This window comes from Gopherus flavomarginatus, chromosome 3, assembly GCF_025201925.1.
Source record: "Gopherus flavomarginatus isolate rGopFla2 chromosome 3, rGopFla2.mat.asm, whole genome shotgun sequence".
In the NCBI taxonomy this organism is placed as follows: Eukaryota; Metazoa; Chordata; order Testudines; family Testudinidae; genus Gopherus; species Gopherus flavomarginatus.
This window is the reverse complement of record NC_066619.1, coordinates 226,054,986-226,127,074: the sequence shown is the minus strand read 5'-3', so window position 1 is coordinate 226,127,074 and position 72,089 is coordinate 226,054,986.

Genomic DNA, 72,089 nt, shown 5'->3' with positions numbered 1-72,089 from the left:
TTCTTCTCTTCTGCAGACTAAACAATCCCAGTTCTCTCAGCCTCTCCTCATAAGTCATGTGCTCCAGCCCCCTAATCATTGTTGTTGCCCTCCGCTGGACTCTTTTCAATTTTTCCACATCCTTCTTGTAGCGTGGAGCCCAAAACTGGACACAGTACTCCAAATAAGGCCTCATCAATGTCGATTAGAGGGGAATGATCATGTCCCTCGATCTGTTGGCAATGCCCCAACTTATACAGCCCAAAATGCCATTAGCCTTCTTGGCAATAAGGGCACACTGTCGACTCATATCCAGTTTCTCGTCCACTGTAACCACTAGGTCCTTTTCCGCAGAACTGCTGCTTAGCCTTTCAGTTCCTAGTGTGTAGCAGTGCATGGGATTCTTCCGTCCTAAGTGCAGGACTCTGCATTTGTCCTTGTTGAACCTCATCAGATTTCTTTTGGCCCAATCCTCTAAGTTGTACAGGTCCCTTTGTATCCTATCCCTACCCTCCAGTGTATCTACCACTCCTCTCAGTTTAGTGTCATCTGCAAACTTGCTGAGAGTGCAGTCCATGCCATCCTCCAGATCATGAATGAAGATAGTGAACAAAACCGACCCCAGGACCGACCCTTGGGGCACTCCACTTGATACTGACTGCCAACTAGACATTGAGCCATTGATCACTACCCATTGAGCCCAATGATCTAGCCAGCTTTCTATCCACCTTATAGTCCATTCATCCAGCCCATACATCTTTAACTTGCTGGCAAGAATACTGTGGGAGACTGTATCAAATGCTTTGCTGAGGTCAAGGAATAACACGTCCACTGCTTTTCTCTCATCCACAGAGCCAGTTATCTTGTTATAGAAGAAAGTTAGGTTAGTTAGGCATGAATTGCCATTGGTGAATCCATGCTGACTGTTCCTGATCACTTTCTTCTCCTCTAAGTGCTTCAGAATTGATTCCTTGAGGATCTGCTCCATGATTTTTCCAGGGACTGAGGTGCAGCTGACTGGCCTGTAGTTCCCCAGATCCTCCTTCTTCCCTTTTTTAAAGATGGGTACTACATTAGCCTTTTTCCAGTCATCTGGCACCTCTCCCAACTTGACATGAGTTTTCAAAGATAATGGCCAATGGCTCTGCAATCACATCCGTCAACTTTCTTTAGCACCCTTGGAAGCAGTGCATCCAGCCCCATGGACTTGTGCTCATCCAGTTTTTCTAAATAGTCTTGAACCTCTTCTTATTCCACAGAGGGCTGGTCACCTCCTCCCCATGCTGTGTTGCCCAGTGCAGCGGTCTGGGAGCTGACCCAGTGCAGCGGTCTGGGAGCTGTTCGTGAAGACAGAGGCAAAAAAAGCATTGAGTACATTAGCTGCTTTCACATCCTCTGTCACTAGGTTGTTTCCCCCATTGAGTAAGGGGCCCACACTTTCCTTGACCTTCTCATTGCTAACATACCTGGAGAAACCCTTCTTATTACTCTTAAAATATCTTACTAGCTGCAGATCCAAGTATGATTTGGCCTTCCTGATTTCACGCCTATATGCTTAAACCATATTTTTATACTCCTCCCTGGTCATTTGTCCAATCTTCCTCTTCTTGTAAGCTTATTTTTTGTGTTTAAGATCAGCAAGGATTTCATTGTTAAGCCAAGCTGGTCACCTGCCATATTTACTATTCTTTCTACACATCGGCTCTTGCAACCTCAATAAGGATTCTTTAAAATACAGCCAGCTCTCCTGGACTCCTTTCCCCCTCATGTTATTCTCCTAGGGGATCCTGCCCATCAGTTCCCTGAGGGAGTCAAAGTCTGCTTTTCTGAAGTCCAGGGTCCGTATTCTGCTAATCTCCTTTCTTCCTTGTGTCAGGATCCTGAACTTGACCATCTCATGGTCACTGCCTCCCAGGTTTCCATCCACTTTTGCTTCCCCTACTAATTCTTCCCTGTTTGTGAGCAGCGGGGCAAGAAGAGCTCTACCTCTACTTGGTTCCTTCAGCACTTGCATCAGGAAATTTTCCCCTACACTTTCCAAAAACTACCTGTCTGTGCACCACTCTATTGCTCTCGCAGCAGATATCAGGGTGATTGAAGTCTCCCATGAGAACCAGGGCCTGCAATCTAGTAACTTCTGTTAGTTGCCAGATGAAAGCTTCATCTACCGCATCTGCCTGGTCTGGTGATCTATAGCAAACTCCCACCATGATATCACCCGTGTTTCTCACACTTCTAAACTTAATCCAGAGACTTTCCGTTTTTTCTGCAGTTTCATACTGGAGCTCTGAGCATTCATACTGCTCTCTTACATACAATGCAACTCCCCCCCACCTTTCCTGCCCTGCCTTCCTTCATGAACCGTTTATATCCATCCATGACAGCACTCCAGTCATGTGAGTTATCCTACCTGGCACAATCACATCATAATTCCTTGATTGTGCCAGGACTTCCAGTTCTCCCTGCTTGTTTCCCAGGCTTCTTGCATTTCTGTATAGGCACTTAAGATAATTCGCTGATTGTCCCACTTTTTCAGTATGAGGCAGGAATCCTCCCCTCTTGCACTCTCCTGCTTGTGCTTCCTCCAGTTATCCCATTTCCCCACTTTCCTCTGGGCTTTGGTCTCCTTCCCCCGGTGAACCTAGTTTAAAGCCCTCCTCACTAGGTTAGCCAGCCTCCTTGCAAAGATGCTCTTTCCTCTCTTCGTTAGGTGAAGCCCATCTCTGCCTAGCACTCCTCCTTCTTGGAACACCATCCCACCAAAGCCTTCTCTCCGACACCACCTGTGTAGCCATTCGTTGACTTCCATAATTCGACAGTCTCTACCTGGGCCTTTTCCTTCCTCAGGGAGTATGGATGAGAACACCACTTGTGCCTCAAACTCCTTTATCCTTCTTTCCAGAGCCATGTAGTCTGAAGTGATCCACTCAAGGTCATTCTTGGCAGTATCATGGGTGCCCACATGGAGAAGCGGGAAGGGGTAGCAACCTGAGGGCTTGATGAGTCTGGTCAGTCTCTCCATCACATCGTGAATCCTAGCTCCTGGCAGGCAGCTAGGTTTTCCCAGTTGGGATGGCAGATAGATGATTCAGTCCCCCTGAGGAGGGAGTCCCCGACCATCACCACCTGCCTCCTTCTCTTGGGAGTGGTGATCGTGGAACCCCCATCACTAGGACAGTGTATCTCTTGCCTTCCAATCGGTGGAGTCTCCTTCTGCTCCCTTCCCTCAGATGTATTATCTAGTCCACTCTCTACATTAGTACCTGTGGAGAGAACATGAAAATAGTTGCTCACATGTATCTTCTGGAGGTCACATGCTGCCAATTTTCTTCACTGTCCTTCTGTCCCTGTTGCACAGCCTGCTCTGATTCTTCAGAATGTTGTGCCCGTAGAAACATATCCTGACGTCTGTCCAGGAAATCATTTTCTGTTACGCACACAGAGTTGATACTTATTTCTCTAGACTTTGAATCTTCTTTTCCAATATGGAGACCAGCTTGCACTTTGTACAGACCAAGTCGCTTCTGTCCTGTGGAAGAAAGACAAACAGCTGATCACTCACCATCCATATCACTTTCCTTCTAAGAGCTTCCTCAGCTGTTGCAGCAACTACCTAGAGGAACCGGCAAGTTGAATGCCTCAGTGGGCTCTCCCCAGGTGAACTCCCAGTTAAACTCCCTCTGTTAGCCTCTCTACTGTTCACCACTATTCTCCATTTATCTCACTATATATAAAACCAAACAATTAATAATTAATAAATATAAATAATATGAACCTATTTCTAAAAACACATGCAAAACATACCGCAAAATCAACTTTCTATGCAGAATGCTTGCACTATCACTATATGTCAGTCCATAGTGATACTAGATTCCCTCTGCAATCAACACACATTTATCATCCTAAAACTTTGTAGCTTAATATACTTGAAATCATCACTATTGCTGAAGATAGCTGGTACTGTAGTTGCCCTGTACTGACTAATGCTGAAGGAAAACTTAGAAACAGGAATTAATCACTTTAATTTGAATTCTATTTTAGCACAATTTGGCATCTCTTATTGCATTTACAGTTTGAAAATAAAGCAACGTTTCAGTATTTTCATTCATTGAGATGACAGAGGGACGTTACTTTGTTTAATGATTTCATATATATTCCACATAAGCACTGGACTGGGCTTCCAAGGGAGATTATGGAATCCTCATCATTGAAGGTTTTTAAGAACATGGTAGACAAACACCTGTTAGGGACGGTCTGGTATACTTGGCCTTGTTCAAAGCAGGGGGCTGGACTGGGTGACTTCTTGAGGTTCCTTCCAGGCCTACATTTCTCCAAGTCAATATTGTATGGCTGTATGTTAGTTTTCACCTCTGTTTCCCAAAGATCATTTTTGTAAGTGAGTTGATATCGTATCAGTAGGATTTTAACCTTACAAATATATATTACCTTCATTTTGCTGTATATTTTGACAAGATATATTCTTTCAAAAAAGCATCGCTTACAGTATCTTGTTAAACTTTTGGATAGCATGCAAACTTCTCACAAAGCAAGGCCATAAATAATGGATTATTAGTTCTTACAAATGTTGGAGAAAAAAACATAGTTCTCATTCTCTGGTTGGGTGCAGCAAAGTCAGATACTTTATTCTCAAGCAATTGCATAGAGGGACAGAGTGCGCTAGGACACAGGGTTTCCCTCTCCTAGGCAGGTAAACAATTACAGGTAAACAATTACAGCAAGCATTTATACCTTTTGTTACATACAATAATAAGCAACAACTGCATTTTGTTTATACATAGGTCATCTTGATATCTTATTTTTCTCACTTCTATTTAGACTACAGTCTATGTTCCACATCTAACACAAGGTTGCAACAACTTCTCACACAGTTCTTTTCCATTCACATCACACAATCCTCGCTTCTACAAATCTTGTGTTATTAGGGTAACAGCTAGCCTGACTCTTTCTCACAGAGGTGACTGTTTGCATTGAAATCCCCTTCAAATCCCTGTCAGTTCTTGCTCTACTTCCACACAAATACACCATCATGGAGTTAAAAGTAAGAGAAATCCTATCAGCCAGTGAAAAAGCAAAGTTTGAATTGATGTTAAAAAAATCCATATTATTGACTTCAAATTTTTTAAAGTATCTAAGATACGCAACATTTATCTTCACTGCCAAAGCTGGTTGCAGAGAAAATTAAAAAGCTTAAGAGTTTTGATGAAAAATAGGATAAAAAAAGTAATGGAATTTTTGAATTTTTGAGCAGCTATACTTAATTTGTACAGTACAAACTTTTATATAAATTGTTTTCCTATGTAAGTGTATGTAAGTGATTCCTCCATAATCTTTTGATTTTGCTACCCAGTCCTCCATAGTTATGCATCCTCACAGATTCCATCTGTTTAATAGGCAGCTGCAAAAATTTGCGTCCTCTGGCCAGTCCAGGTTTATACTATGTCAATCAAGGGTGTGATGATGTGATTTGTGACTAACACCTGTGCTGGCAAAAGTCTCTAGTAAAGACATAGTTATACTGACAAAATTCCCCTTTTGCCAGTGTAATGCACACACCTCCTGGGTGTGGTGTTCTGTCCCATCTAGTGGCACCAGACTACTTAGAGAGAGAGATTGAGGGTATGTCTACACTATCCACTGGATCAGCAGGCAGTGATCAATCCAGCAGGGATCAATTTATTGCATCTAATCTTTACACGATAAATCGACTCCCAAGCCCTCTCTCATCGACTCCTGTACTCCAGCGGTGCAGCAGAGTCAACAGGGGAGCGGTAACAGTTGACTCATCATAAGTCAATCTAAGTACTTTGAGTTCAGCTACATTATTCACATAGCTGAAGTTGCGTGACTTAGATTGATGCCTTTTCCCCAGTGTAGACCAGGGCTGAATCTAGTTGGCTTTTAGCTCATGCTATAGAGCAGATTAAATTTTATCTCTCTCTCTCTAAGTGGTCTCAGTGCCACTAGATAGGACAGAACACGACACCCAGAAGGTGCGTGGGTTACATATGGCTCCCCACTTGTAACACCGACAGACCCCGGTTATTGGAGACCAGGATCAAACCTGGGGCCTTAGGGGCTTAGTGCATGAGCCTCTACAGCATGAGCTAAAAAGCCAACTGTCTGTTAGCTAAGGCTGTAGAACACACTCAATGTCTCTAAGTGGTCTCAGTTCCACTAGATGGGACAGAACACCACACCCAGGAGATGTGTGGGTTACACCAGCATGGATTTTTCAACATCTGCCAATGAAAGTGCAGTTTTACCAGTATAAATTGTGTTCACGCTAGGATTACTTTGCTGGTGTAGTGTACAGCTATGTTGGTAAAATCACTTGATCTTAGCCCTCGTCCAGACTAACCCGCGGCATCGGCGGGTTAAAATCGATTGCTCGGGGATCGATATATCGCGTCTAGTCTGGACGCGGTGTATCGATCCCCGAGCGCGCTTACATCGATTCCGGAACTCCATCAATCCGAACGGAGTTCCGGAATCGACGCGGAGAGCCGCGGACATCGATGCCGCGCCGTCCAGACTGGTGAGTACCTCGATTTTAGAAATTCGACTTCAGCTACGTTATTCTCGTAGCTGAAGTTGCGTATCTAAAATCGATTTTAATTCCTAGTCTGGACGTGGCCTTAGTGACTAAAGTTAAAGAAAGAAAGTTGTCTCCAATATAAGAGAATCCACATGGATAACAAAGCAGCAAACAGCTCTACTTCCTCTGGATAGTGCTGTGAAAAGGGACAATCCAAAAGGTAATCCAAAACTGGTGGTCTCTTTCTTTGCTGAATGGCACAACTGCCACTTCAGAGAAGTGAAAGGATGGCAGTCTTTACTTCAAATCCACATGTGACATGTTTACAGGTGAGTATAGCAAGGGAAGAGCACATCATTTTTGATTTATAAAAATCCATTTGGTTACCCCTTTTGTACGAATTGTTCAAAGCCAAATCCAGAAAGAAAGGAGAAGCAGATACAGAACATACAAAGTTATTTGATTACAGCACTTCCCAACTCTTAGTGCCATACATTTCCCTCTAAGGGATTTGAATTTTCATGCCAAATTAAACAACCTTAGTATTTAATACAATACAAAAAAAATACAAGTATATGATCTGAAATGAGATTAATAGGCAAGAGAGGATGCAGGGCTGTTTATGAAAAGGATTTAAAGTAAGTTTACTACACTTAGCCACAATATTCAAAATGATTGAGAAGCATCTTACCACATTCCCTCCAGCACATGCAAACCAATATATGTAAAAATACAAACACACATGTCACGCTCCCGTACCTCTCCTGGAAATTCATCTGGTCTTGTCTTCTTCCATACACTGAAGAAGTAAATTATGTTTTAGTGCCCACAGCTTAAATACCAGGGAAGTTACAATGAAGATTAAACAGAATCTTCTAAATCTGTTTCTGAAGGGCAGATTCTGACTTATCCTTCCTGAGAGGCACAGCAGAGAAGGCACAATTCAAGGGAAGCGAAAAGGTGGCTTTGAGCTATATTTGTACCACCCAGTTTCTGTCTGCTGCACAGGCCAACCCCAACATCAGTTAGAGCACTGACAACTATTATTTTCATTATATCCTATTTGTTGAACACTAAAAGTTTATCCAGTTCTGTATGGAACAGAGGAAGACATGGACCTTGCCCCAAGCAGATTCAAGAACAAGAGTTCTAAACAGCCTACATATCAGATCTAATCCTGCGTAAACAGGTTCACTCATTAAACATTACTTTTCCAGAATTGGCAACTGTGATTTGGATCAATGTTTCCATGTGTGTAGATGGCGATGAGCATGGTAAAGGTCAAGATGAGCTACCAACTTAACATGAAAACACCATACCTTGCTGGGTAACCCTTGCTGGTCATTCGGTGAGTAATATTGTTTTCATAGATATCTAAATTTCTCTAGGGAGATCTATGAGGTCTGATATTATTTCATTGTCTGTATAAACATTACATCTAGATCACACAAGAGGTAGCCTATAATTGTTGCAGTATTCTATGTACTGCATTTTCATTATGACAGCTTTAATATTTAATCTGAACTATTAGGAACTGTTCACTGTTACCTAAAATTTGTTTCTAAATTATGTTTCATGGCTCTCAGTCATTTGGCCATTGCTATATTACAAGCTGGACAGTTTGGTTTTAATTTTGAATTAAGGAAAATTCTGTGTGGGCTATTCCAGTTTTACAATATCTACAATATTTACATGATCACATTTTAGTGAACTTATTATTTTTGGTCACACCATTATCTTTTTGACACATTATGCTAAAACATTTGATGCAGCCACACAAAAAGTTATTTGTTTGAAGTTCGAAGGCAACAGCTCTTGTGATTAACTGTAGAGCAGTCACAATCACTCAGCAAACTTCAGTAATGTCTTAGAAGAAAGAGACTCCACAATCAATGTGTATTCAAACTACAGCTGTATAAGGCATCAAAACAGTCCACTACATTTTTTTTAAATAGAAATAAGTACAATGTACTGAATGGCTCAGTGGGACGTGGAGCTGTTCTCCGAATCAAATCTAGTTGAACTCAAATCCTTTTTAAGTTCAATGACTAGCTTGAGTTGGTGGATTCAAAACCATTACCATCAAATGTTTATTGGGTCACAGCATGAGTGAAGTGAACTGGTGATTTTAGTTCAGTTTTCAGTGGATTTTGTTACTATCACACAAACTCCATCATAGTTAATACATTCATGGGTAGGTCTACACAGCTGCTGGGAGGTGCGAGTTTCAGCTTTGGTAGACATACATGAGCTAGCTCTGCTGTCAAGCTAGCATGCTAAAAATAGCAGTGTGGCTGCATTAGCACAGGTGGAAGTTTGGGCTAGCCTGCTGAATATGTACCTGGGATCTCAGATGGGGTTGTGCTTGTGTAGCTAGCCTGATCTTCTGCTACACATGCTGCAGCAGCCATGCTGCTTTTAGTGTACTAGCTTGAGCAGAGCTAGCACATATATGTCCACCCAAGATGGGAATCACACTTCCTTCCTGCTGTGTAGACAGCCTAAGATGCCAAGAACTAAAATACATTGTGTAGTTACATTCATTAGGCCAACGGATTCAGGAAACTGTTCTGTGGCTGCAGTTTTATTAAATATGGTCAAAGCATTTTCGCAAGTACCTGGTAACCCTGCCTGAACCACGGCTTTCCTGGGGAACCAAAATACAACAGTGCTCAAGGCTGCTTTCATTATGAATAATACTATATCATAAAACCATCTTCTGATCTAGGCAATGGGTACTGAGGTATTTTCCAGCCCTTGCTGATAATCATTTTATAGTCACTATAGTCAAATGGACCATCTTGTTTTCTGGACTGGTGAAACTGATGTATCCTGCTCCAATCAGTCTACTTTTCCTATAATATCTAAACTTTGCAGCCTTCTCAGGTAACGCTTTGATCCTCAAAACATGACAAAGAATAGTTATGTATATTATTTTCACTGCCTTTCAAAGTAATCAGCATAGCACCCTCTACATTGTCCTATTTATTTACAGCAACATAATATGAGGATAGCAATTTTTCACAGACATATTTCAGATAGCATATAAACATCTGTCAATTTAACAGGAGGAAAATGTCTACCTAAAATAATCCTGACTTCTGAACCAAAATAGATGCAACAGTAATGTTACTCTATCTTTTCATAGATCCCTGCTGACTTTATTTTTACAATTACAGGTAGTTTAACCTGTGAAAATTTTCAGTTTGACATCTAGGTCAGAAGATGGCAGTTGCTTAAATCTTTCCTTATATATTTATTAAGGCAGCAAAGATACTGATGGAACCTGTATCCATTCATGGGTTGGTTCTGTATTGTGCTTCTGGTCATTTTTTAAAGTTGTATATACTGAAATATATGCCATATATTGAACAATTCAATCCTCTCTGAGTTATTTTCCTCAGCAGAGTTTTCCTCATTTTCAACTGAAATCATTACTATTTAAATGTGGATGTTTATTTCTTAGTCGCCTTCTGTTTTCCTTTCTTACATGGCATACATTTACTTTCTCTGTGAGTGGTTTGTTTGTTCTTTTTTACACCATATGCCCAGTCTCATGGAATTTGTGACACTTTGCATTTTTAGGATAATATACATAAGCAGTATTTTCCCATATGTTACTTTAATACTTTTCACAAATGAAAATGTTTCATTCCATTGGGTTTTTCTTTTCTTCTTAGCTATGTAATTGAAACTCTGCTAACTTGTATGCAGAAATTAACTATATTTCTTTCTAACAAAACAACAGTCATTTGCTGAGTCTAGCCAAATCAGCTAGGAGAGAGAATTTAATCAGAAAAATGTGAATAACTGGGATTGTTTAAGAATACTTTACTAGATGCCCAAAGAGCCACAATCTCACAGTCAAGGAAGAAGTATTGGTTAAAAACCAGTCTGGTGAAGGCAGAGAGAGAGAGAGAGAGAGGAACCCTAATAATTGTATTGATGCATTACTAGCTGGAAATGGTAGAATTATCGATAATAATGCAGAAATGTTCAATAAATATTTCTGTTCAGTTTTTGGGAAAAAAGGTGATGTAGTCATATCATATGATAACTCTCTTTCATTCCACTGGTATCTCAGGAGGATGTTAAACAGCAGCTACTAAAGGGAGACATTTTAAAATCATTTGGTCCAGATAACTTTCATCCTAGAATTTTAAAAGTGCTTACTGGAGCTTACTGGACCATAAAATGTTTATTTTTCATTAAGTCTTGGAACACTGGGGATGTTTCAAAAGACTGGAAGAAAGCTAATGTTGTGCCAGTATTTAAAAAGGGGAAATGGGATGACCCAGGTAATTATAGGCCTGTCATTCTGACATCAATCTTGGGCTAGATAATGGAGCAGTTGATATAGGACTCAATTAATACAGAATTAAAGCAGAGTGATATAATTAACACAAATCAAAATAGGTTTATGGAAAATAGATCCAGTCAAATTAACTTGATATCTTTTGCTTTGATGAGATTACAAGTTTGGTTGACAAAGATAATTGTGTTGATGTAATATCATTAGATTTCTGTAAAGCATTGTGACTTGGTACCATATGACATTTTGACTAAAACCCTAGAATGATATAAACTAACAAGGTACACATTAAATAGATTTAAAAACTGTCTGATAGCTAATGTAATTGTAAAAAGGGAATCATCAAAGGATGAGTGTGATTCTAGCGGAGTCGTAGAGGGCTTGGGTTTTGGCTGTACACTATATAATATGTGTATTTATGACATGGAAGAAAACATGAAATCATCACTAACAGAGTTTTCAGATGACACAAAAATTGGGGGAGTGGTAAATAATGAAGAGGACAGGTCAACGATACAGAGCAATCTGGATAGTTTGGTAATCTGGAGTCAAGTAAACAATATGTGTTTTAATATGGCTAAATGTAAGTGTATACATGTAGGAACAAAAAATGTAGGCCATACTTGGAGGATGGGGGACTCTATCCAAGGAAGCAGTAACTCTGAAAGAAATGTTGGGGTTGGGGTAAATAATCAGCTGAACATGAACTTCCAGTGCAATGCCATGGCCACAAAGGGCTAATGCTATCCTTATATGAATAAATAGGGGAATCTTGAGTAGTAGCAGAAGGGTTGGTTTACCTCTGTATTTAGCACTGGTGCAACCACCGCTGGAATACTGTGTCCAGTTCTTGTGTCCACAATTCAAGAAAAATGTTGATAAATTGGAGAGGATTCAGAGAAGAGAATGACTAAAATATTAGAAAACATGCTTTCTAGTGATAGACTCAAGGAGCTCAATCTGTTTAGAAAGTTAAAGGGTGACTTGATTACAGCCTATAAGTAGCTACATGGGGAGCAAATATTTAATAATGGGGTCTTCAAACTAGCAGGAAAAAGATATAATGTGATACAAAGACTGAAAGTTGAAGCTAGACTGATTCCACTGGAAATTTTTAACAGTGAGAGTAATCACTGGAGCAACTTTTTAAGGATAGTGGTGGATTTTGCATCACTGACAATTTTTACATCAAGATTGGATATTTTTCTAAAAGACATGTTCCAGTTCTGAAGGAAGAACCTTCAGGGATAAGAGAATAGTCTCTGTTTATTTGTTTGCTTGCCAAAAGTAAATTTTAGTGCTTCGGGCCACTAGAGATTCTGCATTGTGGCCAGGCCTAATCTTTGCTTGTGGAAATGGTAGCATATTTAGGGCTCAGTCCTTGTTTTGTCATCACTCACTCATAACTCTCACTGAAGCTAGAAAATGTTTTTAATAACTACTGTAATTTATAAGAAAGTGATATGCCATAGTTGTCTACATGAACAATTAGACTTCAGCAAGCTGGGGTGTGAATCTAGCCAGCCCTAGCCTGCTACGGTCTACCTGTCTATGTGCACCCTGGTGATGCACAGCAACAATTTGTGAGAATGTTTTGAACTAGTCCCATTTCAAAGAAAGCTACCTAAAAGAGGCCTACCAAACTGTTAACATGCATCAGCTGGGTGCACATGGACAGGGCAGGGCAGAGCAGGCTAGTGCGGAGTAGATTCACACCCCAGCTTACTAAAATCTAATTGTTTATGTAGACAAACCTAAGTGAATCTAAGCTCCTCATGTTGCACAAAAATAACTTGCATGAACTCAGACATGTTCATCAAGTACAGTAGATAATATCCCTTAAACTCTGAGACCTTTTATTTAAGATAATTTTTATACATTACATAGATGTCTGCAATGAGCACAGAGACAAAAGCATGATGACTATGCTTTGAGAAGTGATTGCAAATCTCTTATTTTCTCATACGATCTCTATATAAAGTTACCTAGTAAAAGTCAAAGCAAGAATGTTCTTATTGTCAGTGTAAACATCTCATAATCAAGCAGGTTTTTGTTTGTTTGTTTGTTTTGTTTTTCTTTCCTTAATGCACACTTTTGTGAACAAGAATTCTGGAATGAGGCATTATGTGGTTATGGTAATGCACAAAGCATATTAGAAGGCAGTCTATATGGATTGTGCAGTGCTAACAGAAGTAACAAAGTGGAGGGGATTTGGGTCCATAAATTAAGCAAGTATGCAAAGGCACCATCTTATTATGTCACTTTTTTTTACCATACTACTAAATTATTTAATACTTGTAATTAAATGATTGAGCTTGGAGAAGCTGTTAGAGAGCTACTTGCTTTTGCTCCTGTGGGATATTATATAGTTCTGTAAGTTTTATGCACTTTGCTTGGGAAAGTATTCATTATAGCTATAGGTTAGGTATGTAGTTTTCTTACACTTTGAGATCACCTCCCTTGTTAATTTACCACCTGTTTATTTTAGCAGCAGAATTTTCACTGTTGGAGTTGAGGTTGCTTCAGAATTTCCAGTAGCAACTAAGAGAAATTTAGATTTGGGTCCAGATCATCAAAGATATTTAGGTACCTAGCACCCATTGATTTCAATACCTTTGAGGATGTGGGCATTGGGTTTGTTGACCTCACAGTTTGGTAAAGCAACAGAACACTAAACAAGCCTAATATTTGGACTGGTCTCCCATGGTCTAATTCTCCACTCTGCTACCCTGGTGTTAAGCCAGTGTAATTTTATTCAAGTCAAATCTGTACATATGGAGGATAATCCACAGTGCAGAGTACTTCTTGATGTTTTTTTTCTGCTGCCCAAACTCTAGGGAATGGACCCTAGAGTAAGTCTGGACAACTGAATTTCAGATGCAGCCACCACACTCACATGTGGCTGGTTTGTACTGGCTTGTGGTTCCACACCAATTTACTCAGCTTTACTGTAAATTTCGGACTCCTTGTTTTCAGCTGAAAAATTCCACTCATCCAAAACTTAAGGTATAAAACAATGGAAAGCTTTAAACAATGAATTTAGTGCTCATTAAAATATGAGAGCTCATTAGTGAGTCCAGGAGACTGAAGTTTTCTGTTTATAAACAGAAGACTCAAATATGCCTCAAAAAATTTTTGAAAAGAGACACGGAGAAATTCTGTTCCCATTCAATCCATGGTTACATTGCCAAAAAGGCTACAATTAGTGGCAATTGTGGTTCTGGTTTTTATGTTTTGATACCTGTGTTCCTGGAAATGTTATGAGACAAAGATGCCAATTAGATGGTAGTAACATTTCTTCACCACTAAAATGAAATAGATTTAAACCAGTCTCCTAGCAGGACTCATTATGCTATTATCTATTCCCTGCACGATCCAGGCCCCTCTGAATAATAGTTTTTACCAGTTTAACAAAATAAAAGCAGTAATTTTACAAATGTACACAAAATTCAATGTTTACCACTTTCATTTGGATTGTGTTCTATGGTTAAAAATGCCTTTCACTTGGAATGATATTTTGTAAATGATTAGCCAGCTTTATAGTCAATGCATATTTAACACAGTGAACTTTTTTGAAGGTAGAAAAGACCTGAGGTTTAAAAACTCTACCATGTTAGCTTTTTACAAACTAAATAAGGTAGTCCAAAGGCTTTTTACAACACAGTCTAAATGCATATGTGCATCAGCCAGACTGACACCATGAACTGTGATGGTTCCCTAGGAGCCATTAGGTAGTGGTACATGAACTCACAATGCTTTACATGATAGCTACAAAGCAGCAGAAAGAAGGGTAGATAGTGGCTTTAAGTCACAGAGTGAGTTGGAGGGGTGCGGTCAGGAGTATAGGAAGCATAGTGGCTGACTCACTCACAATTCGTCCAGGAGATCCAAGTGTCTGATCCAAATCCCACTGAGTTCCATAGAATATTTTCATTGATTTTAATAGGAGCAGACCCCAAGACAGCACATACTCTTCCCTAGATCAGCTCTACGGGCTGGTACAGGGTGCATGGTTTCACCATCAGCAGCATCCCACTTCTCCTTGTTGCTTTTGGGGACAATACAGCCACTGACAGTCCAACATGGATCAGTGTCTCTGTTCACTGATCATTTTGGTCTGGAAGGGTCCCAGAATTAGAAAGAGTACAAGAAGCAGAAGGATTCTTGGACCCTTCTTCACCTTGTACACCTATGCAGTGTGTGGCACAATGTAATAAAGAATTTCTTATGTCATAACCACTCCTCCCTCTTTTTTTAATACAAAAAATGTAATAATTGAAAACTTGCCCTCAGAAAGCAGATCTTTACTCAGATCTTGTTTCTGGCTCTTAGACATTTCCCATGTGTCTTCAGCATAATGACAAACCTTTCAGAAGAGGATTCTCAGAAAGCTGCGTGACTGGGCAACAGATGAATGGCATATGAAATTTAATGTTGATAAATGCAAAGTAATGCATAGTGGGAAACACATAATCCCAACTACACATATAAAATGCTGGGTCTCAAGTAGCTATTACATCTCAAGAGAGAGATCTTGGAGTTATTGTGGATAGTTCTCTGAAAACATCCACTCAATGTGCAGCGGCAGTCAAAAAAACTAACAAGATGTGGAGCATCATTAAGAAAGCGATTGATAATAAGACAGAAAATATCATATTGCCAGTATAAATCCAGGGTGCACTCATATCTTAAATACTGTGTGCAGATGTGGTCACCCCATTTCAAAAAGATATATTGGAATTGGAAAAGATTCAGAAAAGGGCAACAAAAATGATTAGGGGTATGGAACAGCTTCTGCATGAGGAGAGATTAATAAGATTGGAACTTTTCAGCTTGGAAAAGACAGGACCAAGAGGGGATATAATAGAGGTCTATGAAATCATGACTGGTATGGAGAAAGTAAACAAAGAAGTGTCTCATAACACAGGAACTAGGGGTCACCAAATGAAACTAATGTCCAGCAGGTTTAAAACAAACAAAAGAAATTACTTCTTCACACAAGAAGTTTTGCTAACCACTTAAGTTCTGTGTGCTATCTGGGAGAATACACATCTCTTAAAGTGCTATGCCATGTACAGCTGCTTCCTTAACTCACTGTACTACACCCCTTTTGGACCTTTGGAACTTAAACCCAAATCAAACATGTTTATTAGCCTCCAGGGAGCTCTGCAAGGCTCACCTTTAACCCCTTGATTATGAGAAGATGGGTGGTGTTGGTGTAGGATTCTGGTGAGTAATGGCAGGAAGGGCAAAAATGAATGTCCATTACGTTTATGGGTTATATGATTTGATCTGGGGGGAACTGACTGATCTGTTTGTTTAGTAGTGTATTTTTAAATGATTATTGAGGACATGCAAAACGTTGGATGGACACTGTTCTGTGTAGTTTTCTCTGTTCTTCTCCCTATTTCCTCTTCCTCTGCCTTTGCCTCCCTCCTCTCCATTATTTCCTCTCTCCCTCCATTCCCCATTGTCTTTCTTTTTCTTCAATGCTCATTCTCTTCCTCTCCCTGTCTTCCCCTCTTAAACCCTCACTCTTATCCAAGGCTACCCTACTTCCTAACTATAGCAACAATTAATCCTTCTTCTGTCCCTGTCACATAGAACTGAGACAGCTTTCAGAGCTCACCTTTCCTACAGGTTGTTGGGAGAGGCCTACATTGCCTTTCCGAGTCCATTTGTCTCTCCTATCTGGGTTGATGCTGTAAGTACAATAAGCATTACTCTGATAAAGTATTTCCTACAAACTGCCTCTCATCAGAAATACTAAACAAATCTAGGGAAAAACGTAGGAGGAGTTTAGAAAACTTACAAGCAGGAACAGAGGGAATAATCAGCAGCCAGTTGCAAAATGGCCACCATAGTGTTACAGTGGCCACATGCTGCAGCGCTGTCAAATTTAAAGGAGCAGCCACACAACAAAGCTCTCTAGATCTCTTCCCAGCTAGGTTTTAACACCATTCAGGCCTGAATCTCCCTCTACTGCAGCCACCTTTTTCTTTTTATGAGTAATTGCCTGAGTCCCGTCAGTTGGGGCTCACTCTATAATCAGATTAATCCCAGATTCTCCAGCCCAGCAAGCAAGCCACCCTGTTACAATTCATACAATGTACCCAATTCCATATATCGGAACGCATGATCTTAACAAAGCAAAATGCAAACACTTACAGTCCCATGCCTCACAGTCCCAGCTGAAAATTAGAGAAGTTTTAGAAAAATACTCTCCTTAAACTTTATTTATATATTTTAAACATTAACATAAAATAAACATGTAGCAAATTTTGCCTCTCAGTTCACACATACCAACTTTTCTTTAAGTAATTTAATCTCAAATGCAACAACTGATTAAATATCCCATGGAAAATAATAAATGTAATGGCTGTAATGTGTAGCTGTCAGATGCAGAGCCTTGCAACTACAAGTTTCGGGCTTGGGTTGAGCTGGGCACTCTCTGATCATCTCCTTCTGCCTGAAGGGTCAATGCAGTGGTGGCTGTGTGCCTTGTCCCTGACAGCCACCTCCATCTCTTTTTACTGTGTTCATGGCAGAGTGAGGGTCTGATGGATCACAACACCTCCCATTCCACAACGCACACAGTTCAGCAAGGTGGTGGCAACTGGGGGTGGGAAGCCTCCACAAAGCCACGCCCCCTGGATGAGGCCGCAATGGCAGTACTGACTCGTGTTCAGGGGAAGGGTCAGTTTCAGGATGGGTCTGAAAATGACTCAACACGCTGAGGCTTGGATCAGGGTGTGGCCAGTCAGGTTTGAGTCACACTTTAAAATTAGACTCAAGAAGACCTCTAGTCAGATACAAGAATATTTCTCATTGTCATCCAAACTGAAGGGGAAATCACTTGTCTAAATGTTATTTTTGCTTATTTATAAGACCAGAGAACTGACAGAACTCACTCTGTGTTGTATTCACTAGTCCAGTGCTGCCTGTCTGATAGCCAGTTAGAACCTTTCTCAGCTAGCTTTTGTGTATCATTAGCTCATCAGTGAGATGGACTAAGCAGACGTTCTAAAAAAGGAGTGACAAAATTGAATAAAAGTTATTTCATAAATACTGGAGATGTTCCTGGTCAAGACAGGGGATAGAAAATAAATTGTACTTGTCCAAAATATAAGCATGATACCCATTTGCTACCTTCCATTTTGAACATTTGAGACCTAATTCTCCAGGGCTTTGTACCATTGAATTTGGGAGAAATTTACAACCACTTCACATTTACTTTGAATTGGTGTGAATGACTCAGTAAGGTGCAAGGCAGGTGAAAAATGAGTTCCTTGCTTTTTGTGAAAAAGGGAAATGACAGTTTTATATTTAAATATTTGCACTTAGACATCTACTCAGTTAGACCCAGAGCTACTTGTGTCATCCTGAAGCACTTTCTGCTATATTAAAAGATAATATTATAAAATGGAAAATGTAGTAGAGCAATATATTAAAAATATACTAATAGATCAGGTAAAAATCAAATGGAAGGAAAACATTATGGTTAGTTCAATCCACATAATATAATAAGTTTCCAAGAGGAAGAGAAATAAATTCCTTATGTGTACACGAGTAAAGCACAATAAATATTGAATTGTATAAACAAAATGATACCTGATATTATAATGTATAGGACTAGATTAATATCGTTTTAAATAGTTGTGAACCTCATATTGGTGCTTACCATGTTCTATGCTTTGGAAGCAGTCAGAAATCACTCAGAGCAGCAATATCTACACAGCTCAGCTTTGCATGTTTGTGTATAGTTATTAAACATGGTTACTTGAGACCAGCTATGCCTTTGTGGTTTCTTAATATTCTTTGTGCTGTGCATAGAGCAAAAGACACAACAGGTGATCAGAAGCACTGGGCCTGCTAACTGTTTGCCAGGCAATAAAGAGTACTTAATCACTGAGAAAAAAATCCCCTCCTGTCTCTTTGCTGTAGGAGAGAATTGAACTGGTCTTGACTGTAGAGCAGCGGTAATCAAACTGTGGGTCAGGACCCCAAAGTGGGTCACAACCCTGTTTTAATGGGGTTGCCAGGGCTGGCTTAGACTTGCTGGGGTCTGGGGCCAAAGCTGAAGCCCGAGCCCCACCGCCCGGTGTAGATTGCCACGTACTTTTAGGGGCGAAAGAAAAATGCAGACCTGTTATTTACCAGGCTGCACGTGGCAATAGACTGTATAGGTAAGGTATGCAAGGAGGGTATGGGTCACGATGCAAACTGCAGGCACGCACACAACAAAAATTAATTAATTTAAAGTTTTATTGGGGATAGTTACAAGGGGTAGGGGAGCAGCGTATGATTAGCTAATAGGGTTAATGGAACTTAAAACATACAATGGCTAAAGTATTTACTATCAAACAATATTTATAAACAAAGATGCAGTAAACAATATTTATAAACACAGATGCAGCATTTAGTAATAACCAATACTTACGAATACAAACCAACTCATAATGACCAGCAAACGTAGAAACTCTGCTTAAAACACGTGAGCTGAGAGAGGCTTCGAGGTGATCAGGCTCGGTTACGGGTGTGCACAAGGTACACAGGATTCGTTTTTCTTTCTCCTCTTCTGCCTGCACATGGCAGACCAGCCTAAAGTACCCACTATGACATCATAGAAGTGTCATAGGGGACGGGGCCCAAAAACTGTGTGTGTTCGTTTCTGATTGGTACAAGCAAAGTTTACACCAAGTAGGGGAGCAGGTGCCTAAAAGTCTGGCTTTGTCCCCAAAAGGTAAGGAAATGCATATAGTTTAGAATGCGTTTAACACTGAATGACAAAAGAAGAGGCCAGGGCAATACCGGTATGGGCAAGTTTTTAGGATGCAGACAGGAACTTATCTTAACACCCAGGACTGAAGCCCTGGGCGGTGGGGATCAGGTTACAGGCCCTTTGCCTGGGACTCAAGCCCTTGTATGTCAATTCCCCCTGCCCAGGAGGCTGGGGCTCAGATTTTCACCTCCACACCCAGGGCGATGGGGCTCGAGCAGGCTCAGGATTTAGTTCCTTCTCCTGGGGTCATGTAGTAATTTTTGTTGTCAGAAGGGGGTCACTGTGCAATGAAGTTTGAGAACTCCTGCTGTAGAAGAATGCCAATAGGAGATGTGTTAACAATGGGCAACCTATGAGTGAAAGATACAAGTTTCTATGGAAATGCAGAAGCCTAGGTTGAGACAAAAAGTCTGTTCCTAACAATCACTACTCAATAGAATGGAAATGAGTGATCACAAATGGTATGAATGAACTATTGAGTTCCAATTTCACACTTAGGAGGTGCAAGAGCTATTGTGTGTGCACTTTTTCTTTTTAAAGATGAAAGATTTCAAAGATTTAAGCACCTAAATAAATATTGTGCTTTTCAGAGGTGCTGAGTGCTCACAGCTTACACTGAAATCACTGCAGGTGCACTTCACCACTGAAAATTAGGCCACTGTTATAGGCCTGAATATGGGTATAGGAGACTAAGCTTGAAAATGTTGGCCTCTGTCTCAGTTCTCCCCTCCCCTCTCTCCCCACTCCCTTTTGGCTCTGCACACTTGCTGTCTGATTTTTGGGAACTCACTGCAGTCTCGCTGTTCCTGGTATGAGATGTGAATGAACCCTACAGGGCTGGGTTCCTGTGGCTTACACAGACTGGATCTTGCACTGTTTGTAGAGAATGGAATTGACAACTCCTTGCTGCTCTTGGAAGGGAGATGGAGGCATAAAGGCCGTTCACATGACAATCCTGTCAGATCCTTCACAATGAGATATTTGGGAGAAAACACCTGAATCCATGAGAGAATGGAAGGGCTAGATCATCAGGATTCCCCAAAACATATCTAAGGTGACATTGGGATGGGCCCTAGCACCTTGAAGAGGGGTAAGATAGTGGGTGCTAACTGGGGCAGTAATCATGAAACAGGCAACCTGAGCTAGTTAATTTCTTTGCTCAGACCAGAACCCACCTGATTTCTGAAAAACAGCGATGAAAATATTTGCCTAACTAACAAAATCACTATGACGTTTATTTAATGCTTATAAAACACTCTGAGGACCTTGGATTAAAGATGTACATGGGTAAAATATTACATTCACAATGTTTGCATCTGAATACTACAATATTTGTAGTATTTTGATAGAATCTGAATACGTTTCTACTGTTTTATCCTTTAGGTAATAATCCAATACAGCTCATAACATAGCTGTGTTTACTTTGAGAAAGAAAATTTGATTTATCTCTTCAGAAATCCCATTAATTCCCCCCCCCAATCCATGCTGATTGTTTGAGTTCCACAAAGGTTTGAAATGTGCTGGTGCTTAGGCTGCGGGGGTTGGAGGGAGGGGGAGTACATACATTCATAGAATGCATGCCGAATTTCCCCATTAGGATTAATCTTGCTTCTGCTGAATTTTTGTGAAGACTTTATTTTAATCTCATTTAGTTTGTTTTAAGTCTATGACTTGACGCTTTATTTACAAGCAAGGCTATTCCAATTTTGATTCCACCCAAGTAAATACAGGAGAAAATAAATTCTGGCTTCCTCTAAGACAAAACAACCTTGGGGAAAACATGGAGTAAGTCTGTTTTTTTTTTTAAAACTGTCAGTCATTTGGCACTGGAGTCCTTCCAGTACCGAGGAGTCACAAATGTATTATGCTAAATGCAGCTGCAGTCCACATTTCCTCTTACTTTACTCCCACACCCCCCTGAACTTTCATCTGAGGAAAAATAAGTTTAATTAAATATGGATTGGGACTCCCTCCACAATGTCATCCTGGTGTGATGATAAATGAGAGCGGCTTGCTAGCAATATGGCTATTCCTTTAATCCCTCTATATTTTTCAACTGCCAAAACAAAAACTGTACTTAATGTTTATTGACATTACACTTAATGTTTATAGATACTGTACTCTTTAAAGAAATAACATGGTAGGACAGAAGATAATAAAATACACTAAAACAATGTTATAGTGCTCATAGTCCCAGATGTTTACTTGCATTATGTCATTTGATTGCACAAATACATTATTAATGTGCAGTCTGAGCTGTATATAACCCATTTATACATATCCCATTCCCCAGGTTTAGCCCATGTTGATGAAGTAAATATTTTATCTGGCATACATAACCTGGACTTTGGGAGAAAAAAAAGCAACTATTGAAATAAATTGGAAAGTCATCATGGGTCAATTTGTGAGTACATACTTTTGCTCAACCAAAGACATGGGTTTGCATTCACAAACATTTGTGTTTTCACACTACCAGAAATACAACAGTACATTTCCCAATGTGTTGCTGGTACATTTTTAAAGAGTCTTTATGAATTTGATCCTACAAAATATATAAAAGGTCAGAGACTCTCACTAAACTTTTTCTATTTATTAGACAAAGCATGATCAATGTTACTTCTATTATTTGTAGTAGTAGTAATATGGTGTCCAAAGTCTCCAATCAGATGTGGGGCTTCATCATGGTAGGTGCTCTATAAACATGGAGAAAGATAGGGTTGCTGCCCTAAAGAGCTTATAGTTTAAGATTCCAGTCATTCAAACACATGTATAGTGAACTGAATAGTCGCTCTCAATCGATGAGACATATGCATAGCAAATTACCATATTAGAATTAATCTGGCTACTACCGTATCCACTCACATGAATAAATCAACTGTATGTTTAAGAGTTTGCAGATAAGGCCTAATATAAAATAAAACACAACAAATGAGCTTGACAAATAATGGGTGGGAAGGATAGAGGGTAGCTATAATAAGAACAACTATTACATAGGCCAGATATGAATATAACTTGATAGATGTGAATCTAGATAAGATACTTTATATGGCCCTCATTAGTCTATTATCTTACTCCCTCACAATTTTTAGTGTATTTATCCTCACAACATGCCTGAGCAGTAGGAAAAAAAATTCTACAAATAGAGAATTCATACAAAGAGTAACTTACTGACTTGCGCACAGTTAGACAGGAAGTCTTTGGTAGGGTAGGACTTGAAGCCTGGCTTCCCAAGTTCTAGGTGACTGCTCTATCCAACAGACCAGCCTCCTTTCAAATCTATAAAAAACTATAGATAATGTTAAAAATAAATAAATAACGATAACATTCCCCACTGGTCCCTCAGCCAAGCCAATATGTTCTGAATAGAACTCACCACCATCCAACCTATATATTATCCATTTTAAAATGTAAGGCCAAAGCAGCACCAGCACCTCTGAAAACCAAACCAATTACATATTGGCATTAGGCAAATCAAGTTTGAAATCTTGGCCTAGGTATCATTTTGCATCCATGATTTAGGTGCAAATATATGCCTTTCATTGCATCCAGCCAACTTTGAAAATAAGGCCATTAGTTGTAAGTACAATTGAACCACTTACTGAAATATTTTTAAAACTACAGAGCAGCTTGCTTATCTGCAAACAGTTGAGTCTCTTTGAAGTGACCTTGACTATAGCAAAAATCTATTTATATTAAAGTAGAATGAAACTCCCCAGTACTTTCAGTGAATAAAACCTTTGTTCATAGACACGTTGTTCTGCAGCATGTGACAGGGCTCCACTCACCACCTGAGAGCCTCCTGATGGTCATCTTGGGGATTAGTTCCCAGGTTAGTAACTCTCTCCCAATAGTGCCTCACCCACTCTCATGTCTGCTTTCTGGTCTGCATCGCTCCAGGGACCATAGCATCCTCTTCATGACATGGCCCTCCAGCTGTGCCATCATCTGTGCTCCCCCTTCCAGAGTTTAGTACAGCACTCCAAGTGTCCAGCCACTTCCAAAGAGGTGAGTGGGAGGGACCCAGCCCCACCCACTACTCTGGGTCCCAACCCAGGGACCCTGTAGATGGCACCTACATCTGCGTCTTCTCCAACTTCTCTGTATATTTCCTAGGGCCTCTTCCCCGCAGCCCCAGCACCTTCTTCACCCTTACGTCAGAGCCTCAGTATGTCAGTCCCAGCAGCTAGTGAGGAGCATCCTCTCACTCCCCAATCCATGCCAGCAACTGTTTAGTCCATGGTGCTAGTTTCCATCCATCTGCTAGAAGCCCAGTCCTCCCTCCTTGAGCTCTAGGCAGTGAGTGACCCTGCTCTGCCCACCTGCTCTATTAACCCCTTACATGCCATTGTGGAGCACACATAGGTGACCAGATGTCCAAATTTTATAGAGACAATCCCAATATTTGGGGCTTTTTCTTATATAGGCTCCTACTACGCCCCACCCTCATCCCATTTTTTCACACTTGCTATCTGGTCACCCAAGTCACACACCCCATCACACAAAGAAAAAGGGATTTTGCTATGCCAGGTACCTGCTATGGTACCATTAAGGGTTAAGAATTCTGCTTCCACTTTGGGCCTGACCCAGAGCCTACTAATATCAGTGGGTCTCTTCACATTGATTTCAAGAGGATTAGAATCAGGATCTTATAGTACATCACTCTAGGCACAATTTGAGAAAGCTCAATCTCTTTGCTAATCTCTGTATTCATTATTAATTAGGAAGAGGGTTTTTTTATTCTAATTTAATGATATTTCATTAGTTTCTTTACACATTATTTACCAGCAGTTTAAACATACAATGAAATGAGAATTTGAACCTTCATAAGTGTTGAGCAAGTATGGACATGTTTACATTACTTTAGAAAGCCATAGTTATAATACATAGCATTTTAAATATACATTTAATGTTCAAAATGTCTTAACACATATAATCAAATTAAGGTGGGTAGTATTGTTTAAACCACTATTGTAAATATATAAGTTGCATGAATGCACTTTTGTATGAATGCTCTGTTAATGTAGAGCCACCAAAGTCATAGTTATATTTTGGTTTTTTTCAGCTGCTTATAGTAGCTTGTGTACACTAGGGATGTATGTGTGTTGTTTTTTAAAAAAAATTAAATCAATGAAAAAAGTAAAAAAGAGAATAGCAGTGCTGAGTGATGCTTTAAGAACATAAGAATGGCTATACTGGGGTCAGACCAATGGTCCATCTAGCCCGGTATCATGTCTTCTGATAGTAGCCAATGCCAGGAGCTTCAGAGGGAATGAACAGAACAGGCAACCATCAAGTGACCCATTCCCAGTCACCCACTCCCTTCTTCTGACAGTCAGACATTTAGGGACACCTAGAGCGTGGGACTGCATCCCTGACCATCTGCATCCCTGACTACTACCCATTAATGGACCTATCGACCATGAACTCAGTTATTTTTTTTAATCCAGTTATACTTTTGGTCTTCATGACATCCCCTGGCAACAAGTTCCACTGGTTGAGTATGGATTGTGTGAAGAAATACTTCCTATTAATTTCATTGGGTGATCCCTGGTTCTTTTGTTATGTGAAAGGACAAATAACACTTCCCTATTCACTCTCTCCACACCATTCATGATTTTAAATTTTATAGATCTCTATCATATCCCCCTTTAGTTATCTCTTTTCTAAAATGAGCAGTCCTAGTCTTTTTAATCTCTCCACATATAGAAGCTGTTCTATATCCTTAATAATTTTTGTTGCCCTTCTCTGTACTTTTTCTAATTCTAATATATCTTTTATTGAGATGAGGTGACCAGAACTGCATGTAGTATTCAAGATGTGCATACCATGGATTTAGATGGTGGCATTACAATATGTTTTCTTATTATCTAGTTCTTTTCTCATGGGTCCTAACACTGTTAGCATTTTTGACTGCTACTGCATATTGAGCAGATGTTTTCAGAGAACTATCCATGATGACTTCAAGATTTCTTTCTTGAATAATACCAGCTAATTTAGACCCCATCATTTTATAAATTTAGTTGGGATTATGTGTTCCAATATTACAACAGCTCAGCTCTAGGGTGTGAGAAAACGCAATTATATCAAGGTTCAGCTAATTCTGAAGCCAGAATTGTAGTCCAATTAAATACATATCACTATTCAGACCAAAAGCCCCTCCCATGTGTCTAAAACATAACAGAACTTGGTTTCATGCTTCAGTCCAAAATCCAAATCTGCTACTTTGAACACTCTCAAACTTTGTAGCTCAGGCAAGCAAATGCAGAGCATGCAATAGCCTGTAAATATAAAATATGTCCACCATCTTGTGTTTGGAATAGATGTTAGAACAGTGAGCAAAGTTAGTCATACTTCTCACAGCACTTAGTTAATTAGTGGTTCACTCCAAGATTATAGCATTATGCACCGTCATTTTCCACAACACCTTTACTGTTATATAGTGTATGTAGACAACTGGATTAATTTTTATAGATGAAACATTTTATAATTGAGAAATGCAGATTAATGAATTTGTATGATATTTATAAAAACAAACAAAAATCTGAAAAAATGAAACATTTCATTATGAGACTTTTGAAATGAAATTTTTTTTTCTATTCAAAAATACTTTTCATTTTGAATGTTATGGAAAAGGGTAAAAAGATCAAATTCATCTTTGAGATACATTCTTAGAAAACTCCTAAATACATTTATATACATATCATTTTTCAAATTTTGTTTTTTTTTTTCAAACAAAAATGTTAAACTCTGATCAGTGCTAGTATTTAGATGCTACTGAATTTATGACAATTTTTCTGGACATTATTTTTGAAATCATGATAAAAGTATTTTATAGTTCTTGTCCTGTTATTCAACACAAAGGATCCCAAAGTTTTTTACAAACTTCACTGAAATTCGGCCAGCTCTAGTTGGAATGTTGTGACTGTTCAACACACATGAAGCAACACTACTAACAGACTAGGACAGAAACAAAAGAATGCTGTACACTGTTGTGGTTTAGAGGAAATGAAGGTAAGTGGAGTTTCACTGTCCAAGCTTAACAGTGGGGTTAATGTTCCTACTGTTACAAAAAGTGCCATGAAGCCTTTATTGAAATGATCAGGATCTAAATGTTACATCTGATCCAAAATAGGGTAGTTCCAGACTCATAGTATTTCTACCACATTTCTGGGGCATTGGTTAAGTACCAACACAGAAAAAAAACAGAGTATTGCACTTGATGGCTTATCAAAACCACTGCCTGTACTATTCAGGTGTCCTTAAATGTCTCCCATCCCACATTAATCCAGCTGGCCTGTTCTTAGCTAATGAGAGCTGGTATAGGTAGCCATTTTAAGTTAGATGGTATGGCAGTAGGCATAATAATAATAATTTATTAATTAAGTTGTCAAGTGTGCTACATTATTTAGATAATAATAAGACAATTGGCCTGTTTCTAATCTCACACCAGTATTACAAGTAGCTTGATTGACTGTAATAGTGTTATTTCTAATTTACATTGGTGTGAGGTCAAAATTGTTCCCGAAGCTGCTGCCCAGAAACATGTACCATCTAATGACCATAAGGCAAAGAAGCCTAAGATTAACTTTCATTAGATACAAAGTAAAGATCTTTTCAACATCCTGAATCAATAATGTCCCTGCCTGTCATAGGCAACAACAAAAAGCCTATTCAATAGTCAACTAGAGAAATGAGAAGTTTTGAAGTAAGTATGTATATTGGGACAAACAGTCCTGTGGCACTTTATAGACTAACAGAAGTCTTGGAGCATAAGCTTTCGTGGGTGAATACCCACTTCGTCAGACGCATGTCATATTGGATTGTATATTGAGTTACTTATTGGGAAAATATTGTCAATATTTATACCTCTGAATTCAATTGAATACTAAATTAAAAATCAAATTATGATTAAGTTGTTGTAATTATAATTTACTTCTTGTAATGTCTATAAATGTGCTATGTATTTTCCAAACAGACAAGAAGGTATAGTTTCCAGCTTTCCAAAAATAGAAAATGACCAGTTGGATTTATAAGAACTAGAGTATGATAAAACTAAAAACCATCTCTGTTCTATTCCAAAACAGGTCTACTCTATTGTGATGTTATATGCTGATCTGCCATTGCAGTGAATCTTTGCAGGCTACAGTGCATAGGCAAGTCCTCATGAGCGTATTTGTATTCAAGATTCAAAAAGAATAAAGATCATACATACCAATACCCTATTAATGAAAATATGTCTTGTCACACAAAACTGATTGTTTTCACTGCTCGATTGTCAACGCCTTCCTGATCAAACCAGACAACACCAGCTCTTGCCACTTTTACAGACTCTTGGCAGGCTCCCCTCACATCTGCACTCCTCCATTTATAGCAGCATAGATTCCAAAAGCTGTCAGGGGATGGAAATAATTTTGAAATCCAGAGTGAATACAAATGGGGTCCCTGTAAAAGCTTTCATTTCTGTAATATGTAGTAGACTAACTAACATAGTGACTTCCATTTTACACCTTCCTACTTTCATCAGTGCAGCAGAAGATTGGAAGTGGCCCAGCAGGAGATTGTTGTAGGATTTTTTTAAAAAAATAGCTTTAAAAGTATCAGATATGAAAGAGAAAGGAGGACTTGTTTGCAATTAGCACATAAGAAAAACAACGTAAAAGATAAGTTGATAATAATTAAAACTCTAAAACGTTTATGTATTTATTAGCTTCAACTTTTTTTCAACAGCAATTTTCTACCTCAGGTTGTTTCCTGTTTTAATTAGACTATTCTGTCTTACAGGAGTGACTTCAGAGAAGATTTAAGTATTACAAGTTGCAGGAATATTAGCAGTCATGTGATTCATTCATTCTCCATTATGTTTTTGAATTCCCTCTGCCTCACTTCCCAATTTGTAGAAATTAGGGTTCAGTAAATGTTTGGTTAGTGCTCCATTAGCCTGAATTGCTTGTGTTAAGCTAGTCAAAGCCTAATAGTTTGCTGGTTCAGTTGGGCAGAAATAAAATTGTGATGACACATTGCCAGCATCACAGCTCAACAGAAATTTCTAATACTTCAATAAAAAATAGACCTTTTATCAAAGCCATATTTTTTCCATAGAATTTGATTTTTCCAAAAAAATCCTACAAAAGACTATACACAAAAAAATCAGCATGTTAGCCGGCCCACTTTTAAAAAATATTGTACTTTTCCTGTTTATTCATATAATTGCTATGATTTGACTTGAATGATCAGCTTAGTCACATGACGACAAAGGAGTATGTGGGCCTGTGTGAGGTGGTCTTGGCAGGTGTTAGCAGAGCAGAGCTCACCATATTATCCAGCTAACACACTTCAGCCAGGTGGTATGAGACTGTATATCTACCATTCCGATGGAGGTAAAAGAGGCTATTGCTAGTGGAACACTTGAGGTGCTGCACAAAGAATAGCAAGAGTCATGGGGGAGATTCTCATGGTGCTCTTCTTGGTACTTTATCTTGGCAACAACCACCAGGAGGTTCATGGATGTCACCAGAGCCAGCTCAAGAATCAAGACCTGCATCATAGATTTGGTAGTTTTTTTACCTTGATTCCAATGATATAAGTTGGGCAATTTGTCAGGTGTGAAACAACATTGAATGAAATGTCCAGCCATTATGTACCTGTTGTATGCAAATCCCACGGAGCATTATCACATATATACACATATCAGCAGTGTATCTCAACACTGTGTACCTGTTCTTCCTGCAGCAAAGTGCAGCCATTATTGAGGAGACAGACTCCTTGACCAAAGCAATCAGATCAGAACTAGGGTAACCATATTTCCCTATGCTGAATATGGGACACCTGGTAAAATCAGTCATATTCAAATAAGTTCAACAGCAATCAACCAGAACTACACAGTACAAATATTCACATTAACAACAAGTTGACTGGATCCCTGCTAAAAAGAAATACTGTGTAGTTGGATTCTTTTTATTTACCTTCTTATCTTTAAGGATTTAGGGTTTACACAGAGCGAGGTCACATACACACACACACACTCCTGTGCACCTCTCTCACATGGGGGTGGGAGAATGACTGACCAACTCATGACTGACCCTGCCTGGTGCTCTTCACTCTCTATCCCTGGCAGGAACCGGGGGATGGACCCGTCTTTCCTGGTACCACATCTTCCCGAGGCAATGCATGGGGTGCACGCAGGGTCACTTACCTCCCTTCTTCGATTTCTGTCAGGGTTCAGACCAGAATGTGGCCAGAAGCAGCCTTTTGGCATTGTGTGGGAGGGAAGGGATGGGAGCTGCTTCAAGCTGCAGAGGGGGAGGAGGTGGGGAAGGGATGATTTGGCCGAAGTCTTTGCAGACCTCATCTCTTACCCACTGCACCCAACCCTGTGGCTGGAAGCAGCTCCCATCCCTTCCTGCCTACACAGTGTTGAAAGTCAGCTAACACTTCCAGGCTACTGCTGCCACCTGACATAACACAGCTGCCTCCTGTCCCCTGGCTACTTCACGGGCAAGAACAAGTTAAGCCCTAAGGAAGCATTGTGTACCAGGGCCCAGGGAATCTGACTGCAGGGGCTTCAGCTAAGCTGGCCAGAAAAGTGACTCAGAGGGGAGAGTGACTAGGGGTGGAGCAGCCCCACGATCCCAAGGCAGGGTGTATGAGAAGAGGGTGCTATGGAGCCTGCAGAGTCGGGGAGTGAACAGGCTGGAAATCACTTCCCCACCCAGCACCACTCCAGAGCTTAGCTGAGGGGCGGAGAGGCTTCCCCTTTGGCTAGTGCACCGGGCTGGAGGGTCTTGGGCTTTCCTGGGGTGTCATCCTAGCCAGAGGCAGTGGGGGAAGGAAGGAGCCGGCCAGCTGTTGGTGAACTGAGCACTCTGATCAGGGGCTGGTTCTCCACACAGCGCTGGGAGTGGGACGCGCCCTACTGGGGTGTGTGTGGGGGGAGGTATGGAGGAACAGTGGGGCTGGTGGTGGGTGGGTGAAGGGGCAAAGCAGGGAGAGGACAGAAAGAGGGGAAGCATGTAAAGAGATGATGGGTGGGCAGCAGAGGTGACGTGGAACCGGTCACTGCTTGGACTCTGCCTGCAGTCACAAGCCACTATGACGTGCAGCCCATGCCGGCCGAAAATGGAACAGGGGGCTGGGCCCTGCTGGCCAAGAGACAGAATGCAGTGGGGGCCACGCTAATTCACCAGCCAGGGGAGCAGTCAGCCTCACGCCCTGCAGCTTTGCTCTGCCACCTGTCTTGCACACCCATCCCCATCGTCAGCCACTGGACCCCTCCCTCCCGTCACTCGCCACTGGTGGGTGGATGGCTGGCAAGCAGGGATCCAGCCCAAAGCAGGACCTGCCAGTACTGATGAAGGGGGAGACAGAAAATATGGGACAATTTGCCCGTTTTTAAGAAAAATCGAGATACCTGCAGGAGAGGTAAAATACGGGACTGTCCCTTTAAAAACGAGATGTCTGGTCACTCTAATCAGAACTCAAACAGGCATTTGCTTAAAACTTTGAAAGAACAAAATTTACAACCAAACACACGCCGGAATGCTGAATTCCTGAATGCTGCATGCAGAGAAACACTAGTGATTATTCCACTTTCATTCTCCTACTTTAAAACAAAGGTTTCTGTCAGCTGACGGATGTTGCCCTTCCAGAGTAGCAGGGCCCAAGTCACTTTTGTTGTTTTCCAAAAATCAGTGCTGAGTGAGGAAGACCACAGTACAACATGCCCTTGGGAATTATGAGGGTACTTTTATGTGACCTCACACTCTCCTTAGTGGGGATTAGCACATGCAGACTCAGTCCCTGGAATGATAACCCTGGCGCACACAATATATACAATATATAGATACTGTAAAAAGGTATAGAGGCAGTTCCCATCCTCCTCTTGGTGCTGCCGACTCCACCCTTTCCAGAGAGGGAGCAACACCTCCTTTGACCTTTCTCTTAAGTTTACTTCCTGAGTCAGGGATCCTTACCCTTTGGGAGGAGCCCCACCCTTTAGGAGCTGTCTGTGTATGTGTCAAACACACATAGAGATCCAACCAGCACAATAACTCTTGGGCTCACTCAAATAACTCAAATAACATTTGACTATGGGCTAGCCCCAGATTACATATTCATCACAGCACATTTAGAAGAACCTGAGCAGTAACAATGTAAACATTCACCTGCACACCCATGTCCAAGTATCAATGCAAGAAGCAACAACTTGCTTGTGATATATTAGAGGATATGCTTGCTTTCAATGATTGGTTGACACCCTCCTCTCTTCTCATTGGGCAGTATGTGATGAAGGCATTGAGTGAAGGGACCGTCTCACACATATGGCCCAGGAACTCATGAAAGAGTTCCTTGAAAGGGATATATGTGTGCATTGTGCCCATGGCCCGCAAGATATAAAACCATCTTAACAAACTCTCCATCATGTTCTCTAAAAACTTCTGCTGCACATTATATTTCCCTGACAATAGATAAAGGAGGGTTTAATGAGGTGAAATTCAACTCTTCATAGAATAGACCATCTCTGTGAACAGCATGCTGCCATACAAACTATCTCCCTGCATGACTCCATTCTAACCCATAAAGACAGTGGAAAGTACTTGACACCTTCAGCTGGGCCACTTAAAACAATCTCTAATATGCTGCGAGGCTAGTCAATGGAGATGAGACTGTCATCATTTAGTGATTCAATTGATATGCCTGCGGTGGAAAAATAGACTACCTCTGGGCTACAGACAGCATTTGTGTAATATGGGAGAAAGATAGCCAGTCCAGACTGCTATGTTATTTCTACTTCCACTCCAAAATGGAAAAATTGTATTCTAGAAATTTTAATTTTAATAGGTGGTGTTTAGTTAATAATTTCTATTATAGTAGCACCTAGAAGCCCCAACAAGATCTGTAACACAGATTTAAAGAGAAAGACAATGTCTTCCTCAAATGCCTTGCCTCTTAAAGTCAAGACACAATATGGATGGGGAAAAAAAAACAGAAGAAGGGGGTGAAAGAAGGTGAAAGAAGAGGCACGATAAGGTAAACATAATAAAATCATGCTTTGATGTAAATTAGGTCTGCACTCTGTAGATGTAAGAAGCTGATCAGAAGCAGTACTATTAGCTTGCCACTGGCATAGCCTTTAGAAAAGAGAATTTCCACAGAAAACAATTAAGAACAAAAACTGGAGCAGTACAAACTGCAATACAGAATTCAGTTTTGGAATTGACAGAGATGTTAACCTGTTTTGCCCAGCTCAACTGCATTTTGCCTCCAGCCAAGGAAGAGAAGTTCAGGCTTAATTTGTAACTAGAAGCCATGCTTTTGCAGGCTCATCCACCACTAGTAAAAAATATTAACTGTGAAATAAAAATAAATTCCTTCTGCTATGGGCCAGCACTCCATGCTTCATTAAATTTACTGACATGGCATGATGAACAGGTGATGCAGAAGTGAGTTTGGAAAATTAAGTGATATAATTACCCATTCACACAACTGCTACCCACCAACAGAGATCCAATAGTAGTCAGTGGAATTAATCAGTAACAGAATGTATGAGAGGAATGAGTGAATAATTCAGTGGAGTCCCAGACTTTGAGTCTATTTCTTTAATTAATTTATATATCTAGAGTATATCATAACAGAGGCCTTTTGAGTTTTTTAACTTGCAGAGAATAGAGTGGAAACTAAATGAGTTAGTTGCAATAATAACAGAAGGTATTTTAGTAGCACTAATGGTTTTACAAGACCTATGTGTCTACAGCTATAGCTAACATCAGTTGTGCCTGTGATGGTTCCCACTCAAAGTGAATGATACAAGAGCTCATTCTGTTTACAAGAGTGTATTTTAGGAAATTCTCTCTCAGAAGACTAAAACACCCCCCCTTTTCCAGAAGTACAAACCTCACCACCAAGACAATCCAATCCCAGAGAGGAAGAGGGACTAAAACAAGTGCTCTGATCTTTAGACATTTCAGTGAACTATGTTACCAAATTGGTCTGAATCACTTCTTTTTATTTTTGGGAGTAAAGTGTGGAGCATTTAATCCCCTACTGCCTTTTTAATAAATAGTAATTCTAATAGTACAACATAGTGCCTCCCTGCCAAGGGAGTTGCAGCATTATAATAATTAATACACACAATAAAACCATAAAGCTAAAAATACCATATAACTCCTATAAACTAAACTAACTAGCCATAAAACAAATAGTGTATGAGAGTAAGAAAAAGGATTGTTGCTGCCAATAGAGGAAAAGGATTCATTGAATGGAATATTTACTCATTTATGTGTTCAAGCCATTGGAATGGTAGCTGATCTTTAAATGGACATACTGCTGTTTTTAATTTAATGCTTGCAATCAATATGCTCTCCCGTTTTATCTTTTCTGAAGCAAGTGTAAGGGGATGATCTTTGGTCACTCCAACTAATTACCACATTTATGAAAGGGAGGGAAAAGATTGCGGCAGGTAGTCTGACTGTGCAGTAGGGTGTACTGATGCTGGTTTTTCTTGACTAATATGTCACAACAGCTATTATAGTGAAACTGACAGAAACTAACTAGTGTTGCCCATAATAAGGCCTGGCTGAGGCTTCCCAGAGAGGAAAAAACAGTCTGGAGCTATGTGACAGGAAAGTACAAACAGAGAAATAATAGGCCAGATGACAAAGATACCTGCCTAATAAAACATATAACACAGGTGATGGCTGTGTGCAGTGGTTCAGTAATTGTAGAAGAATTATTATAAAATATTACATCTTTTCCTTATAATTGAATTATGCTATTTTAATTGAATTAGGAAATAGTTTGAGCTCTGATATGGAAACAAGGTATAGTGGGACTACAGCATTTTGACTCACTAATGCATGAGTATTGGAATCATTCTTTTCACTACATAACTTCAAGTGCTACCAATGAAACCTTATTCTAATTCCTCGCACTCATTAAAGCCATATCCTTATGGAATTTTCATTTCCTCAGCCCCATGCAAGAGGTTTTAAAGAAATGAAAAACAACAAAAGACAAAACTACTGACAATAGCCTCTACTATAAGTCTTCTTTACCCAAGTTTTGCAAGTGAACTTCCTATTTCCATCTTTTCCATTATCTCTAGGTCTCCTGTAAAGTATCATAAATTTTTAGAACTCCCTGACAATGGTTGCAATAGAAGCTCTGTTTTATTAAAAAAAAAACAAACCTAGAAAAAAATAATTACAAAAGAATATTATGATCCAGATTGTTAAACCTCTTTATGACCCCTTTGTGCCCTAGTCATGCAGAACATCTTGCTCAAATGTCTGTACCATTGTCAGATCCTGTGTCTCTGTTTCCCATCCCACTAGCCCTTGATGAGTAGGGTAGAAGAGCAGATGATAAGGCTGCATTTCACTCTGACTATCCTCCACTGACATAAGGTCAATTGAGGCCAGTGGTAAAATTCAGAGCTGCCTGTAAGCAGCTCTAAGTGGTCTTGAGGCCCCAGGCCAGCTATTAGAATCCAGGAGCTAGAACTGGTTCCCTGAGGCTCACACCGCTCTTTCCCCATAAAGCAGAAAGCTGATGCAGGAGATAAACTGACCTGTGTGTTTTGAGCTGACACACTCAAATGAGTATATACTTCTTTGCATGAAGGGAGGATGGTGATGTCCAACATCAGATTCTATCCACAGATTAACATTCCCTGTCAACTTTGGTAAAGATAGCATGTAATATTTAGCTTCTTTTTGATAAAGCAAAGGTAGGAATAGAGTACACAGAATATTTACTACCCAGCTCTTTCCTCTGGACTTCCATCTCTATAGAGATATAGAGATAGAGGTGGGCCTTTAAAAACATACCATTGTTGCCTTATGTAACTAAACACTCAATATTACACGTATTTTCCATACCTTCACCTTCTTACAAGGGAATGCATTGAGAATATTGCAAGGACTGAGGTAAGTAAGTACTGCAAATACATAGACAACATGAGAAGAGTGGAGGCAATTGTTTATCAAAGGCAACTAGAAAGTTTTTCAAGTGACCACTGTATATGTTTTTTGAATGGTAGCTCATTGTGGTCCTATTTCTGAACATAAGTTAATACCTTATTTATCTTGACAGATATATTTAGAACTCTAATTAATAGAACTAGTAAGATTCCTTTCTCCTTTGATTTATCAGTACCAGTGGTTTGAAAATCTTAATTGTTTAGTTTTTCAGGTATGTAATTGGTTCTGTTTGTAGAAATGCATTTTTTATTATCAAGTAGTAGCTTAATTTCCTTTTTTAATTCTCTCTCTTTAACTGAGCTGATGTCTAATTCAATACTGTTGTACAGAATGTGGAATAACTCCTATTGCAGTTTTCTTTAAATATGCAGGGAAGTCAGAGAAAGTCCTACTCCACATTCAGAGGCACAGCCCTTGTAAGACATGAGCTGTGTATCTTGGAGTTGAAGGGTTTTTTTTAGTTTCTAGAGTTGAAGACTTCTGTGAAGGGGCATGGCCAACTCCCATTTCATGTTAAGCAGAATCCCCTGCTTTCTGTGCTGGCAACTTGAACCTGCAGAAACCTCTGTCTTTGCCAGTAGTGCTATATAGTGTTTTATCAAGGTTGGGTTATACGCACACAAATCTCCAGACTGGCAGAGATAGTTTGAACCTTATGTCAGCTTCAGTAGCAATCAGAGTTTTCTAATGCATCCATCACCATAGCATCTGAGAATAAATGGAATGGCCTGAAGCTGTGTGGCACTGTACTGGCTGTGTGTGTGTGTGTGTGTGTGTGTGTGTGTGTGTGTGTGTGTAACATTACCCTCTAATGGTTGGCATACTGAGAAGATAAAGAACCTGCTACTACTTGCCACTCAGGGAGAGCTCTTTAACTCCAGTGCCAGAGGCCTATGTTTGTAGAGTTAAAAGACCAAGGTGCTTGTCCTGACTCCCCTGCTAAGTGAGTGATTTATCTTGCCATCTCACCATCTCTCCCAAAAGGTCTCATGAAGAGTAGGGGAGATAGGACAAAATTCTGTGGGACCCTGCAGTTGGAAGTTCTTGGGGAAGAGGAGTAACTGCCATCACCTCACTTTGGATCCTGCTGGAGAACACTGATTGGAGTTATTTTAGTGCTGTGCCATCTACTCCAGTCATGCAGGCACATCACCAACATCACTTTGTGGTCAACAGAATCATAAGCTGGATTAAAAGAAATATGAGCATTGAGATATGGCAGCAATCCTTTGCTTGTAGGAGCCAAAGTCCCATTGACAGACAATAGATTTATACTCCTAAGTGCCTTTTTTGGGCGGGAGGGTGCTTTTTCAAATGGGACATCTTGTAATGATACTAGCATGTGTCCATGCTATGCCTCTGTTGTTAGCCTGTTGTGAAGCTTGCCAGGATGCTGGCAGATATCACGTGTTGCTGTAGCTTGCTGGTCACTACTTTAACTCTATATCTTATAGGTATACAGAGTAGTAGTAGTGGAGGGAGAGGGGGAAGGAGAGGTTGGCTATTGTTTGGCTGATTTACTGTTTAGAGACTTTGATCTCTTGCTCAATCTCATTTAAATATATTTCTTAGGTGTATTTTAGTACTTTATTAATAGCTGATAGAGGATTTTGCATAATTATATTTAAAAAAATATTTTGTTTGATTTAAAGTGTATCTTCTGCAGAATAGATATGAAAAAGTCAAAGCTCAGATTTCTTACAGTCTACCAATAAACTCTCCTAACTATGAACCATTTTTGTTTGCAATCCAATCAATATATAAAGAAAAATCAGTGCCCAGAGTCAGTTTGGGACTTAGATTCATTCAATATTATTTTATTTATTTTTCAAAGCTCATATTAAGGTAAAGCAGCAGTGATAGCATAAAATGTTCACATTTTAAAATCTATATAAATAACATCATCTCAACGGTATCATCTGAAAATTTGCTAAGTGTATTCATAACTGCTTGGCTGATTTTATTAAGTTTGTGACGTTTAACAGTCGCTGTGCTACAAATCTGAAAATTTCTAACTACAGAGCACTTCAAAGTTCAGTCAAATAACTAGGGTACTAGCCATTATCTCAGCAAGTGCTCATAAAGAGGAAGGAGGGAAGAGCAATTGTTCTAGACTTTAAACATATTTAATTTATTGCTAAGTTTTGTTCCACTTGTGATGTTTTTAAATTTAAAATTTCACTATTATGACGTGTCTTGTCACAAGGACATGGAACAAAGCGATTGTTCCAATTCATCGACCTGCATTTTAAACCATCTGGCAAACTTAATCTATTATGTCTGAACTGTTGTGCAGAAAATATGTCACAGATTTTCCCCCTCTACTTTGTTTACACTCAGCAGGTTTATTTTATTTTTAGTAAAAATGCCACATAATGTTTTGGGTAAATAATATAATATTGCTAATGGGTGGGTGAGATTTGTTAGTATCGTTTTAATTGAATGTGATGGAGCCCTGTGAGTGATAAAACTGTGAAAAACAATCCTTGAGAACAAGGTAAATAAACCATTTATGAAATTACATTTCAAGGGCAGACAGCTTGTCCATTTAAGTAAACAAAGATTTTTTTTCTTCTCAGTTTTAGAGAACACTTGTGCTTCTAAGTAAATTGGTTATTACTGTCAAGCTGTGTAGAGTGGCTCGCAACTGTGAGTGTCAATCTCAGGGCAGATTGTTAAGATACAGTGTACAAACACCAAACTAGTTGTGTGTTCAATACATAGATTTCACCAACCAAATATCAAGTGTGAACTCCTCAAGCACACCTAAAGCAGCCTGAACATGGAGTCACAGATCATCCTCTGGCGTACTTCAGTCTATCTTGCTACCCAGGCAAGCTTGCCTCTGTGATAGATGGTCCTTTATAGCAAAAGTCACAACAATATTTGGCTTAATACTAGTCCCAAATGATCAGACACTTACCCCAGGTCAATTGTACCTCAGATTTCTAACAAAACACAACACTGTAGCCAATTCTATAATACTAAGTACAGATTTATTAACTATGAAAAAGGAAACAAAGGAATTATTTAGAAAATTAAAGCAGATAAGCATACACACACAAATGACTTATAGTCTTAGGTTCCAAAAAGTAATAGAAACTGCTGTGATATGCAAACTTTCTATGTCCTCTAGAGCTAACCCAAGCTAGGCAGCCTGGAGATCCTTTGCTTATGCTTAGAAATATTGCCCTGTCCAAATTGCATGCAGAATTCCCTTCCCCCAGAATTCAAACTGATGGAACAAGTGTTGGCATCTGTCTCCTCTGCCTGGGTGTGTGGAGGGCAGTCAGCAAAGTCTTCGTCCTCTGATGTTTCACAATGGCTTGTTTAGTTTGAATGGGCCTTCTTGAGTGCAGGACTAGCACTGTACATTAATCATGGCTTCTTTCCTGTCTGGTGAGTTATAGAAGTACAGAGGTTTACAATGTACTCAATATAACTTTATCATCTGGGCTTCAGATGTTGTAAGTGAGATCAATACATGCAGCATCCTATAAGCACTTCATCAAGTCTAAACACTAAACACATTCTTCTCAACTTAACCTCTGTTTTAACAATGCTAACACAGAGATGAGCCAGATTTCCAGATATGCATTTTTCTTGGTCAGGAAGGCCTAAGGACTTTGTCATGATCTGGTATCTGATCGGCCAAGATCACAATTACTATTTGATTCAACCTTATTTTATTCAGTGCAGCTGAGAAGCATGAGGTATCAAGCTGATGATTTTTATGATCTGTAGAGGAAAGGGAGATTGTTGGAGAGATGAGATATTTGCTCAAGAGCCATTTTAAAATGCTAAGTAGAGCTGTGCTGAGGACAGAAGTTCCATTTTGCAAAGGATTTTGAGATTTCAAAATTTGGCCTTATTCTGAGCAAAACCGCAAAATTTGGAAATTCTCCCTAAAGGAAAATTCCACAGAAAATAATTCATTTGAAACTTTTAGTTTTGACAGAATCATTTAATTTTGATTTTGACTCTTTTTTGTATTATTTTACATTACAATACAAAAAATCTAAACAAGAAGTGGTTTCAAAACACAATATTGAAATATTAATTCTCAATGTGTAAAAATGAGACATTTTGACATTGTTGGGACTTCCTCCCCTTTTTCCCCACAACAAAATTGTCAAAATTGACCCAGTTTTTCAAAATGTTTTGATTTTAACAGAACTACATATTCTGGTGGAATATGGATCCATTGATGTTTCTCTGACCAGCTCTACCTACAGTTGGTATGGGGGATGTTTTCTATAATGCCCTAATGGGCCTGATCCAAAACCTACTGAAATTAATCTGTCATTCCATGGACTAACCTTGCGCTTTAAATAGACCATGTATATAGCTCCTTTAGCATCTTCATTTCTGAATTAATTGATTAATATTGAAACCTCAATGAAGGTGAAGGTGGTAGATGGAGTAGGAGGTAAATGAAGCAGAAAGGCAGTTTATAACAGTGTTGGAGAGAACCATGTGGAAAAGAGGAGATATTTGGGGAGTATGGAGTATGGAGAGTCAGCTAGAAGTGGGAGGGAAGGAGGCAGTAAGGCTGATGGCTAGAGGGATTGTTGCATTTAGTTGCTAATGGAAGAATTGAGTATAGTAGGAACTTGGATGATAGGAGTAGGAACAACAGGGAAAAATGGGCTGTGACAGAGAGCGAAGAGACTGCAGGGAACTGGATCAGAAGAATGAGCAGGGGAGTGGAGCAGGTCTCATCAATGGAATTCAATAGAAAGAGGTGTACAGAACTTTTGATCTGAGAGCAGCCACAGCAGACCACTGAAGAGTTGTGCAGGGATTAAAGGATTAATAACTAGGACATGAAACCATATCCTTGCGCTGTCCTTATCTCTTTAATTATGCCTCCATACCAAAGAATTTACAGAATCCTTCAGCTATATCCTTAAGCCATTATGGTTTGCTGGTCTTAATTGCAGGAAGAACTTGAATTACAATATCTGACCAGTGAAATATAGTTACCTTTGCCACACTTTCTCCCAAGTGGGGCTAATAAAATAAAGTGCCTTTTTCTCTCAAATGTTATAAATAAGGGAAGTGGAATCAGTTTCCCTTTCCCATGACCCATAGTTCTGACAGGAACCATCAAAAGTAAGTATTAAGTAAGAGTCCAATATGTGGACATTGAATTACTTCAGATTCTTCTAGGTTGTCCCTCTAAGGCAGGGTGAAAGCACATTACCAGGGCAGCATGAGGAAGATAGCAATCCTGCTGTACCTTTTCTGTCGATAAACAGAGTATTTCTCTCTTCAGGACTGTCAATCCAACACCTTTCATAAGAAAATTAATTTAACAAATGTTCTTCTGTAAGAAATAATGTTATATTTTGCATTTTAATCCCAGTCAGACACTTGCCACTCTTCAACTGCTTTCTTCGATGTTACTAATATATTTGACAGATATAACTTCAGCCATGTCAGTATAGGTCCACTGGTATATAAGACAAAAAAAATTATTTAGTTCTTTCACTAAGTACAGCTCCTATTGAAACTGGTCAAAATTGGTCAAGATGGTCATGAACTATTGTCTTGGTGCTATTTCGACAACCAGACAGATCTGATCTTTCCCAAACTGCAAGATACCTGGTTAAGAGAGACACTATTGTTGTCATGTGCATATATAATTTTACCAAAAAAGAAAAATATTAGGCACTTCCATAGGTTATCCTTCAATATTCCTCCATCACCTTCCAGTGATACTCACGTAGTGTCCTCACAGTTTTGTCCTGTGTTTTTATTTTTCACCTGTGGTAGGATTGGACAAACTAGTCCAGAAAATTCAAGCCCACCTTCCCAAATTAATAAAAAAATGCAGAACTCACTTTTGGCTTTGTCCACCATGGTTTCTCTAGGTGTTTCAAATTGGGTTCTTTCTGGACCAAACAGAATCTTCAGCTAAATAACTGACTTTTCCCTGGTGTCTCCTAAGTGTTGTCTAATCCATATATAATCATCCTTTAAGGGGATATTTAGTTGTTGTTCCATACTAAGGTATTCTACTATCTGGCTTCCACTTTTTCCCAAAGTCCACTGAAACTACTTCTTGGAACAGCTGAACCAAGGTTTTCCATAGTCTTTCAGAATCTCTCTGTAAAAGTATGAAATTGCCTCTGAAACGATCTCATAACTCTGCAAAGTAATCTTGTCAGAGCAGACAGTCATCTAAAAACAAGTGGTTTCTAAGAAAAATCAAAGAAAATTTTAAAAATATTTAGAAAATAGGCTGATCAAACAACTGCATATATGCAAATATTCTTGGGTTGATAAGCGCCAGAACAGAATTTGACTTTAAAGGGTCTAGAGATGGGAGAAAACTGGCTTGGTATATTTGAGCCTCGGTGAAGTTGAGTGAAGAAAGAGGAGACAACAAAAAAAACTTGAATGAGCTCAAAGAGTTTGATTGGATTGCTCCCAAACCACTTTCATTGATTTGTACATAGAAGGAAGATATCTTGTGCCATCTGTCTCTGAGTTCCAGAGTGATAAAGCCTAGAAAAGAGTGGGGTTCTAAGAGGAAGAGGTTTCCTGCCTACCACATTAGATCTCTATAAGTGTCCTGAGACAGGCATATATTTGTTTCTCTGTTGATTTATTTCCTCATGTCCAGGAAGAACCTCTGTGTGACTCTGTAATAGAGAATGGTCATAGAAGAGATAGAGAGCAGAGACACTAGAGACTCCAGAAGCCTGGCTGAATAATTCTGGGAGATGTGGACAGCTGTTGTAACTTCCTGATAAATGCCAGTCATGAATTCCTTTTGACTCAGATAATGTTGGGACTAGAGAGTCATTTCACCTACTTTAAATCCAAAGAATCTAAACTGGGAAAAGAGGTTTTTACTACCTATTTCAACCTGAGCCAGCTTTTCCAAACTTACATGACTAATATTTAGGCACCTAAATAAGAGTGGCCTGATTGTCAGATGTGTTGAGATGTGCCAGGGAAGACATGTGGTAATTATAGAAAGTCTAAAAGCTTTTCATTTTTGCCACAGAATTCTTACTGAGACTTCACTTCCAGGCAAGGTGACTTTTTTTTTAAAGATAGCTTTATTCATTAGTATATAAATAGGGACACTGGATATTTTCCATGTAGACCTCCTTCAGATACTTTGTTAGTCACTCAGAGTCAAAGCTGAGGCCTCTTACTTTAGATGATTCTCTTTCTCTTTTTGGAACCTTTCAGGGTTTAAGCTCTTCCTCTTAGCTCTTTCCTATTTGTTGTCTCCTAGGATTGCCAGTCTTTGACTGCTATCAGTTATATCACTCTATTAGGAAGGACTCAAACACCCAGATGCTCTCCCAGGCCCTAGACAGAATTTTGAAACCAAGCATGTTAAAAAAAGCTGCCCTACCATCTGTGAAAACATTCTACTCCCCAACCAGCCAGTAACCTCTCACTAATGCTATTATGGCTTCTCTTTAAGCTTTAAGGAATAATCGACTCCCTCAAAAACTGTGTTTTGTCTGTCTCAGGTTCACTGTTGAAAAAAGAAATACACCAACTGCACACTAGAGCTATTATTCTTAAAAGAACATGATACAATGTTTCATTTTTCCTTCAACATACCATGCAAAGATCAAGTCTGCTGCTCCCTCATATATATAAATCAGTCCAGAGGAAAAAATGAAATATCACATCTTACTAGATACCAAGAGCAGGTATTGTCAAATACTGAATAGACTAATTACATCTGGAATTCTGACTGTGAAGATATTTCTGCTTAACGATCAGCCCTTAAAAGGTGAAACACAAATGTAAAAATCAAGCAGTGTAGGAATACAACCTTTCAAGCCTTCCTTTTCTATGAAAATGAGTGGGGGTGGGGACAGCAAATATAGATCATTTTCAATTGCACTAAAAATTAGCATTTCATCATAGATTTCTTTCTACAGGAGACAGAAGGCTAACAGGATATGCTAACAGTGATTTGTTTGTTACTACAGTTAGCCCTGTAAAATGAAAGTTTTTGTCAAAATGAATGATTTTGTGCCAGTGGAAAGTGTTTAAAATTATACTAAAGGCAAGATGGGAACTTGGTTTCATAGAACCCTCATGGAGGAAAATCTGCCAGGAAGGAAATTGTGGAGATGCAAAGTAGCTACCATCTCCACTTGACCAGAGACAACAAAGCAGCCAGGAGATGTGCTAATTCAGCACAGTCCGCTAGCAGCTTGGGGGCTTGTCTACATAAACAGTTATTCCACAGCAAACTGGGGTGTGAATCTACCTGCCACTAGCTTACCTTTCACCAACTATCTGCGTGGACCCTGCTGACATGTACTAGCTGTTCCTAAGTGTGCTTTTAGAGCAAAGCGCACTAAGGAACTGTTAGTGTGTGTCAACAGAGTACTAGCTAGAAATTGAGCACAAGGAAACTATCTCCTATTTGTTCCTACTATGTTCAGGGAAACGGGACTGTATATATTCTTTGTAAATAAACAGGACTGTACTCGAGAAATATTTGAATAATCAATTTCTCCTTCTAATGGAAACAACTTGGCAAGGCCCCGCATAAGGAATAACTGCTCAGGCCACAGGGCAACAATACATTTCTAAGAAGAAATAAGATTGTACAACCTTTTGTATCATTATGTAGTATTCAACTATATAACAGTTTTCTAATGTTTAACAATGGATCTATTTACAAAGAAGTTGAATTTCAATAGAAATGCCTCTTGCAACTTGCCACTGCTCCACTAAACCTCCAAGTATAAACACCTCTGGTCACTTGGTAGATCATTATTTAAAATTGGATTAATCTGACTAATTACATTCTTCACGGACTGCATTAGTATTGAACAGCTTAAGTACATGTAGGAGATCTGTTCTGACATCTCCAACCTTCTGGCATCATATTTGCTAAACATTTTAAGCTTATACATTTTAGTTGGGATCCACCACACTGTATTTTGTTGTTCTTTGTTGTTCCTGAATCAAATAAAGCCTGATATCAAAAGGCTAGTTCTTGGTGTTTTCTATATCCACATCCATCTTTTGTTATTAATACTATAATTCAGCTTTAGACCCCAATGATTTTTCTATTTGTCAGTTATTTTAAAATTAGGTTTTTACCTAGGCTACAGAGATGGAGTTACTTTTAAAGGTTCCACAGTGGTCAATTTTATTACCCAATGTAAAACATGCTTTTATAGATGTATGTTTACATTTACTTCAGCTTTGTGCGACAGGTAGATTTAACAAGTATCAGAGGGGTAGCCGTCTTAGTCTGTAAAAGCAGCAAAGAATCCTGTGGTACCTTATAGACTAACAGACGTTTTGGAGCATGAGCTTTCGTGGGTGAATACCCACTTCGTCAGATGCATGTAGTGGAAATTTCCCGGGGCAGGTATATATATATGTGCAGGCAAGCTAGAGATAATGAGGCTAGTTCAATCAGGGAGGATGAGGCCCTGTTCTAGCAGTTGAGGTGTGAAAACCAAGGTAGGAGAAACTGGTTCTGTAATTGGCAAGCCATTCACAGTCTTTGGGCTTGTCTACATCAGAAAGTTGCAGCGCTGGTGAGGGAGTTACAGCGCTGCAACTTTGAAGGTGTACACATCTGCAGGGCACCACCAGCACTGCAACTCCCTGTTTGCAGCGCTGGCCGTACTCCCGTTTTGTCTCGGGTGTAGAGGATCCAGCGCTGGTGATCCAGCGCTGGTAATCCAATGTAGACACTTACCAGCGCTTTTCTTGACCTCCGTGGAAGGAGGAAGCCTCTGGTAATCAAGCTGGTCTCCTTTCCCGGTTTGCTCTCTCGTTCCCGGAGCCCAGAGCAAGCAGGTCTCCTTCCCTGCGGTTTGCTGGGTGGCTCCGGGAACGAGAGAGCAAACCGCGGCGAAGCGGGTCTCCTTTCCCGGTTTGCTCTCTCGTTCCCGGAGCCCAGAGCAAGCAGGTCTCCTTCCCTGCGGTTTGCTGGGTGGCTCCGGGAACGCGAGAGCAAACCGCGGCGAAGCGGGTCTCCTTTCCCGGTTTGCTCTCTCGTTCCCGGAGCCCAGAGCAAGCAGGTCTCCTTCCCTGCGGTTTGCTGGGTGGCTCCGGGAACGCGAGAGCAAACCGCGGCGAAGCGGGTCTCCTTTCCCGGTTTGCTCTCTCGTTCCCGGAGCCCCGAGCAAGCAGGTCTCCTTCCCTGCGGTTTGCTGGGTGGCTCCGGGAACGAGAAAGCAAACCGCGGCGAAGCGGGTCTCCTTTCCCGGTTTGCTCTCTCGTTCCCGGAGCCCAGAGCAAGCAGGTCTCCTTCCCTGCGGTTTGCTGGGTGGCTCCGGGAACGAGAGAGCAAACCGCGGCGAAGCGGGTCTCCTTTCCCGGTTTGCTCTCGCGTTCCCGGAGCCCAGAGCAAGCAGGTCTCCTTCCCTGCGGTTTGCTGGGTGGCTCCGGGAACGAGAGAGCAAACCGCGGCGAAGCGGGTCTCCTTTCCCGGTTTGCTCTCGCGTTCCCGGAGCCCAGAGCAAGCAGGTCTCCTTCCCTGCGGTTTGCTGGGTGGCTCCGGGAACGAGAGAGCAAACCGCGGCGAAGCGGGTCTCCTTTCCCGGTTTGCTCTCTCGTTCCCGGAGCCCAGAGCAAGCAGGTCTCCTTCCCTGCGGTTTGCTGGGTGGCTCCGGGAACGAGAGAGCAAACCGCGGCGAAGCGGGTCTCCTTTCCCGGTTTGCTCTCGCGTTCCCCGAACCCCCCTGCAAGCCGCCCAACAGCGCTGCAGTGTGGCCACATCTAACACCACTTGCAGCGCTGGTTGCTGTAAGTGTGGCCACTCTGCAGCGCTGGCCCTATACAGCTGTACTAATACAGCTGTAACAACCAGCGCTGCAAAACTTTAGATGTAGACATAGCCTCAGTTTAATCCTGAGCTGATGGTGTCAAATTTGCAGATGAACTGAAGCTCAGCAGTTTCTCTTTGAAGTCTGGTCCTGAAGTTCTTTTGCTGCAGGATGGCCACCTTAAGGTCTGCTATAGTGTGGCCAGGGAGGTTGAAGTGTTCTCCTACAGGTTTTTGTATATTGCCATTCCTAATATCTGATTTGTGTCCGTTTATCCTTTTCCGTAGCGACTGTCCAGTTTGGCCAATGTACATAGCAGAGGGGCATTGCTGGCATATGATGGCATATATTACATTGGTGGACGTGCAGGTGAATGAACCGGTGATGATATGGCTGATCTGGTTAGGTCCTGTGATGGTGTCACTGGTGTAGATATGTGGGCAGTGTTGGCATCAAGGTTTGTTGCATGGATTGGTTCCTGAGCTAGAGTTACTATGGGGCGGTGTGCAGTTACCGGTGAGAATATGTTTCAGGTTGGCAGGTTGCCTGTGGGCGAGGACTGGTCTGGCACCCTGTAGAACTGATAAATGAAATTGTTTTCAGTTGATCACTTTATTAATGTAACTTCTGTTCACCATTCACTACACTTGCCTATACTGTAACTTCTGTTCCATATTGTAATTCAAACCCCATTTTAAAACACTCACTCCATTTTGTAAAAGCTTCCTCCAACCTTCATTTTTGCAAACCCTGCTGTAATCTTATTAGTTTAGTTTAGATGTGTGAATGAGGTATGTATGAATGATGGAATCAACCTCCAGCCCCAGCCTGTCCTGATGAGATAAAGTTCAAATTCCAACGGCTGAAGACCTAGACAACAGCCCTAAACAAAGTAAGAAGCATCCACCCTAAAAACAAAAGGACAACAGAACAACAGAAGGAAGATCAAAGCCAGGACCAAGGCTGAAAGTCACGCCTGCAATTGATGGGTGATCAATCTAAACCCAGAGGCAGCGTGACACAGCAAGACCTATAGACTTTGAATCCAAACTAAAACCTATAAAAAAGAAGGATGAGATGAGAAACTCTGGGTAACATTCTGCTGCCAACATGGAAGAACATCGTTGCCTGCCCAACAGAGATCCAGCTCAGCCTTGTGCCCAGCTTTCCTGGCCAGTTAGCTGCCACAAGCTACGAACCCAAGCTGCAAAATCAAGCCATGAACTTAAGCTATCTTCAGGACTGGTAACTATGCAGCAGCTGCAGAACACCTGATGAATGTGGAGGTGTGTGTGTGAATGTGTGTGTGTGTGTATAGGTATTAGGTATAATGTGAATGTGTGTGTGTGTGTGTATAGGTAATAGGTATAATGTGAATGTGTGTGTGTGTGTGTGTGTATAGGTAATAGGTATAATGTGTGTGTATAAGAATTAAGATATTATTTATTAGTCATAAATTGTTATCATAATAAATGTGGCATCTTTGCCTTGTCCCCTTTAATAAGATCCTGCTGGTTTTTATTGGTCTAATATAATTGGTACAACAACCCAAGGCCTGTGAAAGTGTGGGGTCATTGTTCAGGATGGGTTGTAGATCCCTGATGATGCGTTGGAGGGGTTTTAGCTGAGGACTGTATGTGATGGCCAGTGGAGTCCTGTTGGTTTCTTTCTTGGGTTTGTCTTGCAGTAGGAGGCTTCTGGGTACACGTCTGGCTCTGTTGATCTGTTTCCTTATTTCCTCATGCGGGTATTGTAGTTTTGAGAAAGCTTGGTGGAGATTTTGTAGGTGTTGGTCTCTGTCTGAGGGGTTAGAGCAGATGCGATTGTACCTCAGTGTTTGGCTGTAGACAGTGGATCGTGTGATGTACCCGGGATGGAAGCTGGAGGCATGAAGGTAGGCATAGCGGTCAGTAGGTTTTCGGTATAGGGTGGTGTTAATATGACCATCACTTATTTGCACCGTAGTGTCTAGGAAGTGGACCTCCCGTGTAGATTGGTCCAGGCTAAGGTTGATGGTGGGGTGGAAGCTGTTGAAATCGTGGTGGAATTTTTCCAGAGTCTCCTTCCCATGCGTCCAGATGATGAAGATGTCATCAATGTAGCATAGGTAGAGAAGGGGCATGAGTGGACGAGAGCTGAGGAAGCGTTGTTCCAGATCAGCCATAAAAATATTGGCATATTGTGGGGCCATGCGGGTGCCCATAGCGGTGCCACTTCTCTGGAGATATATATTGTCATCAAATTTGAAATGGTTGTATGTGAGGATAAAGGCACAGAGCTCAGCAGCCAGTTGTGCTGTGGCATCATCAGGGATACTGTTCCTGACAGCTTGTATTCCATCTGTGTGTGGGATGTTCGTGTAGAGAGCCTCTACGTCCACAGTGGCTAGGATGGTGTTTTCTGGAAGGTCACTAATGCATTGTAGTTTCCTCAGGAAATCAGTGGTGTCATGGAGATAGCTGGGAGTGCTGATAGCATAGGGTCTGAGTAGAGAGTCCACATATCCAGACAGTCCTTCAGTGAGAGTGCCAATGCCCTAGATGATGGGGAGTCCAGGATTTCCGGGTTTGTGAATCTTGGGTAGTAGATAGAATAACCCTGGTCGGGGCTCTAAGGGTATGTTGATTTGTTCCGGTGTTAGTGTAGGGAGTGTGCTGAGTAGATGTTGCAGTTTCTTAGTGTATTCCTCAGTGGGATCTGAGGGAAGTGGACTGTAGAATTTGGTGTTGGAGAGTTGTCTGGCGGCCTCCTTTTGGTAGTCAGACCTGTTCATGATGACAACAGTACCTCCTTTATCAGCCTCTTTGATGATAATGTCAGGGTGGTTTCTGAGGCTGTGGATGGCATTGCGTTCTGCATGACTTAGGTTATGAGGCAAGCGATGTTGTTTTTCCACAATTTCTGACTGTGCACGTCGGAGGAAGCATTCAATGTATTGTCCAGACTGTCATTTCGACCATCAGGAGGAGTCCATGTGGAGTTCTTCTTCTTGTGCTGTTGGTGGGAGAGTACCTGTGTATCAGTGAGCTGATCAGTGTTGTCTTGAAAGTATTCTTTGAGTCGGAGACAGCGAAAGTAGGCTTCCAGATCGCCGCAGAACTGTATCATGTTGGTGGGGGAGGCAGGGCAGAAAGAGAGTCCTCGAGATAGGACAGACTTTTCTTCTGGGCTGAGTGTGTAGTTGAATAGATTGACGATATTGCAGGGTGGGTTGGGGGTACCACGGTTGTGGCCCCATGAGGCAAGTAGGAGTTTAGACAGCTTACAGTCCTTTTTCCTTTGTAGAGAGGTGAAGTGAGTAATGTAGATCTCCTGTCTTATTTTAGTGAAGTCCGTTTATATGGAAGTTTGGTTATTAATGAGAGTCTCCAGGTTGGAGAGCTCTTTTTTGATGTTTTCCTGTTTGCCGTATAGGATGCTGATCAGGTGGTTCCTCAGTTTCTTTGACAGAGTATGGCTCTGTGGTCTGTGTAGTATGTAGATAGCAGTGGATTTTTTACCTTTAGTCCATTTGGTATGATGTCCATCCATTTGCATTTGGAAAGGAAGATGATATCTGTCTGTATTTGTGCAAGTTTCTTCATGAGGTTGATGGATTTAACAGTTATGATTGGTCTATAAGTATGGATCTATCAGAGAGGATCTGAATGTAATTGGAGGATAGGTATGCTAATGCTAGGATTGAAAAATAAGCCAATCAGAACAGACCTAAAATTGTATAAAAGACAACAAGCAGGCAAAAATCAGTCAAGTTAAGAAGAGAAGAAGAAGAAGGAGACATCAAAAGAAGGAAGCAGAAGGAGAGAAGATCAAGGCCAGAACTCTGGGTTTGGTTTTTGTGATGGAACAAGCAACCATTGCAAGTAGCAACCGTGACAGCAACCACTGGGTGACGACAGCAGCAGTGGTGTTGCTAGGACAGAGCAGAAGGACCCTGATAGAACAGAGGGAGAGAAGCCTAAAGATAGTAAGCATGTCAGCCACCACATAAGATATAGAATAGAAATAGCATTTGATGAGTGTCTGTGATGTATATATTTATGTTACTATATATAAAGTTTAGAGTTTATTAAGATTGCTGTCAGTGTCCTGCATATGACTGATCACCATGTGCAGAACATAATCACTTAAGCCATTCCAGCTGTATGACATTATGGTCTAGGGTATCTTAGTTTGTATACCTGCACTAAGGGATTTATGTTTTTGTCTTAATTTAGGTTTAGATTAATTGTATTAGGAAATATTGGGTTACACTAAATAAAGAAAACACTTTCTTTTGGGAATGCACTGACTAGGTGTCAATCCTTTGAATGAAGGTCTGTATCCATGTTCTCCCAGGGGTGAACAGATCTTGTCTGTTGTAGGGGAATTTCCTGAAGAGCATATGGAAATCCTGGGTAAACCCTGGCAATTCTACTAGGGCAGACCTCTTCCTTTCACCTTGCAGGAAGAGATTAATATGTCAACAACTTGGGAACTTGGAAGTAAACAATAGGAAGGCTACTCTGGGATCCCTGAGTCTGTTCTTGGGATAACAATCCAAAGCAGCCTGAGAGCAGTGGGTATTTGGACAACCTGTGATTTAGTCAGCCTACATTTCAGCCATCTGGACAGCCAGCTGGCTTGGCAGGGAAGTTTCAATGGCATCAACATATTCCTTCAGACCATTTAGAGTCCATCAAATCAGCATTTCTCAATTGAAAACTTCCATCAGAACATTTTTGACCAGTTCAAATACTTACCTATCACATTGTCTGAAAAATCCAAGCAATCAAATCTAGCAAATAAATTGTTACGAATATCATAGCACTTAAATATTTTCCTTTGTAAAATCAAAGTAAATCTGGTACTTTAAATCTGGCCAATCCAACTTTCCAAGTCAAAGGTATAATGTTTTTAAGTAAATAAAGTGTTTTTAAATGAAGTCCGGTTACAAATTTAACTATGGCTCATGCCTTTTCATAATATATTATAAAGCATTTTGGGATCATCTGTGGAGACAGCTATGAATATCTCAGTTGTTCTGAGGCTGAGCAATGGACTAATGTTTGTCTAAAACAGGAAGGCCTAAGTTTTATTGGCATTCATTTGGGACTTAGGCTCCTAAATCAGTGCTTCTGAAAAATTTTACTGAAATGATTCCAGATTGGTTTTCCCATCCCTTCTCCTAACTTCCAGAAAGCTGCCTTTGTAAATATGAAGGAAAAGGAAAAATATCTGAGACAAGCCTAGTGTAATATGCTCATGTCTTAATGGAAATCTCTGACTTTATTTGCCTGTAAATGTAACAATTATCAAAGTGAATGGAAGCTGAATGTAAGTACTTACACCTTTCTTTTAAATAAGAACACAGATGACAAGACTGGAACAATTTGCAGGAAGGAACACTGTTTGCCTTCTTTTATTGCTTGCAAAATACCAATTGAGTCTCAAAGTAATAGCATTTACTGAGAGAGAAAATAGACAATAAAAGAAGTGCATTGCCTCAGAAAAGGCCCAATTTGAAAAGCCTTCACCTTTTCATACTGATACATAAGCCTTTTGTATGCTTTGGTACTACATGTATTATTTATTTATTTTCTTTACAAAAATATAAAGTGTTTCTAACCTTTTGAAAGCTGCACAAACAGAGGTGGGTTTTTTTTAAGTTTGACATTTTTCACATCTAGCTGAGTTTAGCTTTTTTAATGGTTACATATCATCTGTAATTTTTTTTCCTGTTTTTGGCTGAAGTTTGTGCAGTATTTAAATACAGTTTTCATGCTATAGAACTCCCTTCCTTCCTAATAGGTAAAAACGTATTCTGGAAGTTCTAGTACTCTTCCTCCCACACCTTAATATTTGGATTATACTGAAGAGTAGGTGAACAACTTTAGAAAAAATAAGAACCACAACCTGAGTCTTCATCAGTTACTAAATTAAACTTGAAAGGCCCATTTGAAAAGTTCAGATGAAGTTATTCCTCCCTGACTCTCTCCTCCCCTGCACACACACTTGGTATTTCTGGGTGAACTGGAATAGAGACTGCTAAGAAGCTGAACAAGGAACTTTCTATGACATTACCAGCCAATTGTGCAAAGTCAAGAAACCAGGATGGTATGGAGAAATATCTGAACTTTTGGATACATAACCAAAAATAACCATTTTTGCGTTTTACCCATCTCTAGTCTAGCTCCAAAGTAGCTTCCTTTATACTAAAAGCAGAATAAGGTGCAGCATGGACTAGAAAATGGAAAGTAATTTCGCTGGCAATGAAACAATAGCAGTATACCTGTACACTTCCAGCTATGACACTAAAACTATTTGAATAGCATAGCTGTGACTCAATGCTCTGACCCTTTTGAGATTTCCCCTTCATTAACAACTAGATCACTATGTTAGACTGATCATAGTTTAAGGGGATATCCCATGGGCAAATACAGTCAGCATTACCAATGCCACGTATGATTTTATTTAGGATTTTATGCTAAAACTAAATTTAAGATTTGCTTTCATTATTTCAGACAATGTTTGTGATAATAATTAAGAGCTCAATCCTGCATTGTGCTGAACAACTTGTGTAGGTGCGAGACATCCTCAAATCTCATTGCCCATGAAAGTTGAAGGTACTCAGCACTTCTAACAGTTACTCAGCTCTTTGTCAGACTGAGCACTGAGGGTTTGATCCAAAGCCCATTGTAGACACCCATTGACTTCAATGGTCTTTAAATCAAGTCTAAGTGCAGGTATGTATTTATTTACTAGTTTTCTAAACATCAGAAGAAGATAAAGGAACATTTCCAACAAAAATGTATTAAAATTCTGTTAACGTGTGTGCGATAAATCTATGAAAGAAATGGACAATTAAATCAAAATGCACCAACTGTCTTGTAATACCTAAGGATAGGTCTATAATGAAATGTGACTTGAGTGCATGTAGACCTATCTGAGATAGTTTTGATCTAACTAGCTTGAAAAACAGTAGTAGTGATACCCTAATAGTCCAAGTGGTAGCACAGGTTAGCTGCTTGATTATATACTCAAGGTCCCAGATTGGGTTGTATAACCTATGCTGCCATATGTGCTGCTGCGGCTTCATTGCTCTTTTTACTCAGACTAGCTAGATCACAGCTAGTTTTGGCATGTCTACATGTGCTGCAGTCACAGCTCTGTTTGCATAGTAGACATACACTGACATTTGATTGCTGATTCAAGAAAGTACTTATACACAACCTTAAATCCCATTGCATTCAGTGGAATTGAAGCACATGCTTCTAGAAGATAATAAGGTGATAAGTAATAGTCAGCATGGATTTGTCAAGAACAATCATGTCAAACCAACCTGATAGCTTTCTTTGACAGGGTAGCAAACCTTGTGGAGAGTTGGAAAGCGGTAGATGTGGTATATCTTGACTTTAGTACAGCTTTTGATACTGTCTCGCATTACCTTCTCATAAACAAACTAGGGAAATGCAACCCAGATGGAGCTACTATAAGATGGGTGCATAACTGGTTTGAAAACCATTCCCAGAGAGTAGTTATCAGTGGTTCACAGTCATGATGGAAGGGCATAACGAGTGGGGTCCCACAGGTATCGATTCTCGGCCCGGTTCTGTTAAATATCTTCATCAATGTTTTAGATAATGACATAGTACAATCATAAAGTTTGTGGATGATATCAAGCCAGGGGGCGGGAGGGTTGCAAGTGCTTTGGAGGCTAGGATTATAATTAAAAATGATATGGACAAACTGGAGAAATGGTCTGAAGTAAATAGGATGGAATTCAATAAGGACAAATGCAAAGTGTTCCACTTAGGAAGGAACAATCAGTTTCATACATAAAAAATGGGAAATGACTGCCTAGGAAGGAGTACTGCAGAAAGGGATCTGGGAATCAAAGTGGATCATAAGCCAAATAGGAGTCAACAGTGTAACACTGTTGCAAAAAAAGAAAACATCATTCTGAGATGTATTAGCAGGAGTGTCGTAAGCAAGACAGGAGAAGTAATTCTTCTGCTCTATGTCACACTGCTTAGGCCTTAGCTGGCGTATTGTGTCCAGTTCTGGGTGCTATGTTTCAGGAAAGATGTGGACAAATTGGAGAGAGTCCAGAAAAAAGCAGCAAAAATGATTAAAGCTCTAGAAAACATGTCCTATGAGGGAAGATTGAAAAAATTGGGTTGTTTAGTCTGGAAAAGAGAAGACGGAGGGGACATGATAACAGTTTTCAAATATATAAAAAGTTTTTACAAGGAGGAGGGAGAAAAATTGTCCTTCTGCACCTCTGAGGATAGGACAAGAAGCAATGGGCTTAAATTGCAGCAAGAAAGGTTTAGGTTGGGCATTAGGAAAAACTTCCTAACTGTCAGGATGGTTAAGTACTGGAATAAATTGCCTAAAGAGGTTGTGGAATCTCCATCACTGGAGATTTTTAAGAGCATGTTAGACAAATACCTGTCAGGGATGGTCTAGATAATATTCAGTCTTGCCATGAGTGCAGGAGACTGGACTAGATGACCTCTAGAGGTCCCTTCCAGTCCTATGTTTGTATGCTTCAGTGTCTTTACTGAATGAGGATGCTTTCTTGAATTTGGGCCTTAAAGCACATCTTGTACATATGTATTAGAGAACAAATTGCATAGCATGTTTTGAATATACTGACATCTGAATTTTATTTCTTTCATTGTGTTTGTGTCATCTTAATGTTCCCTGAATGTAACTTTTAGTGGATGAAAATAGCTTTTGTAAATATACCATCATGTAAAACTTACACTCCTCTGTCTTTTTAGAATAACAAACAACCCTATGTAATTAATTGTAGTTCTGCTGGAAGAAGTGACATTATCACCATATTCATAAATACCCACAATACGAAGAGCATCCCAGGGGTATATAGATTTCTTTCAGTGGTGTGATAAAATGTTCTCATCACGGGCTGTATTTATTGTGAATGTCTCTGGAGAGATGATTAAAATAAGAGAAGAGCAAATGAGGAGGCACAGAAAATCCCTGTTCTGCTTGTTTCATAATATTGCCTGCTTTAGTTTAAAGTACAATATATTAATTTGGGATCTCTGACAGTTTTATTCTCCAGAAACTGCTTTTGGTTTCTTATCATACTTGTGTTTGGGGCACAGTGATTGAAGAAAGAAACAAAGCTTCAACTCTTAGGCATTCTTTCTAAACCCTTTTTCAGAATAATCTATGCTACCACCTCATCAGTTGTCATTGGGTTCCCCTAGCCTGTTTCTGTGCTTCTTTCTATATGAGCATACACTGAAAGGAGATTCATTATGTTCCCTTTTGTGGCAAATCAAGCCAGTGTGTGTGTGTGTGTGTGTGTGTTGCAAATATATAATTAAATGCCTGGTACATTATTATATATATTATAAATATATATACACTGACTTGTTATACATATATGTATATATACACACACACTGGCTTGATTTGCAGTTAAATGCCTGGTACATTATTTACTAACCATGTTAAATAAAGAGCGAAAACTATAGCATGGACATTTTTTTCTTTTAGATGAACAAAGAGCTTTTTGATTTATCATTAGTCTTTCAGAAGGGCAGGTGACATTTCCTGCAACACTGACTTTAATTCATAATCCCCTTTTGGCAAGCCAAGGAGAATTACAATTTGAACGATTTTCACAGTTAGGCGCTCCACTAGGATGAAATGCTATGGAGAGCTTTACTTCAGCCAAAACAGTGAAAATCTCCCATTGCCAATTTTCCCTTTGTGTTTTGAAGTTGGCCTCTCAGCACAGATTTGATTCATACCATTTAAAAATAAATCTGGTGTCTGCAAAGCAGAAAATTCAGCTGTGTTGTCATGGTATCAGTATTTCCATTTTTATGCTCAAAGATAACTGAAGCTCCTAAAGTGAGGTACAGTTTGTTGCTTCCTTATTAAAAAGCCTTGGGGTTTTTTTTTAATGTACACACCATCTTACATTTATAATATAGGATTTGCTCAATATTTCTTTTATGGCACTATTCTAAAAGTGCGCTGAATAGCATCAGATACTTATTTCTGAGTATATATTAGCAGTTCTGTATGAGAAGATCAAAATGTCATTGGTCTTAAAAGTCCAGATGTTAATTAAAATTACATTAAGGTTCACCTTCAACATAAAATAAATAGAGCCAGAAATGTGAAGTTAATGCTGATACTTCATTAGTCCTTATCCTGCCCTATGGTAGTTATTTCATATACACTGTTACCCCGATATAATGAGGCCTGATATAACATGAATTCGGATATAATGCGGTAAAGCAGAACTCCAGGGGGACGGGGCTGCGCACTCGGGCAGATCAAAGCAAGTTTGATATAACACGGTTTCACCTATAATGCGGTAAGATTTTTTGGCTCCCGAGGACAGTTATATTGGGGTAGAAGTGTACAGTACCACATGTGTTTCAGTATGTAAGCATATAATGTGCAGATGGGAATTTGAGCCTTAATTTCTTGGCACATGAGGTTAGAATGTCGATCTTATTTTGATGTAGCATTTGGTATTTCTTTCTATATCCATTTTATCATTTAGGGTTTGAAATAATAAAGAAAAAATGGCAGTTACATTATTGATGAGCAAGCTGGTTTAGAAAAAGAACATAGAATGCCAAATATCAGCCCTTTTTCCAAATCAACTTCCTTGTAAAACTGAAAAAAGTTGGGTAAGTACACAAACTGTTCAGGTTCACATCAGATATGTTCTCCAAAATTCAGATGCTTGCCTGGGGCTTAGCCTAACTATCCTAAAGTTATAATGTGTGTGCATTTTGGGATCTGTAAAGCTGATAAATACAAGCATCTCAGGAAGAAAATTCTCATTCTGGCTAGTATCAGCAAGTGTACAAATAAAAATGAGAAGATATTTAGGTTGTGGTATTACTTTGTGCTGAAGGTTTGAGTCCTATTTTATTCATAAGGTTCAACCATTTCATAACTAATTTTCCAAATAGGATAATGTGTTTGCCCACTTTGCATTAATTGAATCTTCTTCTTCCCTCACTTATGTTGGAGTAAATCAGAAATGACTTCAAATCAATTCAAGAGAGTTATGCAAGTGTGAGAAGAATCAGATCCACTTTGTTTTATTGTTATAGCTGGTATGGTAAGGCAGTTTTCAAATATCTACAGATGGCTATCTTATAAAGAGTTAAAAGATCACTGAATAATCTAGACAAAGATCATATATCCCAGAGAACAGGCAATGAACTTTTTATTTTTACCATTTAATATTTTTAATTAAAAAAACTAATGAAAGACTATTAATTATATTTGAGGCATCATTATCTATATATTCTGAGGTAGCTGTCACTTTTGGAAGTTATCAATGTGGTTTCTAAAGTTAAAATTCTCCTTTACAATCTCTTTTTTTTTTCCACAATCTTGGGATGAAATCTTGGACCCTTAGAAGTCAATGGCAAAGTTTCCAAGATCACTGTGCCATGTTCTCCCACTCCACATATGCTGCACTTCCTTCTTGTCACAATATAAGAGGAGAATTTTACCTTAAGTTTGGACATAAACTGGAAATCTTTTTTAACTAAGGTGACCAGATAGCAAGTATGGAAAATCGGGACAGGAGGTGAAGGGTAAAAGATGCATATATAAGACAAAGCCCTATTATTAACTGCTCAAACTGCTTATGTGAAGCCCCTCAGATAGCAAGACAGTCACTGTGAAAATGTTAAGCTCCAGTTCATCAAATCACTTAAGCACATGCTCAATTTTAAGGTCAATGGGACTTAAGCACATGCTTCAAATTATGCACATGCTTAAGTGCTTTGCTGAATAGATATGGTCTGATGAATCTGGGCCTTAACACATACAGTCTTTCAAAAAGGAGACAGCATATGCTCTCTCAGGTAAAAGAAAATAGTTACAATGACTTTCTTTCAAATTTATGGGACCTAAACAAGAGAGTTCTTAATGGGAAAGCTGACAAACCCTTAACTGCAACAGTGCCATTACTAGCCACTATTATAATTATTTGGTAGAAGAAAAGATTCATTATAAATTTGTGCTAGAGACTCTAATTTTTTAATTAGTGTTCAATTTAAAACATAATTGACATAATTTGTGATATTAACTCAATTTTATTATAAAATCACTCGTGTGTGTCACTTGAGACTAAAAATAATGAATCAATCAGACTCCATAATATAAGCTTAGAACTGATCTTAGTTATTACCAGGAAAACCAATTAACATTTCACTTTAAACTTTAGAAATAGTTCCCACGCAAAATAAATGTTTTTATTATGCTATTGTCCTTATTTATTTTGTTTGACATGCTCCTGTACACAGACAATGTGAACAGAAAATGTAAGTAAAAAGACCAAAACAATTCAAAACATGTATAGATTAATTGTAAGGCAGGGTAGCTATTACTTCCTTCTGCAAAATATCTATATGCCAAGATTAGAGTGTGTCCAAGGTTAAAATAGAATTAAATTGAATAAATTTAAGTAAGGGCAAGAGAATATTTTTGACTGACTAAAGAGGATTCATTCATTTGTTGATAAATAATGGCCATAAAATGATATTCACAAATATTAGAAATCGTAATCCTTACATTGGTCTGAGAGATGGATCTTACTTGTGAAATTTTCATCCAGATTTAAGTTTAGGTTTTGAACCTCTCCCCAACATTGGGAGTGTTTGAATCTTGGGTTCTGGTTCAGTCCCATCTCTATTTGGAACTGAAAAGGCATAGTCAAGAGTGAGCTTTTAACATGAAAAGCTTCCTGCATCTGTAGTCTTGTAATTTATTAAATTAGTCTGTTCATTTTATCAAATTCAAAGGAACTTGAATGGTGTAATTATTATTTTGCCAGCACATCAAATCCAAAAGCAACACCACAAATAGATAAGAAAATACAACTGAAAGCTCGTAAGAAATTATACTCAGATAGCTTGACAATAAACTCTTACTTCAATTTTGTAACTAACATATGGACACTAGTTGCTCTTTATAGACATTGTCACTAAGAGGTAGGATATGATCTTGAGCAAGTAATTTGAGATTTATAAAGAAGTGCATACTACTTTGTGTTGATGTTCTTATTAAGATATGGAAGGCTAAGCACTCCATGCTCTGAATGTCCCTAAACCTCTGACTGCCAGAAGTTGGACTAAAGTACCAGGGATGGATCCCTCGATAATTGCCCTTTTTTGTTCACTCTCTCTGAAGCAGCTGATACTGATCACTGTTGGAAGACAGGTTCCTGGGCTAGATGAACCATTGGTCTGACCCAGAGTGTCCATTTGTATGTTCTTACGAAAAATAGCATGATAGATCATGATAGATTTGGAGTTGTCATGTCATAATTTATTGATACTGGACATTGGCCTAATTATTGAGATGTTCTCTTTGTGACTATATTAATTTAATTCATGGGAGCTGTCCTGGAATAGAGGCAAAAAGGACTGAATGGACAAAGGTGCAGCTAGCCCTATAAACATGACAAGTAGATGCGATCAATTTATTTAGGCAGAATAAGTAGCCCTCGAACCAACTCAAGAAGCTTTTTTTTCCTCTCTCTTTTCCTCATTCTGCTCACTTCTGTTTATGACAGATGCAATTTTCCTTTAACAAAAATCCAAATTCTGTCATCAAATTTATGCACAGTTCTCATTGTTGCCTACATGAGTTTGTGACACAGAAACTTCTTGGCAAAGGGTTTTTGTAAACAGCTGTCACCTCAGACCTGCCCATGATTTGTCCCATGACTTTTACTAAAAATATCCATGACAAAATCTTAGCCTTACTCATAATCACTGTGAGATGTATATATAGGTAATATTTAAGGAACAATGAATTTATATTGAAAGTATGCTTTATGGGCTTGGAGTAGAAAGTAATCAGGAAGAGGTAACAGGCCTCAGGAATGGCCCATCCAAGCAATAGGGAGTTGTCACGCCTCCCTAATCAGCTGGCAGGGTAGTGCAAGGCTCAGTGGACCAGGATTGCTCCCTCCCCAAACTATCAATGGAAAACCATCAGAGGCACCACCACATAATTAACATTTCTTAGAGGTGAAAAAGGAACATTACAACAGACAGAGCTTCACCATGGCTGTGAATAGAAACCAAAGCCTGTCTGTTTTCAGTAGAAAAGAGTGCAGGGAAGGACACCTGGGATCAATTCACTGAAAAAAAAAAGTCCTTCTGGAGGGAGGTGCTTTCAGGAACATTTTGCATCCTGATTATGAGGAAACCAGCCAGATCTGTAGATTTTCTCCCAAAAGCTCAGTCAGCTACTTTATTGGATAGGAAAGGTAACTATTAATAAATGTAGACCCAGGTTTGTTTGATATTTGTTTTTATTGTAACCACTTGTTTCCAAGACTCTCCTGTTTCTAGTTAAATCTTTATTTTGTCTTAAATAAACTTACTTTTGTTTTATCATACGTGCTCACAAGTGCTGTGTGGTTTACAGTGGTAGTTGAAGGTAAAACTGGTAAATTGGGGCACACTGCATCTTTGGGTGCAGAGGATCTGGAATTTCCTTGAGTAGCCACTGTCAGGGGTGGAAGTCACAGAAGAAGATTCAAAGGGATTTCAGGATGGGGTTGCAACTATTGTTAACCTGCAAGCAGAAGTCAGGGCTGGCATAGCCCAGAGGAGGGTGCTTGAGTGCTGAAAGGCTGGTGATGCCGGGGAGCTGACACCTAGCTATGATAAAACAGACTCTATCTTGCTGTAGACAGAGGATAACAAGGTGACTCAGTCCTGGCTACCCGGAGAACCATCACAGAGTTTCCTACGTTATGTACATTCAAGAATAAACATTGGACACAGTCATTTTCAAGTTACCGGACTTCAAAGTGGTTCTGAACAAAAATCTGCTCTTGATTAGACTAATGCAAGCTCACTGAACTAACAAAAGCATTTGGCCCCGAATATTTACCCTCCTGTAATATTTAAGAAAAAAAATGTTTGAGCATTTTTTTTCCAATAGATTTTTACAAATCCTGGGTTAACTTCCATCATGAAAAAAAAAATAGTCTTCTTGCCATCGTTTTAGTACACCTCAAATTCGCTTGTAGTATATCCATATAAGTATATTACAAATATACTACTTTGTCCTAAAGGTTTCTATGCCAAGTTCCAGTCTGGAGTGAATTTTACTGCCAAGTTATAAACGCCAGAAAATATGAGTTTATAATGGAAATGCTGACAGACTAACCCTACCCACTAAAGTACCTCTAGAATGATTTGCCGTGTTATACAAAGACCACTTTAAAGTTTTCTTCTGTAATAAGTACAGGGTTCATTTGGGAGGGTGGGTTTTGTGAGTAATAAACTTGTTGCACTAACAGAGCACTTTCAAATCTGTATCAAGCAAAAATCACTTTTTACATTAAATTCAGTTTAATCCACTATTTCTCTCTTCCTTGGGGATGATGTTTTACTGTTATATCCTTAGAATAAATGATACACTGTTGTAACTGGCTGTGAGATGAAGCAATGCCTATAGAAGAGAATACTATGGAAATACAGGGCTGCCACTGCCTTTCTTAATAGCCCAGCTGAGTTTGTGAACCTGTAAACCATGAGTGTTCTTTTCCTAGTTCAACCAGTGCAGGTTAGAAAGTCTAGCTGCACTTTTGATGGTTTTTGTTTGGGTACTGTTTGGGTTTTTGTTTGGGGCAGGGAGGCTGTTGTGGAGCAGAGGACTGGAGATGGTACAGACTTGATGCCAAATTTTTTTCTTTTAGTTAGGGAAATAATGTATAAAGACTTGAGGGTTTATGACAATAAAACCACTGACACTGCTCCAATACAAAGTTTAACTCATTTTAGAATTATTCAACAATTTCTCAGTTTTTTTTTAATTTTATTTTTTCTGTGTTTTCAGTGCGTAAAGATTTATAAAAGGCATATGAAAGCTTAATGAATAAGCCACATAAATTTTCAGTTTCACACCATTTACATTAATCTAAAAATCTATTAAATACTTGAACTCCATAACTGGTCCCTAATTACAGTTGTTATCAATTTTAATTTTCTGGAGCTTTGTATGCTCGACATAAACCAGCATTAGGAGATAATAAATCAAAATAGAATATCTAGGAATGTAATTTCTCAAACCACTTATTAAAATCTGTTTTACAAAACAGAGAAAAGAAAATGTCTATAGCCTCTGGATGATGTTATAATTAGTTATCTTTGTCTTTCCTGTTTACCTGCAGAGTAATTAATTTATTTTCCCGTATAATGGCTACAAATACTATAGGTATTATAAAAGTTTGTACTGAATATGTTCATTACAACAGTCCAATTGGACACATTAAAGGATAGGAGCATTACCAAATTGTTCATAACCTGCCATGTTTCTGCATCTATAGTCATTTTATATATTGCACTTTAGGTAAAGAAGTAGTACAATTATAAGTATATAGACGCTGTAGCAAATAAAAACACCATTGCTAATGATGTCAAAAGGCAAAGATTAGGGTACACAAAAACTGATGATTATCCAATTTATTTAGTAGCTTCCAACTGAAGGGGTTTCTTTCAGTAACAAATATAGTATTATACTTCTGACAGTTGGAACTGGAATTATCACTGACAATGCTGCATATGGCTGAGGATAATCCATCAATGTAGAACTGCAGTATTCTCAGGCTAGCCCGATGGCTTGAATATTGGAAGGCGGAATTGCATTATGGATGTTGGCTGGCAAGTGACTGAGCTTCAGCCTAGAAAGGACTTTAAATATGATCTACTAATTAGATCATCAGTTTCCCCAGGTGGAACTGGGTACTCACAGGGTGCGTAGCAAGACCACTGATCCATTGCCCCCACACCAGTATCGTGGTTCCCTGTGTTAAGCAGCATCACTCCTCCACACAGCTGTTGTGAGGATGTTCTCAACCATTCTGGTTGTAAAATCAGGGAAAACCCAAACCTACCACTAAAGACAGACTTTAGAAACCCAAGAGCATGCTTGTCATCAAGGAACCCATTGTGGACCTACTTGCCCTGCCCAGATTTCGCTGCAATGTTGATGTGGTGTGAAAAATGATCTGCCACTGACATCAGAAACCTGTCTCTGATAGCTGACCAAACCTTGTTGTTACCCAGGGTTTTCAGAACTCAAAGCACTGGTAACTGTACTGCTTCCCTCTAGTTGGTGTCAGGAACAAATCAGTGGGGACACAGTTCCTCTGTCTTATAGATGATTGATACAAACCAGAGTGCTTTTACTTAAAACTACTTTTTATTAGGTCTCTCTCTCTCTCACACACACACACAGAGTAGCAGTTGGTTCAGAACATTCAAAACATTTACCAAAGTCTAAAATGGTTTTGAGTGATCACCAGCTGGGTTTCCAGGGGCCCTCTTTCTGTCCAGCTGATGGAGAATTTTAGGTATTGGACTCTTGGCCAAAAAAAAGCTTACTCAGACTGCTTCAAAGCACACTTTCTAACTAAACTTTTTATATTTTTTCTCAGACAAAGCACATAACTCATAATAGCCCCTGATTGGTTAAAAATTTCCCTAGCAACAGGCAATTATTCCCCTTATCAACAAACCATTTCTAGTCATAAAAGCAATAAAACTTACATGTCAGACACACCTAAAACCAAGATTGGCTGTCCAAACATTTATTCTGTTTTCATGGAACATTAACTCCCTGTCCCATCCTCCCACTCTGATTAGCAGAACTGCAAACATGCAGCTGCACAGCCTTGCTTCTCAGGGCCTAAGAAAATTCCGAGCTATATGATGTTTGATTTTCAGCTGGCAGTGGCTGAACCACACAAGATAGCTGACTGAAGTAGTGTCAAATTCTGGGTGTACATGCAGAAATGTCAAATTCAGAGGCTATAATGTATGTGCCCGGCTTCAATGTGCAAGCAGCCTTCACACTTGGCACCAGCAAAAGCATCCCACATGCAGCTGTGGACATCACACATCCCTGATGACTGTCCAGTGACCAGATTTGATGGTGGTCTGAGAGCTCTGCACTTTGCTGATGAGGCTACCACAAATTGGCTTGGCAAGCTCCACATCCGATAAAAACAACACTGGAATTACAAATATGGGTGAGATTTTGAAAAGCACACACCAGTGGCCTAACTCTGCTCCTGAGTCGCAAGGGGTGCAGGCATCAGCTTATGCTGAACACTTTTGAAAATCCTTACCATATTTCATTACTTATCGGCAGATATTCCAGGCATTTTTCTAACGTTATGTAAATTAAATCTCATGGGATCAGCATAGAGTATGGGTGGAATTTCAAAAGTGCTTCTGTGACTTAGAAACACTAGTCCCACTGAAAGTTAATAGGACTTATGCTCCTATGCCACTGAAGCATTTTTAATATTCCACCCTATATCACTTTTTTTACTGTATTTCTATCAACAAGTGTGTTAATGTAACCTTTATGTGGGCTAGAGTTCATTTCATTGCCCTTCTCCAGTGCCTAAAGAAAACCCAACTCCCATAGAAAAATAGCTGGAGACCCAGAGTTCAGCTTCTAAGGATTTTCAGCAAGGATTGCACAGAGTCAGACTCCCCACATTCAAGTCTCAAAAGGAACTAAAGAAATGAATTCAGTTAAATAACTTTATACACTCTTATGATAAAGAAACAAATACTAATCTAATTTTTAAAGCATAACATGGCTATTTTATAATCCACACACATTATCTTCACAGTTATACATAAACATAAATAAAGAAAACAAATTAAAATCTGAACAGTTCAGTCCCCACAGAAAAACGGTGAGAAGAAACTGAGAGTTTCCAAAAGCTTAGGTTTAGTTCACCTAAGTCTCAGAGTCTTTGATCACCAAATCTATGGAGTCTGCTAAGTCTAAACCAACATTTTCCCTCCACTTGTTTGTAGCAATTTTCAGTTGGAATCCATGCAGATTCTTCCTCTGCTGAAATCACTGTTAGCCAGTCAGCTAACTGATTAACCACTCAGTTAAGTTACAAGTGTATAGATTTAAAATCTGCAAAATGCTTCAGAGTTAGGGGAAGCAGCCTGCTTTCTGCTCCTGGTCTCAGCTTCTCCCAATCCACACATGGCCCTTGTGAAGCAGCAACCACACCCAATTCCAGAAGCTTCTGGATGTGGAGTGCTTAATCTGCCTACCAACAGTGACCCAGACACAACTCACTCCTATCTTCCCTCAATGGGTCTCTTAAAGAGATATTTCCCTATTAGGCACATGGGTTACATTAACACTGGCCATCTCTGAAAAGGTATAGCAATGAGTAGTCATAGCCATTTTTTTGGGAGGAAAAGATATCAGTTTTATATTCAACTGGAGTGAAAGAATCAAATTATAATTCTCTACTAAAATTTTATCAAATAGTGAGCATGCCACATTTGTAGGCCCAATGTATTTGTCTGTCTGTAGTCTGATGCTTGTTATTTGTTTATGATGCTCACAATGGGTTTAGATGTCAGACACTCAAGAGGTCCCTGACCTGAGGAGCTTACAATCTAAGAACAGTCGAACAAATAGACAGAGGTTAGGGAAGGGGAACAACAAACAATCCTTTTAATAGAAGTTAATTCACTATCAGCAGCAAATCAGAAATGGATCTTAAAGAGGGATGTAAATATATTCAGAGAAGTGGCCATGCATAACCAAGAGGAGCTACTGTGAGTGCTTTATGAGGTGGGCTGTGTTGTGTGCTGTTGGGGCAAATACCCGAGTGTCTGTCTGCTGTGACCATTTGTTTGACTGGTGCTAGTTGCAGAGACTGTTTGATCCTTGTGTTTGTTTATTTGTTTGAAAAGTATGAATTGGGAGTGCTTTTTTCCAGGTGGGCCTTGAGGGGTTGATTGGAGGGAAGACTTTGAGCCAGGGCAAATGCTTTGAGCCAGCAGTCTTATAAAAAAAGCAGGCAGTAGTGAATGGAGTGAAGGCGAACTGAGGACAGGCAAACAGAGGGAGTTTGCCTGGGAGTTCACCTAGGAGGAGTTCCCACAGAGATTTTTGCCTTTCCGGCTCCTGTGAGCAGTAAATACAACATCTGAAGAGGCTCTTAGAAGGAAGACTATATGGATAGTGAGCAGTCAGCTGTTGTGACCTGCAAAGGATGTGCTAGGTTTGTCTTTCTCCCAGAGGATAGAAGCAACTTCGTCTGTATGAAGTGCAATCTGGTCTCCATATTGGAAGAGAAGGTTAAAGGACTAGAGATCCAAGTATCAACTCTACATTAAATCAAATAAAATGAAGATTTTCTGGATAGAAGTCAGTGTTTGCTACTGCAAGCACAGCATGCTGAAGAATCATAGAGGGCACTGAAGAACGGGAAAGAAAACTGGTAGCATGTGACCTCCAGAAGAAGAAAGAGGAGAACCCATGTACCCTCAATGCAGAGAGAGGTAAGAAACCATTGTCAGGCTCTCTGCACAGGTACTACAGCGGAGAATGGTTTGGAAGAGTTATCGGACGGAAGGAATCGGAAGGAGATCCCATCGACCGGAAGGCATGAGATGCATTGTCCTGGGGGTGGGGGTTCCACGACCACCACTCCCAAGAGGAGGATATAGGTGGTGGTGGTGGTGGTCTGAGACTTCCTCCTAAGGGGACAAGTCATCCATCTGCTGTCCAGACTGAGAGACTCGAGAAGTGTGCTGCTTGCCTGCAGTTAGAATTCAGGGTGACACAGAGTGTCTGCCGAGACTGATCAAGCCCTTAGACCACTACCCCTTCTTAATTCTCCATGTGGGCACCAATGATACTGCCAAGAATGGTCACTGCAGACTACATGGCTCTGTGAAGAAGGATAAAGGAGGTTGAGATGCAAGTCATGTTCTCCTCCATCCTCCCTTTTGAAGGAAAAGGCCCAGGTAGGGACCATTGAATTGTGCAGGTAAATGCATGGTTGCACAGCTGATGTTGGAGAGAGGCTCTGGATTCTTCAACCATGGGATTTTCTTCCAGGAAGAAGGATTGCTAGGAAGAAATAGGATTCATCTAATGAAGAGAGGGAAGAGCATCTTCACAGGCAGACTTGCTAACCTAGTGAGGAGGGCTTTAAATTAAGTTCTCCCAGGGAAGGTGATCTAAACCCTGAGGTAAATGGGGAAGTGGGATACTGGGAGGAAACACAAGGAGGATGGTGCAACAGGGGAGGCCTCCTGATTCATACTGAGAAAGTAGGGCAATTGGCTAGTTATCTTAAGTGCCTGTATACGAGCACAAGAAGCCTGGGAAACAAACAGGAAGAATAGGAAGTCCTGACTTAGTCAAGGAACTATGATGTGATTGGAATAACAGAGGCTTGGTGGGGTAGCTCAGATGACAGGAGCACTGTCATGGATGGGTATAAACTGTTCAGGAAGGACAGGCGGGGTAGAAAAGGTGGAGGAGTTGCACTGTATATAAGAGAGCAGTATGATTGCTCACAGCTGTAGTATGAAACTGGAGAAAAGCTTGTTGAGAGTCTTTGGGTTAAGTTTAGAGGTGAGAGAAACAAGGGTGATGTCATGGTGCGCTTCTGCAATAGACCACCAGACCAAGAGGATGAGGTAGATGCGGCTTTGTTTGGACAACTAACGGAAGTTTCCAGATCACAGGCCCTGGTTCCCATGGGAGACTTCAGTCACCCTGACATCGGCTAGGAGAGTAATACAGCAATGCACAGACAATCCAGGAAGTTTTTGAAGAGAGTTGGGGACACTTTTGAAGCACCTGGAGGAATCAACTAGGGGCCATGCTCCTCTTGACCTGCTGGTCACAAACAGGCAAGAATTGGTAGGGGAAGTAGAAGTGGGTGGCAACCTGGGGCAGAAGTGACCATGAGATGGTCAATTTCAGGATCATGAAAAAAGGAAGAAAGGAGAGCAGCAGAATATGGACCCTGCACTTCAGAAAAGCAGACTTTGACTCCCTCAGGGAACTAAGACAGGATCACCTGGGAAGGTAATAAAAGGGGGAAAGGAGTCCAGGACAGCTGGCTGTATTTTAAAGAAGCATTATTAAGGATGCAAGAACAAACCATCCCAATGTGCAGAAAGAATAGCAAATATGGCAGGTAACCATAAGCTTGGCTTAACAGAGAAATCTTCAGTGAGCTTAAACACAAAAAGGAAGATTACAAGAAGTGGAAACTTGGACAGATGACTAGGGGGGAGTATAAAGATATTGTTTGAGCATGTAGGCGTGTAATCAGGAAGGCCAAAGCACAGTTGGAGTTGCAGCTAGCAAGGGATGTCAAGAGTAACAAGAAGAGTTTCTGCAGGTATGTTGGCAAAAAGAAGATGGTCAGAGAAAGTGTGGGACCCTTACTGAATGGGGGAGGCAACCCAGTGACAGATGATGTGGAAAAAGCTGAAGTACTCAATGCTTTTTTTGCCTCGGTCTTGATAGATAAGGTCAGTTCCCAGACTGGGCAGCACAGTAGGAGGAGGGCAGCCCTCAGTGGTGAAAGAACAGGTTAAGTACTATTTAGAAAAGCTGGACATGCACAAGTCCATAGGGCCGGATGCAATGAATCCAAAGGTGATGAGGGAGTTGGCTGATGTGATTGCAGACCCATTGGCTGTTATCTCTGAAAATTCATGGTGATTGGGGGAGGTCCCAGACAATTGGAAAGAGGCTAATGTAGTGTCCATCTTCTAAAAAGGGAAGAAGAAGAATCCAGGGAACTACAGGCCTGTCAGCCTCACCTCAGCTCCCAGAAAGATCATGGAGCAGGTCCTCAAGGAATCCATTCTGAAGCACTGGAGGAAAAGAAGGTGATCAGGGACAGTCAACATGGATTCACCAAAGGCAAGTCATGCCTGATCAACCTGATTGCCTTCTATGATGAGATAACTGGCTCTGTGGATATGGGGAAAGCAGTAGATGTGATATATCTTGACTTCAGCAAAGTTTTTGATATGGTCTCCCACTATATTCTTGACAGCAAGAAATATGGATTGGAAGAATGGACTATAAGGTAGATAGAAAGCTGTCTAGACTGTGGGGTTCAGCGGGTAGTGATCAACTGCTCAATGTCTAGTTGGCAGCCGATATCAAGCGGAGTGCCCCAGGGGTCAGTTCTGGGGCCAGTTTTGTTCAACAAAGTTTTTGATACAGTCTCCCACAGTATTCTTGCCAGCAAGTTAAAGAAATATGGATTGGATGAGTGGACTATAAGGTGGATAGAAAGCTGACTAGATTGTCAGGCTAAATGTCTAGTTGGCAGCCAGTGCCCCAAGGGTCGGTCCAAGGGATGGTTTTGTTCAACACCTTCATTAATGATCTAGATTATGGGATGGATTGCAGTCCCAACAAGTTTGCAGATGATACTAAGCTGGGGGGAGAAGTAGATATGCTGGAGGGTAGGGATAGGGTCCAGAGTGACCTAGACAAATTGGAGGATTGGGCCAAAAGAAATCTGAAGAGGTTCAACAAGGATAAGTGCAAAGTCCTGCACTTAGGACAGAAGAATGCCATTCACCACTACAGAGTGGGGACCGACTGGCTAAGCAGCAGTTCAGCAGAAAAGGACCTGAGGATTACAGTGGATAAGAAGCTGGATATGAGTCAACAGTGTGCCCTTGTTGCCAAGAAGGCTAATGGCATATTGGGATGCATTAGTAGGAACATTGACAGCAGATCAAGGGAAGTGATTATTCCCCTCTATTCGGCACTGGTAAGGCCACATCTGGAGTATTGTATCCAGTTTTAGGCCCCCCACTACAGAAAGGATGTGGAGAGAGACCAGCAGAGAGCAACAAAAATGATTAGGGGGCTGGAGCACAACTTATGATGAGAGGCTGAGGGAACTAGGCTTATTTAGTCTGCAGAAGAGAAGAGTGAGCGGGGATTTGCTAGCAGCCTTCAACTACCTGAAGGGGGGGTTCCAAAGAGGATTGAGCTAGGCTGTTTTCAGTGATGGCAGATGACAGAACAAGGAGCAGGAGCGGCTCCAGGCACCAGCGCTCCAAACTCGTGCCCGAGGCGGCAAGCCGTGGGGGGTGCTCTGCCAGGCGCTGCTAGGGCAGCAGGCAGGCTGCCTTCGGCGGCTTGCCTGCGGAGGGTCCGCTGGTCCCACAGCTTTGGTGGAAGAAGCCGCTGAACCAGCGGACCCTTCGTGCTTCGGGCGGCAAAATGTCTAGAGCCGCCCCTGACAAGGAGCAATGGTTTCAAGTTGCAGTGGGGGAGGTCTAAGTTGGTTATTAGGAAAAACTATTTCACTAGGAGGGTGGCGAAACACTGGAATGGGTTACCTAGGGAGGTAGTGGAATCTCCATCCTTAGAGATTTTTAAGGCGCAGCTTGACAAAGCCCTGGAGGGGATGATTTAGTTGGGGTTGGTCCTGCTTTAAGTAGGAGATTGGACTAGATGACCTCCTGAGGTCTCTTCCAACCCTAATCTTCTTTGATACTTCTATGATTCTATAGTAGGCAACTGCAGAGAAGAGAGCATGAAGGTGATTGTCTGAGAAACTGACAAATGTACAGATGAGAGTGAGAACACTGGCATACCAGAGGGGGCCACAGGTGTCACAAAGCTCGATAAGAGAGGATTAGTATTATGAGGTACAGAATAATGTACAGTTTGGTAGGTGGAAAGAGGTTGAGTTTGATATGATTGTGAATGAGGAGCCAGTAGAAGTTAAGGAGGAGAAGGACAAAATTAAATTGATAGAAAAGGAAAGATGTCTGCATTTTGTATGTACTAGTGGGGTGGGAGGCATAGTGTTTTTTTACATATGTACTCCCATTTGTTTGTAATATGTTTTAGGGTATGTTAACTTTGTTCACCAACCAAGATTCTATAAATCTGGCCAATTTGTGAAAGAGTTTTTTGTTGCTTTGTTTTTTATTTGGCTAATGAAGAGTTCAATAGGATACATTTCTTTCTTCGTTATGTACCAGATTTTGTATTGCGCAATTATCTAATTTGTAAATATTGTGTTATACTTAATGCTATTCTCCTTAGTCATTCATTGTATTTCAAATACTCTTTCCCTCACCCTCTCATATTTCAGTCCAACTGCCTTGTATTATATTCCAAGTTTCTCAATCTTTCTTAAAGCTAGGAACAGTAGGAATTGTGGTTGTTTTAAAGATATGTAATTCCATTTTTCATACAGAGGAATCCATATTCTAAGGTTTGTGTCATCGAGTGGCTTTTGTGGTACGCTTATAAAAGGGAGAGTATGCACAAAGAATGGAGTCTGCTCACTTGCTAACAATTTTGTATTTGGTCTTCTTCCAATTTGCTTGGTTAAATATTTTAGTTGGGTGATAGCCAAATATTGGGCAAGGCTTAGTTTGGGAATTAGCAGGATTTTGTATTGTATCCTTGGCCTGGAACCAAGGATGGAAAACAAGATATGTAGTTATTAACTCTGTGAAAAAGTTAATATATTAAAAAGTCAAAGGTAATAACATTATATTGGAGTAAAAATAAAGACCACTGTTTCCAAAGTATGATCCAAGCTGATCCAGGATGCTTCAGTTAGACATTCAAAGACAGAGCTCCGTGGGCAAAAAGAGTTCTGCATATTATCATATTACGTGCAAAAGTTTAGATCTCTAAAAGTATGTCCCTCTCCTGAAGTATGAGTAGTACTTTTATCTTAACCACCTGCAAGTGTCATAGCTTAGGGCAACTGCATCTGTAGTTCCCCTCAGTGGTCCAGCAAGGGCACCCACTCTCAAACTTTTGGTTCTCCAGGCTGTCACTTCTCTCTGGTGGAGACACACATCTCTCTCTCCCTTCTAACTAG